At 36.1% G+C, this 72089-nt stretch overlaps 1 protein-coding gene across 1 annotated transcript; it reads right to left on the bottom strand.

Moving 5' to 3' along the window:
- Positions 1-12551: 12551 nt before the first annotated feature.
- LOC145785961 (sushi, von Willebrand factor type A, EGF and pentraxin domain-containing protein 1-like) lies at positions 12552-71768 on the bottom strand. The gene is made up of 77 exons (XM_082597654.1): positions 71198-71768; positions 70336-70411; positions 69436-69626; positions 66789-66944; positions 65109-65310; positions 60790-60941; positions 60014-60140; positions 59047-59165; positions 56610-56798; positions 55663-55839; positions 51548-51724; positions 51266-51451; positions 50653-50838; positions 50074-50250; positions 47250-47429; positions 46751-46942; positions 46300-46476; positions 45549-45682; positions 43371-43547; positions 43041-43125; positions 42463-42633; positions 41889-41983; positions 41106-41187; positions 40780-40874; positions 40023-40199; positions 39103-39184; positions 38102-38196; positions 37720-37847; positions 36703-36833; positions 36089-36183; positions 35772-35948; positions 35353-35434; positions 34994-35088; positions 34693-34820; positions 34202-34332; positions 33649-33743; positions 33413-33494; positions 32755-32849; positions 32479-32606; positions 32111-32241; positions 31870-31964; positions 31276-31357; positions 30829-30923; positions 30329-30505; positions 29898-29979; positions 29349-29443; positions 29019-29146; positions 28473-28603; positions 28146-28322; positions 27816-27992; positions 27345-27521; positions 27006-27100; positions 26586-26679; positions 26104-26280; positions 25773-25949; positions 25380-25556; positions 25095-25193; positions 24815-24892; positions 24226-24402; positions 23184-23360; positions 22718-22897; positions 22304-22483; positions 21924-22044; positions 21512-21633; positions 21250-21419; positions 20746-20896; positions 20207-20274; positions 19803-19862; positions 19515-19595; positions 18963-19019; positions 17132-17185; positions 16646-16717; positions 16327-16435; positions 15647-15792; positions 15234-15306; positions 14824-14901; positions 12552-14376 (listed from the first exon to the last, which is right to left on the bottom strand). The coding sequence occupies exons 1-77, from the start codon at positions 71766-71768 to the stop codon at positions 14243-14245; spliced, it is 10449 nt and encodes a 3482-aa protein (XP_082453780.1). The 3' UTR covers positions 12552-14242.
- Between the last annotated feature and the right edge of the window lie 321 nt (positions 71769-72089).

Genomic DNA, 72089 nt, shown 5'->3' with positions numbered 1-72089 from the left:
ATAGCATTTTTTTCCAAGCAAAGGGCAATGAGCAAACGCAAGCACGAAAGTGTCAATAAATCAACCTGAAACTATGTAGACCTACCACAAATTTGCAATAAAAATTAGTTGGCTTAGTGACGCCATCTTGTTGCCATATAGCTTTTCCTGTGAAATGGGCAAGACTTCAGCAAAGGCCTTTTTTTCTTCATTTCTGTGGAGATAATTCACAGCCACAAATCAATGACCAACAATGGCGCAGGACTGTAACAATAAACCAAGCCAGTTAAGCAGTTTCTATGCTGTTTCAATGATTTTCAACATTAAACCAACAAAAACTGGACATATTACAAACTGGACGTTAATGATTAATCAATCAAGTTGCGACAGGACACAGCTTTATCTTTGTCTTCTTGTTCTGTTTGTCTTTTTCAAGTGCCACGCTGCTTTTGTATACTCGTTTTGATTGCTTTATAACCAGGTAAACTTTGCAGAACCAACTATACTCTGTTGTGATGTACCTGCCTTGCACGAGCGCAGGTTGATATTTGAATGGAAATAACTTGCTTATCAATCTCCTGTGCATGCCAAGTTAGTGTTCTCAAGCTTCGTAGGCTACTTTAGCAATGCAATGATGTAGTGTAACTGAAACACAGCGTCAAGCAACTTTCGATTGATGTCCATAGAAAACTTCCCAAACAGAAAACATCAATAGACGTCAAATCAATGTAAAAATGAAGGACTTTGCCGTCTGGGCTTGACGTTTAACCGAGCCAGTCAACGCTGTCATTTTACATCGTTTCAACTTCGCTAGACCTTGAAAAGGACATTGGAACTGTGCGAAACCATAAAACAACTAAAGATGACATCTCTTGCTTCTTGGGCTATTTTTTACTTGCAAAGTTGTTCTGACTATTTTTTTTATAGATTTTTCTTTTGCTAACACGATTGCGCATATGCTTTCAAAAACTATAAGGCTCGAATAAACAAAAACATTGAAGTGCTGGTAACAATCGCAACGATTAAGTCTCCTCTTTTGTCCTGTTTTGCTTTCTTTTTGTATGATATTTATAACCTGTCTAAAAGTTTTCAGTGCTGGTAAAAAAATATTACTAATGTAAATTATCGCGAAGTGAGGTGTTTTGCTTAATCGAACTTGTTGGATGTAAGCAAAATCTTGTTGAAAATTTTTTTTTCATAAATTTATTACCTAACGATTAGTCCCAACCATTCTATTGTTTGCCTGGAAAACATAATAAATTTAAAAACTTTTTAATTGAGGCAAACATCTCAAAAGAAACCCCAGCCACCTGTTTAAATCTTTGTTTTTATGATTTACACGCCTTCTTGTGCAATGTTTACTGAAACACTAAACTAATTAATGTGGAACATGTTACAAAGAAACTGTTACAAAGAAACTTGGAAAGAAAAGTTTGTATTATTCATGTGGCCAAAATATCTTTTTAAGTCTGTGGATCTGTCCATTTTCTTAAATGCTGAACAGTCTGCACGTGCTTGCAAAGATGGTACTCTACTTCTCAGCCGGTTTAAACAACTTTGTGCAAACCTGGTCTTAAAATTATATCAAATATAAGCGAATTGTTTGTTAATTGTGATCAGGTTGATGTGGCAGATTACGTGCAACAGTTTTTCATGTATTCTTCATGTAAAACTTGTTTAAAAAAATAGTTATAACTCCGTTGCATGCTGGAAATCTTTTTCATTGTGTTGATTAATAAAAATGTCCGCCCCGATAGCTCAGTGGTTACTCGACCGGCTCAAGATCACGCGGCGCTGGTTCGACTCGGTGCGCGCTTGAGCAACGCATTTCAACAATCGGAAAACTTCACTCTGTCAATTTCGGTACGGTAACCGGGCCCTGCGTCAAGAGCCTCTACATGTCTGCAAGTATGCAAAACTCCCAGGAATAACCTATCAAGGTTTTGTCAATCCGAAGATAAAGATTTGAACCCAAACCAAAACAAAAAGCACAACCTGAGAGCAACCCAAAAATAGATTTTCACTATGTCAAGGCGTATCGTTGCTGTTTAATAATAGTAGACTAACTCTAGTAAATAAATTTCAAGGCCGTTACAATGGCTGCTGTGTTAATCCGAAATGTTGCAGATTGTGACATAGGCTACCCACTGGCTTTCCGAGTCAAATAATTCTATTTTTAAAACTTTATACCCGTTACCGCCAGACCGACACCAAAATTTTGCTGGTCATCGGATATTTGTATTATTATTAGTGGTAGTAACATTTCCTTTTCCAATAATACAAATAAGTTGTTTGTTTCATTTGTCGCATCCAGGTTTGCGCCCGGTGATTGAAGATTTAGATTGTGGATGGGAAGACAAGGGAGCCAATCTTTGTGACCACCTTCAGGTATGCCTTTTAAGTGCCTTGCTAAAGACACAGACGCTTGCTTTTGAGCGGTGTCGAACCGGCGCCCTTTCGAACGTCGTTCCAGGGCTCTCACCACTCGTCAATGCAGCTGACGTGATGGTCCTTGATGAAGTTTGTGTTATGTTCAAAACTAGCCGACATAATTTATCGTTTTGAAAAATGACGTGTTGCAACAAGGAGTGTGGCTGTTTACTCAGTGTTGGCGTGGTTTGGAACTATAGGTAGACAAACATACTTGGCAAGACCATGGCCACCTAAAGGTACGGCCTGATTTGTCACATTTTGCAGAAATTTCCAGATTTTTCTAACTTTGGGCGAACGTTTAAATAAATTTTTCTAAAAATCAGATTTTTACGCTGTCTTTATTCTTTTCCCCAGATGACACAATAGGTTTTAACATCCTCACATGTTGAAAAACAAAGAAAATTTGATTTTGTAGATTTTAGTCAGACTGTTAATTTTCAATAACAGTCTGATTTAGCGTTTTTCAACTTCCTTTTTCTCATTTGCTACTGCTTCCCCAAGGCAACAAAAAAGTTTTTTGTCATTAAGAAACCGCAAAAAGTAAAAACATCTCAAAAAATGTCAGTCAACCACCAGCAGTAGCTGTAATCAAAATCTGCAAAATGTGACAAATCAGGCCGCATCTCCAGGTGGCCATGGCAAGACCTATTGATGGCCCACTAGTATCGGCATGGCACTGTTAACGCTATTTTTAAATCTATTAATATTTTATCAGTTCAGTTTCATCGGCTGCGTAGCTGAGTGGTGAGAGCCTTGGAACGGCAATGGAAAGGACGCCGGTTCGACACCGCTCAAGAGCATGCGGCTGTGTCATTGGCAGGACACTTTTTTAAAGGCATACCTGAAGGTGGTCACAAAAATTGGCTTTCTTGCCTTCCCGTCCACTTAATCTAAATCTTCAACCACCGGGTGTAAGCCTGGATACGACAAACAAACTGTCAACGTAAGTCCATCACTAGTAGCACAGACCCGAAGCAAACTAATGCATCATGGTTAGCTTCTTTTTAAAAAAAAAATATGGTTAATAGACTCAATCCGTATTTATTGTAATGGTACCTCGGACACAATTTGTGCTTAACAATAAAAAGTTAGCTATCCGGGGTTTAGCAACCTTCAAGATCAGTACTTCAGCAATGCAACATGGGTCTTTTGGTCTTGATTTACGTTTTTAGAGTTATTGCATATTTTGTTTGTAGTAATGGCCTTTACGGTGGCACAAGAAGATAGAGAGCAAGAACCATAACCCCATCCCATACAGAAAAGTGATACCCTGTAGCTGCCCATTGTCACGCAAAACTGGTGTTGTAAGTTTCGGTCTTAGGCAGAAATTTTCAAACTAAATAACGATGATGCTTTAAAGCATTTATGGCTTTTCATAAAACTAAAACATCTTTGTCTCACAAAATTCCTATGTTAGTAATAGCACTCTCACGCAACTACCTATCGTGACCATGAGATAACACAGCCATGTTCTACCCAATATTACTGTTATGGATAACCTGCATCGCGTTTTTCGGATCTCAGGAATTGTAAGCCAAATTGTAGTACACCAACCAGATAAACCAAAACCTACCAATGAAATTTTATGGTGGTTTGTTGCTGTAAAATAGAAAGTTCTAATTAAATAAAAGAGTTTTTCTGTTAATGGATAATAGGGAACTGGTACTTCCTTATTTACAATCCCTGTGTTTATAACTCCCTTGAAACTTCAATTCTGATAATAATTAAACTAAAGTTTGCAAAGAAATTTTTGCAGGAGGAGCATATCAAAGATTGTATCCGCGAAGCTTTGAGACTTTATTTTGTGCAAGCGGCAACTACGTCAGAGCAAACTTTCTTAAGCACCTTCCTTTTCTTCAGCTTCTGAATCCGAGTTTGATATCAACACAATAAGGTTGGTTTATAATTTGATGCAGCAATAGTGAACAATTTGTTTAAACTCGAAACTGCAAAATTAATGCATAAATATGAAAATAATTCTCTGCCTTGTACTTTTTCTAATTATTTTAAAAAGGCAACGATGTTCATTTTCGCAATACCAGAAATGCAATTGACAAGAATAAATTTTATTTTCCTTAATACCATGACGTACTCAACAGAGGCCATGTCATCGTGCGTGCTGGAGTCTAAACTGGAGGCGAACATGTTTTCATGACTTTGACATACCATATTGAAAAGATATGTATAAAAAGTTGAAGTGAACGTTTTTCACCTTAAATATTTATCTTACATGAAAAAGTTTGCTAGAAAATCAATTTTTAATTGTATATTCATTCGCCATTTGCGCAAGCATACTAAAACTATGCAGAGTTGCCAGGTGTGAAAACACCAACAGATATCTGTGTGCTTTAATCGGTACTGTCCCGTTGTTCTGTTATTGAATTTGCACAATTGTTTTAACATACCCTTCTTTGAACAGGAAAAATCTACAAGAACTATCTTTACTTTTCAAAAACGCAGAAAAGTCTTAGTTTTTAAAATACTTTTTTTTTCTTTCAATTTTAATATAATTCCTATGTGATGAAACTTTACTAAACGTTTCATTTAGCAGCTTTATCTGCGGTTTTTATAATTTATATATTGAGCAATTTTTTTAATTTTACTCAGCTTTGTTTTGAAAATTGCACTTCTTTTCATGGCATTTCCTTTAAAAAGTTAATTGTTTTAAACTTCTGGCAACACTGATATTGTGTTCAATAATTGAATTAGGTTTTGCGGTAGTTTTTAAGGTGCTTGCTGTTGAAATGTTATTTAGGGTAGGATATTTGGATAAATGAAATGTTGATTTATTGAAATACTGGCCATGCAAACAAATATTGAGTACCGAGGCTGAAGGCCAGCTAGCGAATGCCGGTAGCCGCGTCGGTTTTGGTAAAATAATGTTAGGCTACTTGAGGGCACACCCAGAAGTGTTATGAAATTGTGTGAAAAGTAACTTACGGTACTGTAGGTACTGTACGGTACCTTTGAGAATGATGGGAATTGTTGAGGCTAGCTTTGTTTTTTTTTTCCAAATTGTTGTAGCTGTTTTTATTTTTAGTAGAGCTGTAGTATATTAAACGCATGATTGCAGTGTCAGCCTTCAGCTCTTAAGCCTAAAATTGCTTGCATGGTCAGTATTTCAAGGTCGCCATGGCTCAGACAAATCTAGAAATCCTATGCAGCATTTTGAAATTCTACTTTAGAAAAATAATTGCTTAGTCTGGCTAGACTTGTGCAGGCTAATACTTTGCTACACTGTAGAACAGTACAGCAAAAATGTGGCATGAAGGCACCCAGGAATTAAGAGACACTTTCATTTTCGAACCTGGTTTTAAAATTTTGTTGCAGTCTAATATACCCGATTGTTCTATACTGTGCATGTAGTATAAATAGGAATAGTCTAATGTGGTATAAGAAGGAATAGTCTAACAAACGCGTTTAAGTTTGTGTGCATTAATAAAAATTTAGTCTCCAATTTTGAGACCAGCAAAGTTTTTAAAAAAAAAGCAAAACGTTAACATGTTTAGATTGTTCTTATAAAAACTGTGCATTTAAATTTTGCTGCTTAAAGTTTGATAAGTTGAATTTGGTCAGTTTATGCGGTCTCAAAGCATCATTTGTGAATTTTGTCAAACTTGTGCCATTGCAAAGTGTAGCCTATAGTTAGTGCAGGCATAGTTTTCATTACATCTTCATTTTCATGTATATTTCAAAGTATGTTAAGAGGTTATTTGATATTTAATTAAGATGGGTAGAAAATGTTGTGTGACTAATTGCCATGGAAATTATGATGAGGCAAACAAAGAAACAACTTTTCGTTTACCTCGAAATCCTGAAAAGAAATATACCATATATATACAATTATACATATATCAGGTGACACAGTTTGCCAATGGGTACTTTATGGTTATATCATGTTTCATGAAGTTGTTAACCACTGTTGCAGAACCTCGTTATGTCGTGTTTTTCTCTCTATATCAGATCAATACCAGTTATCTGTGAACAAAAAGTATGCAGCTACATTGGCCAATATTAAAGTTTAAAAATTATTGTTGTCTATTTTTACCTGTATCAGAAAAGGAAGTAAAACAAAAGATTTTAAAACTTGTGCATTAAAAACTTGTTTTTTGTTTGTTTTTCTTTGTTGTTGAGACTTCTGTAAGGACTGTTATAGAACTTCTTTAAATGTCCATTTTCATTCCTGAGAAGTCCTTGCACTGATATTATTTAAAGTTGTCGTAACAGATAATTTTTTCGTTCATTATCTGAACTAAAGTAGCACCACATTAGTTGCGCAACCAGGGGGGCTTGGTTTAGCCCCCGCCCCCACTTTACTAAAATCCTGGTTGCGCTACTGGCCACAGTCCTTTCATGTAGTAGTTTTGACCATGTAGGTACATTGTATTTTTGTGAATCAGCTCTATAAAAAATAATAACTTCAAAGTTAAAACCTTACACATCTACTGTAATTGTTTTTATTATTGTAACACACACGGGACCAACTATTCATTGGAATAGACTATGTCAAGCATATGAAATGCCATGGATGAAAATGTATTTTACATTTTGAAATTTAAAAGCAAAATTTTCATTATAATCGTTTTAGGTTTAAATATACTGTGTTTGCAATGCAATATGTCAATGAAAATGTTCGCCTCCAGTTTAGACTCCAGCACGCACGTTGGTTTGGCCTCTGTTAAGTACGCCATGCTTAATACGCATCTTCAAAACTTCAACGTAGCTTCAAATATAAAGGTGTGGGTATTTGGAACTCAATCCCGTTGGAAATGAGAAAAAACTCACCTAACTCATTCCAAAATCATTATAAAAATTGTCTACTATCGTGTTGCTAATGCTGATGGCTTCAGGCCATTGTAGATTGTAGATCTCTTATTAACCGATACATGTTGTGTTCATTCAAGCAACTATATGTTTCAATTCTTTTGCTTTGCTTCTTTGATTGCTTCTTTTATGTTTAATTTATTACCTTTTCTTTTGTTGAGGGTGTCTGCTTGACTAGAAGACCTTCCAGGTCACTTCGCAGCCACCCGTTGCAGTACCCACACATTCTACGTGATCGTTTGTATTGTTCGACTTTGCTTTGAATGTGTGTATTTATACTCGCAACAAAATAAACACCAATAAATCAATAGTTTTTAACTTTTAAACATAAATCTATTACTGGTTAAAAAATAACATACCAACAAATTCTAAGTCTAAACTTGATATATGAAACGTTAATGTTGTAATTTTAAAGAGATGCGATTATGCTGCAGGGAGATGCATTGCTCAATAAATGGCTGTAGTTGAACACAATTGCCTTTTTTCGGTCTATTAAATAGTTCTTGAATGCAGTGGCCACGATCATGGTGAACACTTAGGCCTATATCGAATTTTGTGTCTGCGGTTGTTGTTAATACAAAGTTTTGAAAAGAATACAGACTACCACTTTGTGCATTACAAACATGTAGAAGAGTAAACTTCAAGCTTCATACATAAATATCGTTTGTGTTTTTTTTTAAATATTTTTTCAATCAGTTCTGGCTTGACTTTTATAATTACAACTTTGCTCAAATTTTTAAGCTGATTTTTTTGTGTGTTTTTACGTTTGGACAACTTAGTTAAAATTTTCTTCATTTAACAAAAATGAAGGTTTTCCCCGATACATTTCTATCCAATGTTTTTCTTAAAAACTCATGAAGCGTGTTCCGACATAACATCACAACAAATCTTCATGTCACACGTTCTACGCGTTATAATTAAAGAAATAGATGCCGATGTCACTCAACCTCTGTTCTGGTTCCTCGATGTTATTGAGGATAAAACTTTATACAAGGATCCTTCATTTAAAATGCAACCAAACAATTAAACATAATAAGTAAATTAAATCAGTCAGGTTCCAATTTTGTTTACTTATTATGAGCTTGGCGCGTTGTTGGTGTTTTCTGCAGCTGCAAAAGCTTGTTTGTTACTATATCTCTCATTTATATACATTTTGATATGATCGTATTGAAATTATGCAATTTAGACACGCGACATTGGATTAACCTTGCAGAAGATAGAGATGCGTAGAGGCTTACTGTACAATGTACATGAGACCCTCTCCAAGTATGAAGAAACGCGTATCACCAAGCAAGAGGAAAAACGTCGCAATAGACAAAACTGTCAGAGTTTTCCATCATCACCGGTGGCAGGCTTTGCATGTTATCGTTGCGGTCGCGCCTGCCAGTCACGCATTGGATTTTTTAGCCATAAGAGGGGTTGTAAGTGACATTATTTTTAAACTGCTATCTTCGTTCCGAAGTACTGCCATACATATATATATTGATAGCACACTCAAAGACTCCTTCACTGCTTCAAGAAGTATAACTGCTACCAGGGAAGTTGAGAGGATATTTTGGGCCCGGTAGCCAATTAATCAGATCTTTGGGTGTAAAATCAAGATATTTACAAGAAAAACGGACTGTATTCAAAGAATACGCTGTGGTTTCTTCATGCTTCTGGGCCCCTAAAATTATCCCCAATCTGGGTCCAAAACTACTCCCTGGACCACTATCAACGTTAGTGACTGTTGCTGTTTGTGGATTTATTGACATAAACCGATTTAGAGTCAAATCCAGATCGTCTATCAAAGACAAGGCAGTAACCAATGTAGCAAATGAAACCTAGCAAATTTGTTTTAGTCTGAACCTCTGCCGCCATGTTTTTACTTTTTTGTATCAACTTTTGAAGTCGACATTTGCCATTACTGCGCTTAGCTGGAAAGCCGCCAGCTTTAACATCATCTTTCAAGACATACCTTGTACTCTGTTGGGCTGGAGTATTGAAGAGACGAACACTATAGGCCTACTTACAGAAGCGTTTGCTAAACCACCATCAGTTTGTTTCTTACGTTTTTGTTCAATAAGTTTCTGGGCAGCCGATTTGTAGCATCGAATAGACAGCGATAGACACGTGTTTCGCCCATGAGGCTGGGCTCATCAGTATCGCACCGTATTCTTGCCACTTGGTAATCGACCGCCGCTTTTTGTTCAATATTAACTCTTTTCGCTTAATTGTTGAAAATGACGAGTCCACAGAGAAACACTCAGATACACAATTTCATAAAACTCAATCGTGTTTCTGAGTGTCTGGTTGTGTAAGCGCCGAAAACCTTGCTAAGATCAAACCAACTTGTTCTTGATATGTGGTCGGAAGGTCTGCCAGCACATGAGCATCTTAACTACAATAAGGTATCTTATAGACAATAACAAATATTTTTTTGTTTTCTTTTTTTTGTTCTAGACTCCACGGTGCAGGAGCAACATATTTTTAAAAAAATTACAGAAAATCATCAATAGCCTTGTATGCTATTTTCTTCAACTCTTTCATTTGTGAACTGAAAGATGCAATGGCCAATGATTGCTGCAACCTGCAACCCGCAATCTTTGTGCCAGTTGATTCTCATGCAAATGGACTAGCGCGCTTTGCAACTTGTACAGTGTACATTGTCCCTTATACTGCAGCTTGTGGCACATGAAGTGCTCTAATTATTTGTAAAAAATAAATTTAGACGACAATTGTTATTGCTTTGACATCATTTCAACGTTGCAAAACTAAACTGATGTGTCTGAGATGACATCAACTTTGCTTTTCATTAGGTTGTTGCCGTACCGAGCGTAGATGTTCAGAAACGTAAAATAGACCATGAAAAAGTGTTCAATTTAAATGAGACTTATATCATTGAAAGTCTTTTTATGGTTACTGGGACACAACTAAGTGGCCCACTTGTAGTCTGACGTTCCTTCTAACTCTGCTTTTTTCGAGTGGTTGGCCAACACAGAATTGGATGACTTAAAGATATTTCGTAATTTTAATGACAAAATAAATTTGCATGGTACCTGATGACAACAGTTGAAGGACTAGCACCGCTGTTGAGCATAAGAAAGAATCACACGCCCAATGGTTTAAATATCAGTAGGCTAATGAATTAATTATTAATATTGGTTAAAACAGTAAATAAAGCAGTGATAGAAAAACTCTTAAGTATGTATGGACTTAAGTATGGACAATCGATCGTTGTGGAGACTCACGATAGCCGACGCCTTATTCGGGCATGGCCGATGATGATGATGAGAAAAACTTCGTCGATTTTGCAAATTTCTTGAAAGCAAATTGCATCTTAGTGAAGCATAAATCGCTTTTATAGGCTATTGAAAAATAAAACTGATTTAAATTTTTGGAAAAACTTGTGCACATACGAATAATATTCTTTGGAAAATTCAACAATGAATTTTTTTCTGCACGGCATTGCATATACAACGACTTGTTCGTGTTCGTTGAAAGCAAAAGGAAATTTTAAAGCCAGATATTTCACTACTAATTTTACAAACATGGACCACTCATGCAGATGTAATTCAAGCTCTTCAGTCGTAACTGGCAAGCATTGAAAAATCCAGCCTGGTTCCCATGATGAAAAGATCTTTGATGTTTTATGCTGTTGAGACCAACTGCACAAGTAGGGTAAACTTTCAGGTGATATGCTCTTCATTTGATAATAAAGAATAATATTAGGGGAAAAAGCAGCAGGAATAGAAAGGTGGGGTAGTCCATTTTTCGTCAATGTTGTGTTTGCTATGCAACATCGCACTTTAGTAGCCTAACAATAGTTGCAATGACTTCAACCATTGCAATATTGCTAGAAGAAAAAATAGTTAGGCTAATGTGAGCATCTTAACTTTTTAGTTTTTAAAGCACTGGATAGAATTCTTGTCTACTAAAGTTGAAAGCTTATGTAAAAGTTTTGTTAATGCTTTTATAAACTTCATAAGTATTTCATTTCGTGCATCGGTTCCTTTAAATAAGCGAAAATATTTTGTGATTGTAAGAGTAATTTTTAGTTTCTCATAGCGCTACCAATCCATCAAGTTACACTTACTTTCAAAGAGCCTTATTTTTTTCTCACGGGAACATTCAAACGGGTCCAATCTTGAGACTTGCTTTGTAGATGATTCTTGACGTGGAAATACTTTAAGTTAGAAACACTTACCATACTTTCGGTTTGCCGATTTCTCATTACAAAGCGAAAATAATAAAATGTCAAAATAGTACCGCTGTGATTGCATAACCTTGCAGTTAGACTTACCAATTGCAACTGGTCTAACAGCTCTTGGGACTGGCAAATTATAGTCGTCGTATTCAACGGATAAAAAAGGGTCAACGGAAATCAGTGAATGAAGCAAACACGTAACGAAGTGTTTATTCAGTGACTTGGATAAATTTACTTGAGCCCGATTAAGACAAGATTGTTCCTGGTGTTGCAGAATGCCCGGTACACAATCTGGTGCAATAACTGAAGTGCTTTCTGCTAATAATTAGCAAACGTTGCCACGTCTGCAAACTCTGTCCTAGCTAGAGGTGACTCATCGATTTAAAAAATCTTTCACCGCACCTCAAAACTCAAACTGTTTAAGTCTATGCTGTTGAAATTTAAGCATTGATTTAATGCATATCAACCATTAGGCCTACATGTTTAACATTTTTATCCATTGCTTAACTTTTTTTCTAACATAGGTTGTTCTGGGCTTACACAAAATTTATTACGTGATGCTTTTACAACTTTCATCTGTGTGCATGCTTGTTACCAAATATAACTAGTCTAAAGTTAATTGTATTACATTGTGTCTTCCATGTTAGCCATTCTTCAATTGCCATGCCTGAACCAGGCATCGACGACCTCTCATGAATATAGACCAAGTACTCCTGCCATATGTATGAATGACTGTTTATGCTTGTCGTTAAATTGTTTCATATCAGTTTGTCTTTGTTTGCCAGACGCCAGCTTTCCAAAAATGTTACCAGTTAAAGAGAGATGCTCTAGGTTTTGCTTTCTTATTATACATGGCCGAGAAATGCAGGCCTATATTGCCTGCTTTTAATATTTTTAAACAGAGATATGGTTAGGTTCACTTGGTGTAAAACTTCTTTATTTTTATTTTTGCAAGCCATGAAATACGTTGCGTTCTACGTTGCTTAGTCTAATTTCTGATAGATAACCTTAGCTTAGGTTAGTGTGATCTTTTATTATGCAGGAAAGAATAATACAAAGCTAAACCTGTGTCATCGTCAACGCACAGTTAGCCTGTCTAGAGAACAGTCAAGAGACAAAGCCTTACAAAAACAAGGATTGAAAATTTATTACAAAGCTGAGAAGAAAAGACACGAGATGTATGTACGGCTGCACGCTCTACCACGTCTTGCCGTTTAAACGTTAACCTAACGCAATGTCAACGTAAAGTGACAACAGCATCATAGAAATAGAATCGTGCTGTGTGACTAGCGCTAAGTAATGAAAGCACAAAATTCAACTGGTAAACTGCATTGATTTATAAAGAAACGTCCTAAGTTTGCAAAATTGCCATTTTTGCGTTGATTCAACGTGTGGCAGCGACAAAACAATGCAAAAATTGCAAGCTTTGCGGGTTGAGATAAAAACGAATGTTCATATTAAAAACATTGCCTGTCAAACGTTTTTATTGAGATGTTGTTTAAACGTAGAAAAAATCAGCAATCAAATCAAAGTTTTACAGTCACAAACGGGAACTGTAAAATTGTCAGTAGCAGTTGGTTGATCTTCATCGGAGTGAAGCATCTTCATTGGAGTGAAGCAGTCGACGACGGCATATCACAACTTTGTATACAAGCTCGAATTGGAATGAAAACGTGCAAAAAAACTGCAGTAAGCTATGCTGTAGGTGAAATGTCAAAGGCTAAGATGTGCTTGCTTATTGAATACAATATTTACAAAAGTACAAAAGCAATGTTTCTCCTAAAGTTTTAAACCTATTGCGTTGTGCAAAAACAATCACTTTCATCATGTCGATTTATCAGTAAGCTGTGCACAAAATGAAGGCCTGCTCTTCCGATGAATGTTCATGCATAAGATTTATACAAAATAGGTAACATTTGATAATAATTATAAACTTGACTTACATTAACCAATGACTGCTCAAATAAAATGATGTTCGCAAGTAGAGGATCTGAGGAAGCACTTGGTCAAGTTATTACCAAAAATGAGAAAGAAAGTGATACCTTGCAAAAAGCAAGGCAAATTATATCAACATTTGTTGGGTGGTCACACCACTTGAACTTCTAAATGCAAGACTATGTCTCTTCGAGGTTGGAAATTGGCTTTCTTGCCATGCTTATTTAAAACACAAACTGTAATGTTTTTATTGAAATGTTTTTCTAGACTTGATGCGGGGAAAATCGGAACATGATATGCATTAAAGCTAAGTAGGTCCACGGCCACCTGGAGATGCGGCCTGATTTGTCACATTTTGCAGATTTTGATTACAGCTACTGCTAGTGTTTGACTGACATTTTTTGAGATGTTTTTAATTTTTGCGGTTTCCTAATGACAAAAAACTTTTTTTTTGCCTTGGGGAAGCAGTAGCAAATGAGAAAAAGTAAGTTGAAAAACGCAAAATCAGACTGTTATTGAAAATTAACAGTCTGACTAAAATCTACAAAATCAAATTTTCTTTGTTTTTCAACATGTGAGGATGTTAAAACCTATTGTGTCATCTGGGGAAAAGAATAAAGAAAGCGTAAAAATCTAATTTTTAGAAAAATCTATTTAAACGTTCGCCCAAAGTTAGAAAAACCTGGAAATTTCTGCAAAATGTGACAAATCAGGCCATATCTTTAGGTGGCCATGGTAGGTCTCTTGTGAAACATTAACAAGTTACATTTGAATCTCATGCTGCTCATTCAAAATTTAGACTTGAAAACGTTTCAAATCGCCAGGGTTCGATAAGGATACTTTTTGTTGCTTCATTGCATGAACGACAAAAAAATAAGCTTCTCATTATCTTTGTAACTGCTTGGTTGGCTTAGTTTTCTTATTTCTGTATATAATTTTTCCTGGCTTTCCTGGTGGTCCTCTTTTTCCAGTTTTTCCCGCTTTACCTCGCTTTCCAATTCCTCTTCTTCCAGGCAAACCTGAGGAAAGATGTGTTTTTATCTAAAATCACTAAATTTCCCAGATAAACGCTAATCCAATACACAGCAAATGCTCTGATCTAGGCCTAGACAGATCACAATAGTTCAATTTAAGCTACTGTGAGTGTTTAAATTTGATGCATAAACTTGAGTAAGCTCACAGGACTACTATAGAGTGATCGCAAAATTCGCTGGCACTCTGCTGGTTACATTACAAACACTCGATTGCCGAGTTTTCAGTGATTTTAGCATCAGCTTATTTCTTTCTGTTCGACCATTTTAGCTGAGGAACTGTCTTAAGGAAAGGCAAGAAAGTTGGGAGCGCTATGTTTTCTGTGGTCCAACATACCTCTTAAAGATACATCTAAAACGGATAACTTCATTAACTGTAATCCACTTATCTAAATTTTACAACAGTGTAATTGCCCACAAGTAAATAGAAATTACCTCTTGGACCTGCTGGCCCTTGGATACCTGGGACTCCAATCCCCATCGGGCCTCTAGCCCCTTTATCACCAAGGGCACCTGTGACAACAATAAATTAATATTTAAATGCTTTAAGATTGAATGAAATTGTTTTGCAGGCATTTCATGTCAAATACCGCTCAAATTGTGCTTCAAATGAAAGTCTATATCACTAGATGTCAACAATCAGCACTGAAGGTGTTGGAGGTATTGCGATGAGAAGAAAAACTGTCGTTTACAAAGATACAATAATTTAAAAAAATATTGTATTTGATTTGTTGTTGAAAAATTTGCCACTAAATTGACAAAGCCAACGTGGAATTCTTTTTGCATAGAAATTACCTCACTTTAGTTTCGTAACTCCGTGTATTATATTGTCATTTATTACTTGCCTTTTTCTCCAGCACTTCCTTTTGTGCCAGGTCTTCCTGGAGTTCCTTGAGGTCCAGGAGGACCTTCAAAGCCCTGAGAACATGGAGTTCGGTAAGTCAAACGTGGTTACAAGTTACAACAAACAATGCGTTACAAACAATTCTTCGCACCAAAACCTCTCTAAACAATGGCTCATTAACAGCAAGATAAATTACAGACAAAATCAAGTTTTAACGTGATTGGCAACAAATGCATATGTAAATGTGTACAGATAAATACTGGCACGACTTTAAAAATATACATACAGCTTACAGCCTATAGGCTACACTGTATACTTGTCCTTTTCAATTTCATATGGTTTTCCAATACACGTTTTAAATCGGGACGTATTAGTTTTGCTTCTTTGATTTAAAATAAAATTAAAACTACGTACTTGATAGCCTCTTGCTCCTTGTGGACCTGGTGGTCCTGGTGGACCTGGCAACCCTCTTGAAGGTGGTTGTGTGGCACGCCGTATCCCACGAACGCCAGGAACGTCAAACTCTCCGTTTATTTCATCTAACGTTCTGCGTACTTCCTCTGAAAAACGTGGTTTGGATAAATTTGTTTGTTGGCAATTTTCGCTTCAATCACTGACTTTTAAAGTTTAACCCAAATTCTCATGGCATAATTTCACTTCAGACAATTTAAGCGTTTTCGGCTCACATTACAAAAAAGAAATGTTGCTCACAATAAAGTCTTTTTGAAAAAAAAATGGATGCACAGTAATTTTTAAACAAAGGTCTACAGTAATTAATTATAGAATGAGAGCAAGAGAACTGCATATCGTTGCAACAGAAATGCTAAAAACTGTTACAGCGGTTAAATAGGCTTATTCTATAAAGAATAAGCAAGATAGGCTACTCAAGCACGATGAAAAAAAATGGCCAAAAAAAAATTACAAACTATTGCGTCATACGCAATACAAAAACAACTAAATCAGCTTCAAAGCGAAATGAATATAATATTTGTGTGATGGTTTTAAAGTTTGCTGACTAAGTTATAAGTAAAAGCTTTGAGCTGTTATATTTTCGACAAATGATTTCGTAACTTCATGATGATATAGCAACTCACGTTGTGAAACTCTCCTTGCGATATTCTCGGTCATCTGCATCATATTATCTTTGACTACATTGTCCATTCCTCCTGGAGGACCTGGAGCACCTGATCTTCCTAGTGATCCCTGAAAACGAACAAGACTAATGAATCGGAATTGTAGTACAAAAAAATTTTGGTCAAAGATCTTAATAAATGCAGGATACTTCATTGTCGTTGCTCCATTTTTAACCACAAACAAGGCTATTGCAAGAAAGTAGGCAACAAAATAAGCGATAGGCTACGTAACACACGCTAAGGTACAGTTTGATAAACATTTGACTTCGCAGCGACTTACCCTGGGACCAGGCTTTCCGTCCTTCCCATCTAAGCCAGGGGGTCCTGCTGGTCCTTTTTCGCCCTGGCTGCCCTGCATTGAAATAAATATTCTTTTCACAACTTTTTTTAAAAGTTGCTCCTAACACTCGGCTACGATTCAGTTCTTTATGAACATCATGACCTTTCTTTATGCACACAAAAAAAAATTGTTATAAGCTGCAGAGGTTTATGGAATCATTATGTAGTCGTAGTTGTTGTAAAAATATTTTTCTTCTGTTGTTTTCCATGGTAAGGTTTTCCAACTTTTCCATGGTAAGCAATTTAAAAAAAAATGGTACAGAAACAGTAAGATAATTCAAAATCACTAGTTGTTGCAAAATATGGCCGAAACCATTTGCCAAATGAAATGGTAAACAACAAATTAAATTGCAGCAAACACTTTTAACAAATTGCAGAAATAAAGTTTCTGGTCATATCTTGATAGAAATTTCCACTGGAAACTCACAGCAGGTCCAGGAGGTCCTATGGATCCTGGTCTTCCAGTACTTCCACTGTCTCCCTAAAAGATCAAATGTCGATTAGTCGAAGTTTAATTTAAACTTTTGTGGTCACTTTACACACGTCAGTCATGTTGGCTACAATTTTAAACTTTTCAAATTTCTTTACAAATTTCCTCGGCCATTTTAATATAGCTGGCCTAAATAGACTCTTCGGTATCATCTGATTAAAAAGATCCAACTAACGTTGAATTCAATTTTCAAGCGCCGAATTGTATAATAACTCTACAATATAGTTTTAACTTGATGGAATAGTTACGAAACTGCAATACACACTGCATTATTGTTGAATGGCATATGCTGAAAGATAGGGTAAAAACATTTGTCTGCAAGAATGTTATAGCTATTTTCTTCACGTTAAGTAGACGTAACAGAGACGGAAGCATTGACGGAGACGTAACAGAGACGGAAGCACGGATTTAATTGATTTCCAATGTCTCAATGTACTTTGATTGTTTTTTGTTCTGTTTTTCATGGAGGGTCTCAACTTTTAACTGTCAGTTTGTGTAAATTAAAAAGTCATTTTGAAAGGTGAGTTGCTTTTGCCACGTCAAATGTTGACAAAGCGATACACGGGCCTGTCGCTACAAGCCTCCAGTCGTTGGAATTGGTTTATGATTGTGTTAATTTAATAAAGCGTCAACTAGATTTAGTACCAAGTCACCACACATGCAATGCAAACACATGAGACTATCCTGTAACTTCTCCAATTACCGGCACTTGATGCTAATCAACGATTAACGAAGAGTAGCCAAATCATATCAGTCGAGTTGCAAACCCATTTCATTGATTAAACGTCAAGAAATTAAGGAACAAAAAAAATTGTATTTTGTTTTTTGTTTTTTTACTTATCTAAGGCATGTTTGTTTGCAGTCTTTATGCTTCTTTCAAATGAATGCAAGGTCAAACGGTGTATCACGCTGCATTTGACTATTGTTTACATGAAGCTTGAGATAGAAATAAGTTAAACTTTAGTTCAGACGTGCATTAATGGCATTAAGAAGTATTGGGTCACACCAAATGTCCAATTTCAAACTACCCATGAAACTGACAGGTAGTTTTATTCAATAAGAAGCCCAACTTACGAAAATTAGATCAACTAAACCAGTCAAATCTAAATCAAAGTTTCTGTGTGTTGTCTACAATACAGCATACAATGCATTTGAACTGTCTACTGCTTTCATATACCTTTTTTCTACTTTGGCTGTTACATTACATTTTACAATTTTGGTGGAGAGGTGACTTTCTTCAACCATAGACAGATAAAACCAAGCAACCACACGGCATTTAACATCATACAATTAGAGTGAACATAAAACTATAAACTAGGAACGTTTGCGGCCATACTCAAGTTAGCACTTCTCAAGTAACGAAAATAACTGATTTTACAATAACATCTACATTGAAAATAACTGATCTTATACACAATGAATTGAAAAACGAAATGCACAAGAATGAAACTGCAAAGCAGAGGAGAAAGGCACATCACATGGCGGTTAATTACGCGAGGCAAAAAACCGCATCACACAACAAATTATGAAAATTACATTACATTTTATTAACAAATATTTCCGAAACAAAACAAAATGGAGCCGACACAAGCAAATAACCTTGAATAGCGTAAAGCTGACTTTCTTTTCGTTAAAGAGAGCAAAAACAGGATTATAGCTGCGAAATTTTAACCTTCATGTTGAAAAGCAACAACCAATCACTTTGATAGAACCTTAGAAACTAAATTAATAGACAGACGTCTTAGCATAATATCTTTAAAATTCTTACTTTGGGTCCGGGTGGGCCGGGTATGGCGAAGAATCGTTTCGAGTCATCCGTACTTCTCTGAAATTGTAACATAAACTTTAACTAAATGCATAATCTTATTCATTAGATATTCATAGTTATTAGTCATTAGAAGGGAAGAACTGTAGAACTGTACAGCAATAAATAATGATGAAGATGTGAAAAATACCCAAAAGAAGAAGGTCGAGAATGAAAGAATGCAGAATCTGTGGGGTTTATTGAAGAAGATACACATGATAGCACTATGGAAAGCGAAAATTTCTGGTGACTCCAAATCTTTGGATTAATCTCAAAAACACATTCTTAGCCATTGCACTCAGGAGCTTGACCGACTGAGTTGTCGAGGCGGCATATACTTTAGACCCCTTTCTAGCCTAATTATGTGTACTGCAAGTAGTTCCAACACCACAGTGGTGGTCGCTCATTGCAAACATGCAAGCGGCAAATAAACTCTTCCCAGAAAGTCCAATCAATGAATATCCTGATTAACCACAAGCGCTAATCTGATGCTGATGAAAAAAGTGGCTAACGAACCGGAACTAGGTCACGTGGCAAGTCGAGGTCAACCGTGCTTCCGTCTCCATTACGGGCTGTGACGGTCTGATCTTCGTAGTTCTACAAAATTAATAGATGAAAGTTAAAATAATTTCTTACCTTGTCATAAGAAACCAGACAAATACAGTCATATAAACTTGCAGATAATGATGTTTAATTTTTGGTGAAAGCAAACTTAAATGCAAAGTGCATAGTCACAAGTAGTAGTTCTGATAGGCTAGTAGGCTACTAGTAGTAGCATTTCCTCTGAGTCTTAATCACACTTACAACGTGCATAACACTGAATGGTTCTCCTTTCGATCCCTTTATTGATTCTCCGGGCCTCCCCTGAAAGTATACATGAAATATATATTGATTATTATCAGATAAAAACGCTTATGTAACTGATATTGTCATTTACATAGCAAAGTGAGGAGATGAAAACATAGGTTTGATATGTTATGGTATGGTGGGATACTAGGCGCCTTTGTGATGCTTTTAGGCCCTTTCTTTACGAAGAGTGTCTACGCATACAGCTAGGAAGCCTACGTATTGATACTATTTATTCATTGTTTGACACAACTAACTTATATGTGGAACGTTTATCACACTAATAGGTTGAAATGATAAATATGGCATCAGTGGTCCTACTAGGATGGCAGAGAAGCTTAAAACGAAAACAGCCTGCTTACGTCATTTCCTGGAAGGCCTGCAGGGCCGGGTGGTCCAGCTGGACATCCACAACGCCCATCCCGTGGTACTGCAACGAAAAATAAAAATTAGAGTTTAAAAAGTGTGTAACTTACATAAAGTTAACATGCCACTAATAAAAGTAATCTGTCACAGATAATTTAAAATTGAACTTTTTTTTTGATAAATTCAATAAATGTTCTTATAATAGAGAGAAAACATTTCTAATTCCTATACTAATATTATACCGACCAATCCTCTTAATGTTAGAAAAAAAATCTATGCAGCCGACGGAAAAAAAAGGTTCCAAACCTGTTTGTTTAAAAATAAAATGTAAAGAGTACCACACAAAATTGATAAAGTCAAATTTATTAGAGCTTTTGTCACACAAGTTTGGCTTTATCAGTATATAATTTAATTCAAATAGAATTTTAGTTGGTGTTTTTTAAACTATTTTATTTATTTTGGATAATGTTTTGTAACGAGTTCAAAGAGAACCGCATTTGCAACACCACTCATATACAACAAGTAGCCTACTCACTGTCGGCTTCACACAGTTTGGCCGCAAGTACCGTCTGGATATCTTTGATAGAATCATAGTCGCTCACATGATACACCGACTGGTCGTATGGAGGAGTTGCGATTGCTTTCAATTCTTGGATGTCAGCGTCTCCCACACCAACAGCAATGATCTGATGTATGCGCCAAGATATTTATTTACCTACTGCTGTTTTCATAACTAAATATTGCAAAACATAAACATTTTTACTACTGTCGTCAAGCTTGAGTGCATTGTTGCCCGAAAACGCAGTTTGTCAATACTGAGTGGCATAGGTTAAAGCAAAACCCAACTCCTTTTTTGTAAGTTCTTTGTTGTACGACAACGTATTCATAGTTTTGCAGATACACTCTGCAATTATCATGCAAAACACAAACTCAACAAATGAATGGCTTGGTTTACCACATTTTGGTTTTTGCCTTTACCTTGAGTACTTACAGTTAGAAAAATATGCAAACAAAACAATTTGAAGATATTTTACGATACCTTGACTCCGGCCTGACGCATTTCTCTAGCTGGATTTCCGACTAAATCCTGGCTCCTTCCATCAGTCAGAACTAAAGCCACTTTGTTGATGTAAGGTCGTGCCCCGTTAGCCGGGGACATAGCAGTGTAGAGACCGAACGACAAAGCCCTACCTGTATTAGTGTTTCCACCTAGAAAAAAAAAATTAATAAAGACAAAATAACTTTTTCTTCGTGAGCTTTTCAAACCAAGTGAACTGTGTTCGATTTTGAAGAATACAAACCTTTATACGGAATCGCGTCAATGGCATTCATGACATCAGTTATAGTAAAATGTTCATTCATAAGAAACTCTGTCCTGGGATCGTCAGAATACTGTACCACAGCGAACCTGCTATTATCCCAACTGCAAATAAATATAATACACTTATTAAAAATACAAATTTTTTAGTTTTCGAAACGTTGTCTACAGACCAACTTGATCAAGCCCATCTGACAAGTTTATCAAACGTCTGCTGCGAGAGCATGAATAAAAAAAATTGTCAAAGCTTTTAACAGCACCACTGAGCTATAACCTGTCACATTGTAGTTAGTGGTTTTGCATTACAAAATTTAGCAAGTAATTCGAGTGAAGTATTAATGCACATTAGCTTTAATAAACTCATTTTGTGTAGAACTTGAAAGTTTGCAGCTCACCCGACTTGAAACGGTAAAGCGAGGGCTTTCAGAAATGCCTTGATTTTTTGGAAATTGATTTCTCCCACAGACCAGCTCCCATCAATTATAAACAAAACATCAGTAACTGCAGTTTTACACGCTGAAAAAGATATAATTCCAACAATTCTAAATATGTAAATTGAGTGGTTCACTTTGATTAGATCTAATAACTTTTGTAAATTTAAAACTCAAAAAATGTTGTTGACACAGAGTTGTTTTGTTTACCGGTTTATCCAGCACTTGGCGCTTTGTACAAGGTTAATCCTGCACGGTTAAATTGCTTTGGGAAAAAACTAATATTCGGCCAGAAACATGTTGCAAAGAAAGCATAAGCGGTAATGAATAAATAATTCACTCACCTCTGCAAATTGGTAATCTATTACTCCAAGTGCCGTCTTTCAGGCACACCGTGTTCGATGGACCCAACAGTGAGGCGTCTGTGTCAGCACATACAAACGTGCAGTTGCTTCCTATGTTCTCCACATCAGTGCAATTCATGTCTATGTTGTCGTTCACATTCAGCGTGGGACATTTTGCTCCTAAAATTAACATTCTTGAGTGATAACAATTTTCAAATATGACAATCACCAAGCCATGCAATCACAATAGCTTAACCTTTAGACTACCGCTTGTTTTGATTTAAGCTTCAGTTACTCAGACTTTTGCGCAGAGCTCAAACAGTAAAGATTTCAAACAAAAACAGCGTTATTGTTGTTCTAAATTAAATTATATTTTTGATTGAAAAATTGTTAAAAAAATGATTTTGTTCTTACTTAAACATTGAGCAGCAGTTCCGGACCATGTCAGCTCTTCGGAACAGACACGGATGCTGGATCCTTCCAACCGGTAGCCTACATTGCAAGTGAAATCACAAGAGGAGCCACATTCGTTAAGACTTCCTCCACAATTCATTTTCCCGTTTCTTGGAGCGCGCAACTCAAGACAAGTTGAAACTGCCAAATCAACAATTAAATTAATGTTTAGCTTAGGCCTAATTTAGGCTTTCGAGTAGGCCATGCCTTTTCAAGGTGGTTACATTTAAATATAAAACGCAATATTACAACAAGATTAGCTACAAGGCAGAGTCTCTGAACCTTTGGACCAGTGGTAAAAGTTTAAAGTTAATAGAGCTAGATGCTATTTTATTTTTTGACGTGACAAGTGAATCTCTTTGGTAAAGATAAATTCAAATTTGCTTTTTAAATTCAAGCCTTTCCGTATTCAACGATCTCCTCTTACCGTCACAGAGCATCGGCTCTCCACTCCACATCCCATTGTTACGACATGTCCTTGACAAAGAGCTGGAAGGTTCATAGCAATTATCGCAAGTCAAGGAACAGACACTTCCCGACAAATCATTTTCTGTGCAGTTCAGTTGCCCATTAATCGGGTCACTCAGGGGGGTGCATGTTATTCCTGCGACATCAGAAAGTGATTTAAATAATATCAAGGGAAAGTGAAAGATTGTGAAAGACAATCTTCTCACCATCAAAACCACTAGCTACCGTTACCGTCTCACACATGTTCTACTTTTCATATACTGTATATTCAGTGTAAGATAACGGTGGAAATTATTCAAATGATTTTAACCTAAAGTTTACTTAAACAGGCGGATAGTAAGCAGGATTTATCATTTCTGATTTGTCGTTTTTATTTTGTATTACCTTACGCAGTATGCATATAGGCTACGTCACGAATATAATTTATATTCATAGTAAATTGACTATGACCTCAGTGAGTTTTGCAACAAATTTTAGCACATTGGCAAAATAAGCATTCGACCACTCATGGTCGTCATAGCACATGACTAGGGAATTGTGTTCCAAAAGCTAGTGCAAACCGCTACTACCATAGCGAACTCGCAGCATTCGGTTAAAACAGGTCGTTTGTTTCTACATTTGTGAAGTAGCCTACTCATGGGATAATCCATCAATTTTGAAACGCACATTTTGAGATTTTGGAATCAGCAAAAAGACAAAAGCGATCCAGTAAAGAAACATAATGAAACGAAAACATGTCTAAAAGCTAAAGTCAACAGATTTTAGATCATTTTCAATGACTTAGGATCCAATTTGCAACGTATTCTCCTGATTAAGAACTATCAGCCTCCTAAATAAGAGTTAGGTGGTCCACAGTTGGTATTTATAATAGAGTATGCATCAACTATCTACGGAAAGTTAGCCTTTAAAAATGTAAGCCAGCATTTGAATTTATAGATGTAAATCAAATGAAATAATCTGAGATCAATAGCGAGAAGAAACACGATTATTGAAGTTCTCACGTTGGCAAGTGGGCTTATTGTTTGACCAGTCACCACTCGAGGTGCATCTTCTTATTGGTGTTCCTACAAGAACGTATCCACGATTGCACACGTACGTACACGCACTCCTGTAGTTGTATTCATCTACACAGCGTATAATGCCGTGCTCTATTTCGTCTAAATCTTGACAAGAAATTCCTGGAAATGTGAAACAATTAAGACTTCTGAAAACATGCCGCAGCCTGTAGACAGGCTACCATTCAGTTGAAACTATAGATTGTCAAGTTTGACATTTCAAATGTGTTGTTTTTCATTTGAGTAAAACGTTCTAAAAGCTCACATATTGTATTGTATTGTATTGTAACTCCACATATTGTAACTCCTTGCAGTCAGATTGCAGTCAGAATATGATTTCAGATTCATTGTTTGTTGCAGTGCCCTTTTTCTGTCTTCAATATTGCCATTTTAAGTGACGAATTGCATTGTGGTCGAGCAAAGCTGCACGATTTATTGGTATTGTTTATTTTTGTGCTAACAAAAACCGTGATCTTGAAATATGCAAAAATATCTTTCTAAATAGATTTCAAACTGATGACATTACGAAACTCACGCTGGCAAATTGCCTCATCTCCGGAGAAAGCTGCATTTTCTCCACATACCCGGCTACTCGATCCAATCAATTGGTGGCCTGGAAATGGAGGCTGTCGTTATTATTTTAGTAACTTACAAAACTAGTGTATTATAGGAACTGCTAAAAAAAGGTCTTTACAAATACTGTACCTGTTTATAAAACCAATCCGATTAGCATTTCGCGTAGGCCTATTGTACAAATAACTAGGCCAAAGCATATATGGCAGAGTTGTTTTTTCAAACAAATTCAAGTATCTCACCATCCATACAAGATATTCTGCATATTGAATTGTAGTTATTAGACGCTGTGCAGGCAATGAAGCCATTGGCGGGGTTGTATAGTTTCTCACAAGCAAGCACTGAAATGATACAAGAACATTATTTTAATTTCAAAAAGAGGATCTGTAAATATAAATAGATTATTATTCTTTCAACACTCATACAAATTCAACACGGAACTAATTTTCACGGATTTGCAAAACTTTCTTTACGTTCTGCTGTAACAACCAACTTCAAAACTTTGTGAGATTACTTAAAAGTCTTACAAGAGCAAACAGGTGGAGTATTGCTCCACTTCCCATCTTCTTGGCATTCTTGAGTACTGAAGCCCACAAGGTTGTATCCTGTTGTGCAGGAGTGTGTACATTGCGACAGGAAGTAATCCTCGTTCGAGCATCTCACGCTGCCGTGCATTGGTGTCTCAAGCGGTCCACAGCGTACCACTGAAAATGAAATGAAGTTTTTAAGATTGCGAATTAGACATTTTGTGGTATCAACGTCAAACTGGATCTTTTCTTGACCGAATTTGTGTAACGAAGCCGCAACGAATCATCGCATTAATGGTGAAAAGCAAAAGCGTTTTTCACACGATAACATTACGCCATCCAAGCGATCTACGAATCTAAAACTGGGAAAGTGTTGATGAATTAACTACTCACATCTACAGGTTGGTTCAGTTCCGCTCCACACTGCACTATCCAAACAAGTTCGCGTTTGAGATCCGCTCAATTCGTATCCTTGGTCACAGATGAAATTACAGACTGAATTGTACCGATCTCCGTCGCTACAACTCATTGAACCGTGACTCAGATCGCTGATCGCTCCGCACACGATACCTAAATGAACAAGTTGTCATATCACTATCAGCATGAAGTTGTTCTACTTCTTCACAGTGGCACGAAGAGCAAATACTAAAGTGGTCTATATGTTGAAAAACTGCCAAGCACACAGCATCTCGTATCATTTACATTGACCAATGCAAATGCTCACCCAAACAAAGTGGTTGATCTTTGTCCCATGTTTTATCGGATTTGCACGTTCTCACGTCATCACCGATGAGTTCATAACCCTCGTCACACGTCAGCGAGCAACGAGATCCCGATTGATATTCATTGGAGCATGACATTCTGCCATTGTCAGGTGCAACAATGGAAGGACACTCAATCACTATCAAAAATATCCATAATTATATATATCTAATAAATAATTATTAATTATATCTAATATAAAATTTTAATGCAGTAAATAACAAAATACATATACAGAGAAAGTCGTACAAAGCACGAGATGATGAAAGCTTTCAAACGACGGCAAAGACAAAAAGTTAAAGCACATGCGAGCTGATGAGAATCTGCAAAACACGTTGTAACGCAATAGATCCCCTTTTGATAATAATGATTTTCTAGCTGAAGCTATTATTTTCATACAATGAAGCAATTACATCATAGAAAGTCAAAATGTTGATTGCTTACACGTGCAGGAAGTTTCTTCTCCTGTCCAACCCAGCCCGATGTCTTCTTCGTAATCGCATTCTCTCGATGTGGACCCGGAAAGCTCATAACCTTCCTATGAAATAAACGCAAACGCGGATCAACAGTCAAAGTAAACTTTTCACATCATGAGCAACGGGCGTAATGAGAAAAATTTTGAAAAAAAAAACAGTGTTTTGCGCAGAGTATTTGCAATGTAACAACAACTTTTAACACATAAAATTTTTCGATTCCTTTTAATTGTTAAGCGTAACAGTAAAGTTTACATTACTCTAAATACACGAAGTTGAAAACTCAAAATGAAAATCGCATCACTCAGACAATGACCGTGAATTTGATACCAACGTATTGACGGCACAGGAGTTCGGCTTCACAAAATTCGTTCATTGACAGCCTACTTACGTCACAAGTAAAAGAGCACTTTGAACCATAAAAATTGTCTCTTGTACACTCCATGGCGCCATGTGTTGGGGCGTTGAGAACATCGCATTCCTCAGCTGCATAAAAAATATGGTTGTAAATTTTCATTAAGATGATTAAGATTGAAGTGCTTTGTGAGTTTCCAAAATCAATTAATGAGAAGCCATTCTTAGGGTTTGGGTTGATATAATTGGTATTGAAGTTTTCTATTCTTTCTTTTTTTCAAAGTAACCCACATTTAAAACATCTATTTTATCTTACACAGCACTAATCAACTAATTTTAATCGCATAAGTTATTGCTACAGTCGCGTAACACTTACGAGCCACGTCAAACGATGGCCCTGAGGTAAACCAGTCTTCCTGTAAGCATGTCTGACTTCCTCCCGACACTTCGAACCCACCATCGGCGACATAACTGCACTGCGAGCCTTCGTAAAACCCATCAGTGCAATCCAATGTTGTGAATGGCTGCTCTTCAAGCTCCGGGCATTTCTTTCCTGATAACAAATAAATTGCGGGATGAATCTATTTCCTCACATAACACTTTTTGCTGAAATAGAAGTTGAATCATTGAGAATTTTTAAGAAAGAAGTGTAGTGTCTATAGGCTACTCTCGCATGGAGCAAAGCTTAATCAACAACAAAGCAATGTCCATTCAACAATTGACCTGACAAAGCTTGGTTTCTAAAACCACGCTACACTTCCATGAAGCAAATACGACTCAAGCCTGTGAATTGTTAAATTTTCCAGTACCTAGTAATTGAATAAAATCACAAAGCTTTGAATCGTACTTTCACAAGTTGGTTGCTTTTTGCTCCACGTTTCATCCGCATTACACTGCCGACTGTTGGTTCCCACGAGCTTGTAACCACCGTCGCACTCAAATGTACAAACCGACGCGTACTTGTCTTCTTCGGAACAATCAACTGCGCCATTTGACGGTGCTTGCAATGGACCGCATCTGATAACTGCAACATGAAACACGATTTTTAACATGTGCTCATTTTTATTGCAAAATTAATCGAAACATTAATATTTATACGCATTTTTACACCACTGGTTCAGTCCGAATTTAGGCTCTTTTAAATAGATATTTGCTTTTTTTAACGTGAAGGTCATACTTTGACAGACGGGTGCATCTCCGGTCCACGTGCGGTCGTCTTGACAAAGACGGGTTGATGGTCCGATTAGCTCGTATCCTTCATCACAAGTGTGAACACATTCGGAAGAGAACTCGTCTTCTTTCGAACAATCAATGAAACCGTGTGAGAGTTCATCTAGCTCTCCACATCTGATCACTGAAACATGAAACTTAGATTTAGACCTCATTTCAAAACGCAGAAAACTTCTTCGAAACCATTATGTTTAAAAGCAACCTTCAGAGCGATTGTTGAGGACTAACAATTTTCGAACTTAATAGTTTTGTGGAATTTTTTTTCAAGTCTTACAATCACACGACGTTTCGGTTCCAGTCCACGACCCATCTTCCTGGCAAGTTCTTCTTTTGCTTCCAATCAGGTCGTATCCAATCTCGCATATGAACCTGCATCTTGACTCAAAGTTATTTCCATCCCCGCATCTTCAGAAAGAAAAAGATAATAAATTGGTAAACTCTATCGTTGGACTGCTAAGAAGATATTTTGGGCCCAGTACCAACAAGATCTTCGGATCCCTAATGAAGACACTAAGAACAATAACAGACAAATTAAAAAAATTCGTTGTGGTTTCGTCAAGTTCCCAAGCTCTTTGAAAAGGTTTCAGGCCACTAAAATCATTTTGGGCCAGGGTTCACAACTACCCCCTGAACTCCCTTAATGCTACTGGAATTAGGAATTAGGCTACAAACAAATGAGGTTTGCTAGTTGGTCAACTGTGTTCAAACAATTAAAAACCCCTTTTGCATTTTTGTGAAAAAGTCAGAAATTTATCTCAGTGAAAAAGTATTAGAGCACACGTCATGCGCAAAAGATTGAATCAAAGAAAACATTTCTTACTTTTTACTTCCGTATTCCGGCTCTTCTAAATTCTCACACGTGATTATGGAACACGTGACATCTGTCCCTGACCAAGTGGTATCAGCTTGACACGTCCTTGTCTTGGTACCAGATAGCTCGTAACCGACCTAATAGTTCATTAATTTAATAATTTATCAACTAGTTAATGTTTTATGATCACACGAGCGCTGAGGTGACAAGCTAAATGTTCGAGGTAGAGTTATTGCTGTTTGCATTACGCGCTGGTTACGTATTAGCAGAAGGTACTCAAGTCATGCAGTTAATGATACAAAGTATTTTGGTGGACATAAATTCTTCTTTTTTACTTACGTGGCAAAAGAACCTGCAGTCAGATTCGTAATTGTCTCCATCGGTACATTTCTTGCGTCCGTTGCTAGGTGACGAGAGAGTAGGACAAGAAATTACTGAAATACGAAAACACATACGAATAATGGAATTTTATTCTTTTTTTTACAATTTTGTATAAATTGAACATTTAGTAGAAAATAGAAAGTTCACAAAAATTAAGCCAAATAAAACGTAAGCTAACAACATTCATTGACGTCAGAAAACATGCATAGCTAATAGCTTAGTCTTAGTCTTCCTCTGAGGCGAAGGCTTTACGATTTTACCACCTAAGAGTAACGCTGCAACTCAGACAATATCGAATGGCTACTAAAGAGTACCCAGTCTCTGGTATCATCCAAGGCAAACAGACCTTCTGCTCCACTTGGCGGACGGAAAACGATACAACTGTAGTTAAGGTTAGCCATTGATGGAACACCCTTTTAACAATCATTACTCTGATAAATTATACAGTAGTGGCATATTATGAACATAAAAGTGATACTTTTATAAATATAAATACCATTCACTCACAATTGCAAATAGGTTGGACTTCGCTCCATTGACCATCAACTTGGCAAGTTCTTTCTGAATTTCCTATTAATTCATAGCCGACCTGCAATGATGTGAAAAACCCATGTTGGTTGGTTGGTTTTGAATGTTTATCCTCGGACTGACAAAGCCTTGATTGGTTATTCCTGGTAGTTTCGCATACTTGTAGAGGCTCTTGACTCAGGACCGGTTACCGAGATTGGCAGAGTGAAGTTTTCCGATCGTCGAAGTGTTGTTGCCGGAGAATTATTCCATTCACTAGGTGCCGCTGAATGGAGAGCGGGGCGCGTAACCACTGAGCTAACGTGTATAACGTCATATTGTATAACGAAGAGGAATTTTACACACCAGGGCTAAACAGAGAAAAGAGGTTTTACTGCACAATTTTTTTTTTGTAAAAACCGAGAACTCACATCACAAGAAAACTGACACGTCGAACCAAACTTGTCTTTTTTTGAACATCTCACACCGCCGTTAGATGGCGCTGACAACGCACCACATGTGATCCGCTTACACGTGACGTCATTTCCAGTCCAAGCCTGAGAAATCTGACAAGTTCTGGTACGGGATCCTATCAAGTTGTATCCTTCCTGCAGACGAAAACAATTCTAAATTCTACATTGAATTTGGACTCTCATAACAAAGCTTACTTAGGGTTATGATGGGTAGGGCGATCAGAACAGGAGAAAAAAAAGGTTTGGTAAAACAAGATGCTTTGTTATGACTAAAAACGCCAAAAATTATGGAAGATATTAGATACTCAGATACTTAAATAACCTAACACACTGAACTCTTTCAGGTGAGCAAGACTGTTTTAAGGTTGTTGTTTAAGATTATTAAGGTTGTTGTTCAAGTAAATACAGGGTTAACTTTGAATTAATTCACAAGACCTTAAATAAACAAGATAACTCACATTGCACTGGAATACACAATCAGACTGATATTCGTTTTTGTTATTGCAACTTTTCTTCCCATTTGCAGGACTGTCCAATTCTGGGCAAGTAATCACTGGATACGAAAACAAACAAAAAACACAATGTTTAATTTTTACCCCCTTAAATTCTGGAATAACCTGCTGGCTAGTCAACGATCTGCCTTGTTTTAGCCTATTTTCATATCCTGTGTTTAAAATCTGTCCAGCTAAAAATCAATTGAGTAAAATATTGCCGCTGTGACTTAAAGGCCACGATATAACCACAATATTCATGAAATGGAAGTCAGCCACAGGTGGCCTCTGCTTGTATTTCGACTTGATCGGGTTAAAGGAAAACAATTTTAGAAGTGCTACTAAACGGACCATCTTTGTATGTAAGTTATATCTTTATTTATTTGCAAGTTACAATATATTTACTGCACTTACGATTACAGGTAGTTTCTACTCCCGACCATCGCTTGTCTATCTGACAAATTCTACGCACACTTCCACTCAACTCGAAGCCTTCCTGAGTGCGACATGAGGATGATTTAGGTTTTATGTTATAGTATTAAGCAGCTTAACAATTGCATAGGAAAGCCATATAATAAAAACACTCCTATCCTTTAGATTAGCCATAAGACCCCGAACATAATATGAAAAAAATGTGTTGTAAAAATCGATTATGTATCTACATGATAACAGCATTAACGTGTTGTACAGTATTGCATATCTTTTCTCTAATATCATGTCGTATTTCACGATTGAGTTGTTGTACAATTGTAGATAATTTTCTTCGTCGTACAAATATTTTAAATTCGAAAACGATTCTTTTGCTTCAAAAATGAGTTATGTGTTGCTGCATAATACTAAATGAAGTTTTGCCTCTAAAGGCAGCTTATCAGTAGACAACATTTCATTTAAAACTAACAAAAAGGTCCAAAAAGTTGAAAACTGAACCTAAGATTTGCATAGGTCTATTTCTATCGGAATACCATGATAGTTAATTTGATCGAACAAGAATTAGAAAAATTCTCTTACGTCACAAGCCAGCTGACAGCTTGATGCGTATTTGTTGTCGTCACTGCAAATCACTGAACCGTGACTGGGAGGGCTCAACTCTTCACAAGTGATCACTAAAAGCAAATTATGAAAATAGCTTATTGTATGATAATTACTAGTAATTTTGACAGGTAATTTACCCTAGAGAATTTTCATGACACAAAGTCCCCATAATTTATCCAAGATTACTTTCATAGTGAGCAACAAAACACTTTCATACGTTGACAGCCAGTATCCAGTCCTGACCATTCTCCGTCTTCTTGACAAGTTCTTGAGTTGCTTCCTGTCATTTCATAACCGATGTCACAAGTGAATCGACAAGTTGACTCAAAATTGTTATCGTCTGAACATCTGCAAAGATTGGCCAAAAAAGTTATTTCATGCAGTACTTTGACATGCTTTGAAGAATAGCAGCATTAAAGAATAACCAATACTGCAAGATATCCATGTGCAATATATTATACTAATCACCACTTATGCGTAAGGAAGTCTAAACGACGTAATTACATGGTCATTAGGTAAAAGCCAAGAACATCTTTATACACGTTTTGCTAACAAATACTTTTTATATTTCTAATGTTTTGAAACCTCTTCTTTCCATGTTCGATTTTTCGCAATACGTCGCATGTGACAACTCCACATGACACTTTAGTGCCAGTCCATGTGCCATCTGCCTGGCACGTTCTCTGTGGTCTACCAATCATGTTGTAACCGACCTGAAAAAACAAAGACAGTTTATGTTTTTCTTGTTTTTCAGTGAAGACCACTTTCCTCTAAACGATAAACTGAAGTAAACACAACTTGCGATGAATTTGTGAATTAAACATACTGTCAAAACTTCAATGTCAAATGCATGAGACTTACATCACAGACAAACTCGCAACTTGATGAAAATTGGTTTGAGTTTGAGCAGGTCACTCTCCCGTGACTCGGCGACTGAAGTTCCGGGCAGGATATGACTGGAAAAGAATCAGACTTGAATTTCTACAAGTAAACATATTTTAAGTTTTTAAACGTTTTTTTTTTACATAACTATTACATGAAGTAATCAAGAAACATACCAAAGACTGTATTCGCTTAACACATTTGCGAAAATAAAAATGTTAAATTACAATAATAAATCATTTTCATTAATCTTTCAGCTTAACTGAAGATGATCTAGCTTCTAGCTGATCGAAATCGATTTTTAGCTATATATCATAGAATTGACTCATGTGAAAATAAATTTCTTTGCATCATTTTCATCAATGCTCATTTTCAGTCGGAACAAGAAATGAAAACCACAGGTTAAAAAGTACTCACTATACTGTAAAATTGTACATAGGCAAATCTTTAAAACTTATGTTTATTGAAACTCTTCTATGTTGGGATATTTTACCGAGTAAAGAGTTGATAAAAAGTGTTAAAAGGAGATCGTATCATTTGTCGACCAACAATTTGTATCAGTAAGCGGTTTGCTGCGTACTTGCAAAAACTTAAATCTTTTTTTTGTGAAATGGTTTCACTTTAAAGTCGTACTCACTGTCACATGTTGTAACGGTGCCTGACCAGAGCCTGTCCAATCGACAAGTTCGTTTTAAGCTTCCTTTCAGTTCATAGCCTTCCTGCACAAATATTCATGAAATCAAGTAAGAAAATGTTCAATAACTTTCACCGTATGTACGATTAACAAGCACGATAGAAGACATACATTTGAAGCAACTTACATAAAAGCAACTTTATGAATTTAACTTTTTTATTGTAAAATGTTTTACTTACGTCGCATGCAAAATTGCACACAGAGTCGTAGTTTTGATCATTAGAGCAATCCAGTGAACCATGACTTGGGGCAGATAAGTCATCACATACGATCACTAGAATTACAAAAATGAGGTTTCGTTGTGGCTGCGTGTCTATTCAGTGTCTTACTTTTATAAAGCGTTTGTCTGCCTTGAGATCATGTTCAACGTTAAAATATAACCTACAGCACACTCTCGGCTTGGAAGAACTTTAGTTTTGTAATCTATCTTTTGGTGTTTATGAAAACATATCGTTAGAATAGCACTGGAGGGTGTTGAAAATATAAACGACAAAATGCTTTCATTATCGTAAAGAAAAGGAATTACACACCAGTCACGCACAAAAAGCTAATCATAAAATAAATAGCTTTTGCCAATCCAAACAAAGTTTTTTATAAAGTGGAAATAAAAGTTGTTGAAAGAACATACGAAAAAATGTTGGCCTATTATTTACGAAACTTTATGTTACTGTACTATACGCTACATTATGTTGGTACATTAGCTCGTTGGCTTATATGTCGCGTAACACTTACAACTGCATGTTGTCTCAGCGCCGGACCACTCTTCACTTTCTTGACATCTTCTTGTGGTGCTTCCAAGAAGTTCAAACCCAAGATCACAGGTAAAACGACAAGAGGAGTCGTATTCTTCTCTGGCGCTACAACTGCACGGAAAATGATAGTCTTGAGACGATGAAACCTTTTTCTTTTATTTATCTTTTCATTTTTATTATTAAACTTTTTCATTTTATTTCGTTGCTAACAAAATCTGTTGTAAGTTTAAAACTAAGGTTTTCAAAAATTTGTAGTTTAAAAACATCGAGTAATTGCAGCCTACTACGCTTTAATGAATTTATATCTTGAAAATTAAAGGAGCGGTTCGAACAACTTTAAAAGCATAAAAATAGACACAACTTACTTTCAAAATTTTAGTCTCAATGGCAGTTTTTCTTAGCGAAAGATTACAATTGTACCTTGAAAACAAACAAATCTATCTCAGATCAATAACTGCTCACAAAGATTACCTTTTGCCTCCATTTTCTGGCGTTTCCAAAACATCACAAGTTTTGATGTTGCAAGACACTCTTGTTCCAGACCAGGTTCCATCAACCTGGCAATTCCGGGGTGTTGTTCCGGTTAGCTCGTAACCAATCTAAAAATTGAATGATGTTTCGACATCCATAAGAAAAATTTGAAGATGAGGAAGTTTTCATAACTCATAAACACAAGTTTTTTTTTACAGTTTTAATGCTACGTTGCAATAATTGTTGAAAAATAATTTAACTGATACTTAACGACTTTAACCGATACATAACGTCAACTTACGTCACAAATAAAGACACAGTCGGATGCGTAGTTGTCACCATCGGAGCACTTCCTCTTGCCATTTTTGGGAGCGACAAGTTCAGGACAGGTCACAACTATAGAGATGCAAATGCGAGTACTTTTAAATCACATCAAAAAGATCTTTGTTTGGTGTTTGAAATACAACAATATCTACTTTTGAAATAGAAACATTTTAAGGCATTTTAGAAGTAAATCGCGTAAAGAGCAACAGTGTTTTTATGACAGACTGCTTTCGGCCAAAAATTATGTTAAACATCAGCAAATTAACATCAATTTTTTATTGTCTAATGACCATACAGCATATTCCAGAAAGAATCCAACGATAACGAACGACTTACGACTGCAAGAAGTAGGATTGCCGGACCATGTACCATCCGCTTGACAAGTCCTGGTCTTGCTGCCAAACCTGTCGTATCCTTCCTAGAAAAAAAAAGAAAAAATGGAAAACAACCAAAACGGAAAACTACAAAACTTGCTCAGCTCAGATAATCACACTTGAATTTTAAAACTTTGGCATGCTTTTTATAGACTTATGAGTTTTTTGAACTGATAAATATAATAGCTTAACACATCAACAGTTTAAACGTGTCTCGTTTCGTATTGTTTGTTTCCTTTACGCTGTAGAGTCAGAAAATAAATGTAAATTACATTGTTGGCATTTCAAAAACAATGGGCCAGTTTAGTTCGCCAGATCATCCAATCAGTCATACCCCACATAACCTTACAAGTTGATATCTTCCACCTTGAAGCAACTTACATTACACTTCAACTTGCAATTGGAAGCGAAATTGTTTTCATCAGTACAGTCCATGCTTCCGTGAGCAGGTGTCTTCAGCGCAGGGCATGTGACTCTCTCACAGGTGACGAGATCGCCAGTCCAGGCACGAGTGGTTTGGCATGTTCTGACTTTAGTGCCCAATAAATTGAAACCTACCTGAAAAAGAAATAAACTTTTGAAATGTAATACTTACATAAATTATGTGTGTCTTTTAATAATTAATATAATCAAAGTGATTTAATGTAAGTAGAAGTACTTTTCATTGTGTATATTGATTGAAAATTAAAAATACATACATCGCAAGTTGCAGTGCAAGCAGATTGATAATTCCACGAATCGCTGCAGTCCAATGAGCCGTGGGAAGGTGATGTTACTTCCGGGCACGTGATCACTAAACAAAGCAAGTGTTATCAGCAAAAACGTTGTCACAAAATTATGTACAATTGTGAGATTACCGAATACACATACCACAAGAAACGTTTACAAAGTTGGTTGTAAGTTAATATATGTTTTGTGCTACTTCTAAACTACAATTTCTACAATGATATTTAAACAAAGTTTCACGAAAAATACATAATAAATATTAAATGTTCAACAATATTTTGCTTATAGTAATTTATGACAAATTAATAAAAGATAAATTTATATTTTAATATTAAAGGTCTGACTGTAAAAGTTACTTTCGTAATGTAGCTAGTAATAGAACTTTAATGATATGAGCAAAATATATCATGCAGTTTAGCTTCAAAATGAGTGTTACAAAGGGAGTGTGGAGGAATGAGTTAAAGCCTGCAAGTGAGCAAGGGCGTGCTTGAGTGAACAGCGAAAGATTGTGTGGTGTGAGAGTGGGTAGGTAAGTAACAAGGTCTCAATCAAAATTTTGAACAGCAACATTTAAAGTTTCATTTACTTTGACAGCCGGTATCCAGTCCTGACCATTCTCCGTTTTCTTGACAAGTTCTTGAGTTGCTTCCTGTCATTTCATAACCGATATCGCAAGTGAATCGACAAGTCGACTCGAAGTTGTTATCGTCCTGACATCTATAGATTTACAAAACAAGTTACAAGTAAACCACGTACGGTAATATTGTATACAATGTATAGTCTAACAAGTTTATACAACACCGTGACACGTTGCATAGCTTACCGTGGTTTAAATGGAAAGGCTCTAAGCAATAATATTCTGTAGAGCCAGCGCCGAAAAATGTTGTCTCCTACTTCATAAAACAAGAGGGGCGAAAAAAGAACGTTACGGTAGACGAACTATTTATGTCACCAAACTTTTACTATTGAGTAACAGAGCGCTGTAAACTGCCAACAAAATCATTCAAGAGGAACAAAGCTTTTCCTTTAAAACGGAAAAGGTTTTTAGTTAAAATTGGACAAAACTTTGGAATGCTTCTTTATGAATAACTCTAGTCATTTGGATTTGCTCTTTCATCGTATATTCTTTTTTGTGTATAAAATGGTATTCTTTTTATGCTAGTAACTCAGCCTGTCTTGTAGCTTGCCAAACTATTTACGTTCATTGATTTTCCTGCTCGTTGACGCCATGGTATTTGCAATTGTTGATTTAAGGTAGATAGACTACTCAACATTGTTGGTACAATCATAAAATACAACATCAAAGCCGCACTCAATAACTCCAACTTCTTAACAACAGTGGCCTCCTGTTTTTTCGAATGGTTTAATATTTCAACGTTTAACATATTAATACTTGTGTTTTCTTACACCGGTTTGTAACACCATATTGAGTAGCTTCTTACAGATATTTTGAAGAAGGATTTATATCCTTCAACACGATTGAAATATAGATTTTTTTTCGTGTTTAGATTAACTGAAATTAATTTGTCTGCCAATTCTCAGCAACAACTCATAAAACATAATAACCATAAACTGCATTCAAACAATAAACTGTATTGTTTACTTTTTGCTCCCATGTTCAGGAGTCACTAAGTCATCGCAAGTCACAATCGTACAAGACACGAGTGACCCTGTCCATGAGCCATCAGATTGGCAAGTTCTTCTCTCCGGCCCTGACATCTCGTAGCCAATCTGCAATTTGTTAGATGCAAACGTAGGTTAAATGTGTCAGCTCACATTTGTTGTACAGTAAATGTCTGTTTTAATTACTGTATAGTACGTGCAAGATTTTTAAATATGGCCACCTCTCTGTGCTGTGGTGACTTACAGTAGTATACTGTACCTTTTAGTTGATAAAAAAAAAAACTTTACATTGAAAGCAAATTTTTTACAGTTACTGCACATAGGCTACTGTCTACTAGGAAAAAAACAAACAGAAAACTCACATCACAAAAAAATTGGCAATCTGATGCGTAATTTTCATCATCAGTGCATTTCTTTCTTCCATTAGCCGGTGCTTCCAATTCATCACAAGTGACCACTGAAGTAAACATTGTGTCAACAATTGTCAAAACAAAAGCTGATTTCATAGGAAGCTATAAACATTATATCGGCGATTCTGTCCATCCAAAGAAGACGGTTATGAAATGTGAGATGGTCTATGCATTTATTGTTGGGAATATCAGAGATAATTGTATTCAACATGTTCCAACAAATTATGTGTGAGTTTGATAACCCATGGCCACCTGGAGATGCGGCCTGATTTGTCACATTCTGCAGATTTTGATTACAGCTACTGCTAGTGCTTGACTGACATTTTTTGAGATGTTTTTACTTTTTGCGGTTTCCTAATGACATAAAACTTTTTTGTTGCCTTTGGGAAGAAGTAGCAAATGAGAAAAAGTAAGTTGAAAAACGCAAAATCAGACTGTTATTGAAAAATTAACAGTCTGACTAAAATCTTCGAAATCAAATTTTCTTTGTTTTTCAACATGTGAGGATGTTAAAACCTATTGTGTCATCTGGGGAAAACAGTAAAGAAAGCGTAAAAATCTAATTTTTAGAAAAATTTATTTAAACGTTCCCTCAAAGTTAGAAAAACCTGGAAATTTCTTCAAAATGTGACAAATCAGGCCGTATCTTTAGGTGGCCATGGATAACCCAATGCTAAAGATGCATACAAGAACCTCAAGATAAAAAAAAAACGTTTTTCGGGAAGTAAGTTAAAAGAAAAACGTGTTTTTTTATTTTCTGAAATTGTTGCTAGGTATATGCTAAGACAAAAAGAAATTGATATTTTACAAAAACAAAAAAATTTAGAATTATAAAAAGGTGTTCGATAAGTGATCATAATTTATCTCCAAATACAGAACACTAACTTCAGTAGTAGCTACAATCCAGTACAGTCAATTCTAAATATTTAATAAATAATAACTAAATAACTTACAGTCACAAGCAGTCGGTGACCCAGTCCAGGCGTGGTCAGCTCTGCAAAGTCTTACTCGGCTTCCTTTGAGAGCATAGCCTTCCTACGGATGGTAAAAGAGAATTTAGGAAAGAATGTATCACTTGACTAATATTAAGTCCTTTAATTCAGTTTATGTTTTGCAATATTTTTTTCAGGCTAAACAGATATTTGAGTAGGAATACAGTAACTCCACATTGTGTAAACTAGTGTTCTGGTCTTTAGTTAAACGTAATATTTTTGTACAAACGTCTGATTCGATCACTCGCATGGAGTCACTGGAGTGGTTCCAATCAAAACAACGCTTTGTACTCTTTACCTAAATTACATTCTTGCTTTCTTTTCTCGGTATAAATTGCGTGGCGTTTAACATCACTTCAGGTGAGTCTGCTACTGTAGTGCAATTGAGTACAATATATCACTTCGACTTATTTTGGTTGTGTTGCCTTATTCTGTCTTTTATTAAATACAAGTCTAGTAAAAATACAACTAGTTTTTGTGATTTTGGTTGGTTGGTTTTGAATCTTTATCCTCGGACTGACAAAACTTGTGATAAGTTATTCCTGGTAGTTTCTCATAGTTGTAGAGATTTTGAACAACTGACGTAGGGCCGGTTACCGAGATTGACAGAGTGAAGGTTCCGGTTGTTGTTAAAGCGTTGTTATATGTGAATTAATCCATCTACTAGGTTTCGCTGAAGAGAGCAGTCATTGAAATGCGTTGCTCAAGCGCACACCTTGATCTTGAGTTTGGCGCTCAACCACTGAGCTAACGGGCTGTATGTTTACTTCAAAGTTGTACGGTATGACATGGCATAAGCATTTTATCAAATGTGATTTCAGTACCACACACGTTTCATTGATCGGGAATAATACAGAAATAATTTCGAAAAGGTTACTCACGTTACATTCAAAAGTGCAGCTTGAAGAAAAGGTGTCGCTGTTGGTGCATTGGACATTTCCGTTAGGTGGCGAAAGCAAGCTACCACAGGTGACCTGAACGCAAGTTGGCTCGATGCCACTCCATTCTCTGTTGGTTCCGCAAGTCCGGGATTGGGAACCTATCATGTCGAAGCCATTCTGCAACAAATTAGCCTGCGGTTTAAAACAAAAGTATTGACCCGAACGTTGTCCTAACTAGTATGCGCTTTCCGATGACCGGCATATATGTTAGAACTACAATGGAGTCCCACAAGTTTCGTAGCATCCAAAATGATTTGTTAACGCATACTTTTTAACTTATTCTGCTTGTTTCAACTTATTTTGCTTTTTGAAGGTTCTAGGGAATTTAAGAATTTAAAAATTTTTGCACTTTCTTGTGCTTTCAGTTTCTTTTTCACTTTTCAGCATCTGATGGCAAAATTTAAGCAACGTTCAACATAAAGAGTGAGTGCTTTGATGTCCGTTCAGCCAAATTAATAAGGTCAGAAAATTTGTTTCATCCGATGAGAATGTGTGTGTCAATTGTAAAATTTTCATATTGCATTATTTCTCTTTTCTTTTATTAGTTCTGCGCTTGTTTTTCTGTTAGCCTATTCCTTTTTTTGTGTTTGCATGTCGCCAATGTAAAACAGCGAGTCTAAACAAGAATATAAACACTTTGTTGCCAAATAAGCAACAAAATTATTTACGCTTTATTGTACCACACGCTGTTGTTTACCTCACAGGTGAAGGCACAAGTGGAATCGAAGTTGTTTCCTGCACTGCAGTCAATAGTTCCATATTCTGGTGCGCTTAGCTTTGGACAAGTAATCACTGAAAAGGTGACGATAAACTTTCAATAAAACGATGACGCATTTTTCACCAATAAGAGCATTAAAACTGATTATAAACCAAAGGGCTTACCATTAATATAGTAGGCTAAGGCAAATATTAATCCGATTTAGATCTACGATTACTGAAATAATCTCTTAAATCAATCTCTATTTTAGGCGTATGATTAAAATAATCAAACCAAAAAGCAGTTTTGACTCAAGTTTGACGTACAAACGCATGAAACAGGAACACCACTCCAATCTTCACTGATCTGGCATGTTCTTGCTGGAGTACCGATTAACTTATAACCTTCCTATAAATGAAACAGCGAAGAAGTGAAATTAAAAGTTGACTTATTTGTTTTTACAATGATTTACTCAGAAAAACCATACAACGAGCGAATACAAGGTTTTACAGTACGGTACATTTTTTTTTTTTTTATTGTTATAAACGTTGTGTAGGCGAATATGGATTAACCAGACCATAACTGGATCGGAAGCGGATAAGGTTGGTGAGGTCACCCTTCGACAATAGGCGTTCTCTTAAAAGGTTATTTTTGAAATTATAAAAAAAAGATGAGACGGGAGTAACATGAGATGGAGGTTTGCATATCCTGTTGACTATGGCATGATGAGTGGAGCGATTAAGGTTGGAGTCGATTTGAAGAAGGGAAAATTCGATTTTTACTTTTTCTTCAGAAAAATTTTTGCTCAGAAGATTACAATGCTTGGGAACCCAAATAACTTTTATCCGTTTGGGCAAGAAAAAGTTATGGATGGATAAACAGTGGCGTCTACAGCAGAAAGGTTGGAAAGCGTCTGGATGAGTAATTTACAGTCGCAGAACTGCTATTTTTATTTGCTCCGCTGCCTACTTTTGTTTGCAACTGCTGAATCAAGAACATTTTTGTAGAATCACATGTGTTATCAGTCTTCACACTTCTTCAAAAAATCACTTTTTCATGTTGTATTCAGCACATGTGTGCTCAAGTTGAAAGGTGAACTCAACACTTACTTTACAGCTAAACGTGCATTTGGAATCGTAGAATTCAAAATCGGAACAAGCGACTGCTCCGTTGTCTGGGGTAGCCAGCAGAGGACATTCGAGTCCTGAAATTGGAAAACAAATCCTTCATCAACTCTGCACCCGAGTTATGTTTATACATTTGTGTTACTTATAGAAGCATTTTAAGTTGCACGATATAGAAAGTCTCGACTCTTTAAATGCAATATATGTGTATTTTTTTAAACCACTGAACAGAGTCGGGAACATCGTGAATCTGGGATGGTAAAAGAATAGACCTTCGGCCCCAGAGGCTCACACTACAGTGAAGTATCACTGAAAAGAAGCTGGTATCATTATTTCCGGATACAATACAAATGTCTACAAGCATTATATTCCAATGTAACAAACAAATCTCATCCAACTAGACTGAGAACCTTTACACAGATGGAACAGCAGCGTCAAACGCAACAGAATAGGGTAAAATTGTTTCAGATAGTTTCACTTCGTAAATTGATGTTACAACAAAATACGGTTTATAGTTTCATTAAAAGTCAAAATGTATAAAAATTCAAATTTTTCTTACTTTCGAGACGTGGGGGTTCATCTCCTCCTATTTCGTTGCATTCAATTACGCTTTCACCCCTCAATTTGTACCCCAGTTCTGGTTTGAAAGTACAGATCGACCCGAATCTGTTTCCGTTTGTGCACGACATGGTTGAGTGATCTCTTGCAACCAAGTTCGGACACGTCATAACTGAAAAATTGTAATTGTTTCATTGAAACTTGCTGCTTCGATTTACTATTTATCATGGCATAAGATGAAAACAAAACTTGTGAGCGTTTTCAGTCATACATCTAGACATTGCCAAGCATCTGAAAATCCAGCCACAAACGTCCAAAATATTTTTTTCATGCTAAACTTGCATTAAACGGCATTGCACTCAGTCAAAATGAAACGTAAACGTGTTTAGTGATGTCCAATTAGTGTTCTTGGCTATGAAGGCAAAGATGATTTCCAACCGTCCAACAAATCACACTAATGGTAGTGGTCACCAAATGGTAGATGCAATTTAAGTACTTTTCTTCGGACATGAGATTGCATATAGCCAACACATAACTTTTGCACGTGTAATAACATTTTTTAAACTGTTGTTTTCTTACTCTGGCAATTCGGTTCTTCTCCTGTCCATGCAGATGTGGCAAGGCAAGATCTCTTTGCATCACCTCCGGTCAAAGCGTATCCCCTCTAAAAAACATTTCAAGTTATAAAATTTATGGAAAATTCAAGAAATAAAGCACCATTTGTAAATTGCATTTAGTTATGCTTTCAGCTCAGGACTTTCTTTCCTGAATCTTGTTCCAAAGGCAAAAGTTGAAAGACTCAGTAGCACATTACTCCAATTTGAAAAAAATCTATTGTTACTAAACTATATTATCAGAATTGATATGTTATCACATGGTCAAGTTAGAATAGGCTCAATTTGAACTTACATCACAAGTGACAGTGCATTCTGACGCGAACTGGTTTTCTTTCGTGCATCGGATGCTCCCATGTAACGGTTCAGCGAGCACAGGACACGTGATCAAGTTACATGACGTAGAAGCACCAGACCATTCGCCATTTTCATTGCAACTTCTGACGTCTGACCCCGAGAGAATGTATCCTTCCTAATGTAAAGAAATATACATTTTAAACACTTTTTATAAAAGAAGACTTCCAACGAAAAAAAGTTTTTAGTGCAAATTATGTGGACTATCCAATTATAAACAGGTTTTCATCATTTTTACATAAAAATGATGGTAATGCAATGTCCTACAACCTCGCTGTCATCCTCAATAAAAGAACTTGACCTTTTTTTGTCACAAGTGAAACTTAATTTAAAATCAATGGTAAGCTGTGTTGGTCAAAAAAAAAATCAACTGCTTGTTGCATTGTTTCAACAACTAAGTTAAACAATTGACAAAGGTTTTATTTTACAAACTACAAACTAAAATGCATTTTTTATTTTAAAATTTTCAAGCAAAAAATATTGAAGTAGCAGAACAGTTTGTTTAGTTTCAAGCAAAAAACTAAGTCAATGTAAACACACAAAGTTGGTTTTAATCTTAACCTGAGCAGGAAACCAGTCTTTTTTGCATTGAATCAACGTCAAAAAACATTAAAATAATGCAGAAACGGCTGCTTTTGCTGGCTGAAATGAGGCTTTAGAATGAACTCACCCAAGCGTTTCTCATAAATTTTGTAGTTATTTTTAAACACGGTTTTCTAAAGTATTGAAGTATTTTGTTGATTTGGAAAACATTGGTTAAACTATTTTCTATTTGTTTTGCAAAGCTTACCGAGCGATCGCGCACAGTTGGAAGAACAGCAACGCATCGGTCTGTTTTTTCGAGATTAACTAACCACCAATTTCTAACTTTAAGCGCCCAAAAAAAATAGAACCCATGTGTCTTTCATGCAGCGCTCTTATCCATCTCGCATTTGCGTTGCACTCAGCACTTTACAGGGTAGACGGTTTCAGCCAACCCGATTGCATTATCACTCTGAACCCGTTTTAGTTGAGTGCTCGGACGAAATTTTTTTTTGTCATTTTATAAGTTTTTTGGTATGACCCAGTGGAATATCGAAAAAATGGTGAGCATGTGTAAAAATAAATGTAAAAGAAAAGAAATGTAAAAATTATACAAAGACATGGTAACTATGAGCAAAGCTAGGGCTCTGGGTTCAACCCTTACCAAGAACATACAGATATATTCCTTGGCAGAGTTAAACATTGATATTTCTGCTTTCTGGTCCGCTAAGATTAAGGTTTAAACTTTTAAGTTTTAAACTGGAATTTGATAAAAAAAACTGTCTTCTGTCCATGGGCTCCATAACAAAAAAAATACGTTACTTTTGCAACGTAAGACACAAATCCACTGATGCTGCTGAATCAGATAAAATTCCAAAAAACTCTTCAAGATTAAAAAAATGCTAGATAAGCAATTCATGTCTAGCAAAATTACCTAGTATTGCGCTTAGGGCTAATTTTTAAACTGTTACGTAAACAGAGACCCGTTCAGGATGTTAAGTAAAGAACTGGCCTGCTAAGCCAAGTAACAATATACTACTTCGACCATATCTAAATGATCACTCGTGGCCGGCCTAGGGCGTTTACTAATATTTTTACAACCGTGGCGTGGCTAAGTGGATGAAAACACGAAATTGTCATAAATTTAAAGATTCAATATTCTGAGTACATATTCGACATGAGTGAAGCACTTTAAACCAAAATTGATGACTTTGTATGTAAATTAGCACATTTTGTGGGTGACAACTAACTACATTACTGCTTTCATGTGAAAAATACGTTAAGTTTGGCTGTTATGAAAACCTTGTTTATGATATTACTGTAATACCAACTGTTAGATTTTAACACCACTCTTGAAAATTGGATTGCCAAATAGACTTAAAAATTATAGTTGCGAGTAGCATACAGTACTTATGAATGTAGAAGGTGATTGTACTTAACAATCATACAAGAACGAAACTCTCTACAGCAGTTTAGCGAGTACCAAGCGATGGATTTTCACTTTGCATGCTTGTAAGACTTCCAGCAAAACAGCAAACATACAATTAAATAGAGTTGTTCAAATACTTAAACAATGTGTTATTGATATTTGACTTACGTCGCATGCAAATGAGCAAGAAGAGCCAAAACCATTAATTTGTTCCTCCTCATCATTTTCTGAATTTGATGATCCTTCTAAAGTGCAGGACATGCTTCCATGATCGGGAGCTTGTAATGAACCACAGGTAATCACTATAAAAAATAACTGAATTTAAATTGAGCAAGAGAACTAAATTCAATGTACTGAATGTAGGCATTCTTAATCAACCAACCTAACAATGAGCTTGATTGTGCTACAGGAAAGATTAAGATTGCTGGAGCTAAAGAGAAGTTTATGAAAAAATAAGACGCTTACAGTTCTTGCATAATTTTGTTGTTAATTCACAATTTCTAAATCGTTCAACATTGGAGCCTGTTCATCCAATGGTTTTGCCTGAGCAATCACCAAACGAACTATATTAGCATGACCTAAGCTACCGTCAATATGTAATAGACCAGTAAACATGATGTGACTGTAAGAAATAAACATAGTCACATATTTAATATGAAGCAAGTACCTGTAAACAACATATTTGGAACATAATAAAGTTTTCAGAAATGAAAAAGGATTGCAGGCTTACATTCAGTGGTAGAATTCAATTCACAGTAATTAGCAACCGGTCTGCAATGACTAAAATTAGCCACATCTGGTAACACTTTGGGCGGTGATTGTATTAGGTCCACTCGAAAAGGTTAGCCAGTAACCGATGCTGCAAACGCTTTTATTTTGAAGAACCGGTTTGCAGAGACCGAATTTCACCACTGCTTACATTCGCATGTTGTTTCCTCCCCGGTCCATCTTTTGGAGTTTTGGCACATTCGTTCAGGTGTGCCTTTCATTTCGTAACCAACATTACATTGGAACTGACAAATAGAACCAAAGCTGTCTTCGTCTGAACAGACCATGCCTCCGTTCTCAGGTGACATCAGAAGACCGCACTTTATCACTACAAAAAATTAAAGACGTTATTGCCGTGTATTTACGATTTTAAACACTTTGAAACAAAACACTTTGAAGTGAAAACTTGCAAATATAAAAAATAAAAAAATAAAAACTTTATTATGTTAGTCTGGAATATAATGCAGAGTAGGCGAGAAAAACTGACCGCTCTGTCTTCATGGCACATGTACAAAACACCAGACTATAAGGAAAGGGTGACTACGATATGTAAAGTTCTTTACTGGTACAAATTCGCAGTTGTACTTATTCGTTTCAATTACATTGGCAAGAAGGTTGTTCGTCAGTCCACGTTGCGTCGCTGGAGCATGACCTTTGAACTCTATCCACCCTTCCTGAAAGGTTGAGTTCATATCCAAATTTACAGGTAAACTGGCACACAGAGTTGTAATTGCTTCCGTCCGAGCATAATACCATCCCATTTGTAGGGGACACAGTTGGAGGGCACTGTTTTACTGCAATAGAACACAAGTCTATTAGCACTTTAAATAAATCTAAACTATAACAGTGTGTTTTAGAAACAAAATGCTGCAAACAAATATATATCGAGAATTATACTAGCTTGTGGTTAAAAGTGTTTTATTTTGGTTTTGTGCACTTTTGTTTGGAAATAGTTTGTGCGGAATTTTTTGTCAGTTGAGTCATATCTCTACTTCCAACCAATTGAATTTGTTTATTTCTTGCAAACCTTTGTAAAAGGTAAACAGCTATTTTTTACAAAACCAAACACAACTAAGCTGTATAAAACAAATTGGTGCTTACATGAACAGACCGCAGGAATTCCATCAAAGGATCGATCTGCTTGACATTGCCTGACCTTTGACCCCGACGCTAATTGGTAGCCTTCATTACATTGGTAGGTGCACTGAGAACCATAGTTCACTCCATCATTACATTGAAATTCTCCGTTTGCTATCCGATCGGGTGCATTGCATGTGATCTCTGAAGACAATAACAGTAAAACAACGTTATGTAGATCCCTGCATACATCATGTCAGCGGTGCTAAAATTAAAAGTATAAAAAGGTGCTATTTTTATAACCAGAAATGCAAGTTTGGTTTCGGTGCATGCCAAACAAAAAAAGTTATTTGTAAAATTGCTGTATCGGTAAACATAACGGAAGTTGTCGGTAGGCATAAAATACTATAAACCTTTATTTTGGTTGAAGACAACCAATCCATATGCAACCTTGCAACATGCTAGCTGACATGTTCCGAGAAGAAGAAATATTGCTGCAAGTTGGTGATTTTAATGTTTTCTTTGTTATTTTTAATTTTATGCATTTTAACTACTGTACTTTTACTCACACTGTGAAGAAGAATTTGAAAGGTTATGTTTTGGTCTTGCTCCTACATGTAAACGTCTGCCACTTATTCACTAACTTGCCTAACTTGCCATAAATTGACTACACCGTACTTTGCATCTACTTTCTAGCACTGTCCGATTCTTATTCTGCACACAGCAAATACGAAATGTGCTACTTCGGCTGAGCATCTCTATCCAACAAACGTTGTACTTTTAAAGGAGGTTATCGAATATTTTTGCAGATTTATCAGCAGACCAGCCCCACTGAGAGAACTTGTCGATACTATGAATGATATTTTTCTGAAGCAAACACAAGATCTCCAGCGAAGCTGGACACCAACGGTTTTTCACGGTCCTTCCTATAATCTCTTGTAAGTTATTTCTGACTAAAGTGGTGATGGGAAAAACTCAACACTTCCACTGGACTATCACTTTCTATATTTGATCTCTGCTAAGACGTGCTTGGAAGATGTCTAAATCTTATCATCTTTTTTCTATTTTTAACTTACATCGCTCTCACTACTTTATTAAAATTTTAAAAATCCATACCTAAACGTTGTAATGCAACTACTGGAAGCTAACCTTCACTGACATGTCAATGAAACTCAATACTGGGCGTTAGCTTTCGCAGCCGTAGTCGAAAACTTTTTTTCCATTTTACTCAAAAACTTGGACTTTTCATCCACTGCCCCTGTTTTGCAAGCAGTAATTTTTTACGTATGACTACATGTGCGTCAAGGTGTCTCGGTTTCGTCCGCAAATCTGCACTTGGTGATTCTTTGACTTTCTTTGTCTGCTCGCCTCAGTGCTTTACAACAATGCCTTAATAGGATAAAACATTGGCTCCCTAAAGGTAAAAACAGCCTTGTTGGCAAAGATATTCTTACATGCAAAAAAACATATTTTTGCAGTGATTTGACGTTTTTAAGCGTTGTTAGTTATCTGATTCTAAGATGTCACAGCGAAACGAGATAAGGATTCTTTCTAGGCAAGATTGTTTGGTGTCTCGTTCTTGTGGTTTCTCTGTCGCCGAGCGGCATAACTTGATCAAAATATCAAAACAAATTTTGTAGCTCGGCTCAAGGTAATTGAGATCATTTTCATATTTTTTTACCTTTTCGCTTAATAGATAAAAAACGAATTTTTGAGTCAATAAAGATTTTGTTTATAGTTTAAACACTTTTTACTTTTTCAATTCTCTTTATTATTCAAAGTGTGAAAAAATTAATTTTCAACAATTACTTTTTCTTAACGTGAATTATTGTTAGCTATATCTTGCTTCATAGTGAGATAACAACTATTTTGAGAATGTATTGAACAAAAGTAACATTTCCGGTTTTGTAACACAAATGATTTAACAATAACTCAATGCAGAAATAAAGTTCCTTGGCATTACTGTGTATTAGAAACAGGTTTGAAGTAGTATATGTCTGCCGTCGTATTTTTCAAGGTGTAGCAGCAGTGAGTGAAAGCAATTATTTCGGCTTGTGTCTAAAACACTTTAAGGTCAAGTTACAAAAAAAAAAAAAATCTCTTCTTTTAACGATGAATATTGACATTAAAGTATGCAAAATCAACTACAACAAGAAACTGCTTTGCCGTAGCTCAAAGCAAATTTTGTTGTTTTGACATTTATCTTAAGCTTAGTGGCTTCTTGGGTCGATTCCTTTGTTGAAACGTAAAGCATAATCTGAGGAGTCGCCTGTCTAAAGTGCGGAAAATATTTCAATAATTGGGCAGTTTGTATGTGAGCATTGCTTCTTTAAGCCGTGTGTTCACTGATGCTTGAAAGGTGAGCATCGGAGTGTGACAAACAGCTAGAAACTTCAAAGGATTAGGCAGGAGACGACGTGAAACAGTTTTTTTTTTTTTAATTGCACTAGTCACAGAAATTGCAAAAGTTGAAAGGTTTTAAAAGAAAGTATTTTATTTTTGTTGAAAACGTAAAAAACAAGAAAACCTTTTGCCATAAATTTACATACAAAAGGCACATCAAGATGTTCTCTGGAATGCTCGTTTTAAAAGTCATGCTTCATGGCAAATGCAAGATTCGAATATTAAGGGATGTTTGGGAATTTTAAAGGAAGATTGTTGCAATAGGATTTGTCTTTTCTTGATTGAAAATAAACTAATACGTTTTTTTCGTCTCAGACAAGTTGAATATTTTATGACAAAACTATGCTTACCTACTACAACAATCAGTGAATTACCGATCAAACAAGTTAAAACCCTGTGCAAAACATTTATCTCAATTCTAAACTTGGCAAAATAAACCACTTACCGACACAATATCCCAAACTTCCTTTCCATCGACCAGCAGCGCCGCAAGTGATCAGTCTGTTTCCTTTCAGTTCAAATCCTTCATCACATTCTAAGTTGCAACGGGAACGAAACTCGTTCCTATTCGAGCAAGTGATTTCCCCGTCTGGTATTGGCTCCAGAAGAGGGCAAGTGACAACTAAGAGTAAAGATGTAAAGTTTGCTACTGGTGGTCTTGTAGAATTGGTCGTGTTCTACGCACGTGGGAGTGTAGCTTATGAATCAGTAACAATCTTGCAAGATGAGTTTGATTTCAGAGTGCTATTGACCAGAAAATTTTTCTCTGAAACAGTTGTTTTAAAAGTACAGTATATCAGAGACAGCAGATACAATAAGGCATTTTAATAGAATTGTTGCAGCAATTTTCGTAGTATGGTCTATACAGTACGTGCACTTTCACGGAAGCAGGATTTTTCACATCAAAACTATAAAGTATGCAATTTTTTAGTATATGTGTTGTGCAAATAGAAACACCTAAATAAAAGAAATCCAAATCGTCTTACTAGAGATCGTTTTAAAAAATGTCGAACTGCAAACTTACTTTCACAAGTTGGAGACTGTTGAGACCACGTATCGGAGGACTCGCCACTCCCACAAACGCTGTTTGACTCTCCTATTAGCTGATAACCCTTGTCGCATCTAAAACTGCATTCACTTCCATAGTAACTGCCATCAGTACACTGCCTGATGACGTGATCATTAAGCTCCAATTTGTCACATCTCACTCCTAAACAGGAACAAAAATATGGATCAACAAAGATAATAAAGAAACAAGAAAAACCCTCCGTGAGTCGTTCAACGTCAGTGTGCTTCAAAGAATAGAGACAGACATCCATCTTTTCATTTTTGAAGTACAGTAGTACCCAAATGTGAAAATACTGTTGAACTGCTATAATTAGACTAGACATAAAACTCTTGCGTTCAGGTTTCTATTTACCGTCAATTACATGTACAAGGTTGAGCGTTTTTGATAAATAATATAAATCATGTCAAACATGGCATAACATCTCTTGATTTGCTTTTTTAATAATGTCTTTTAATTGAATTTGCAAAATGATTTTTTTACAATTTGTATGTCATTCAGAATTTCAGACACACACAAGATTAAAAATGGTATAGTTGCAAATCCGTTAAAACATGTCTCTTGCTCATACTTTGGCAGACAGGTGATCGCTTCTTCGTATAATCCCAGTCTCCGTCTTCAGCACATGTGGCTGATTTTGATCCCAGAAGCTTATAACCTTCTCGACACGAAAAGTCACATTGAGAGTTGTAATTGGCAGTATCCGAACAAGAGACTTCTCCATTTTCGAGAGGATTTAGTTTTGAGCAGGTGATACCTAAAAATAATATATTTTGTCCAATATTGAATGCGTTTATATAAGCTTAAACAATTTACAATTGGCATATTAATTATATAAACAATAACAACTTACGTGAACAAGTTGGGAAAGGTTTCGACCAAGAACCAGTGGCTCTACATGTTGATCTTCTAGCCCCTTGCAATTCGAATCCCTCCTCACAGCTGAAAGAGCAAACCGAGGCGAAGTCGTTGGCAAGAGTGCATTGTATCTCGCCGTTAGACGGCGCTCTAGCTTCGTCGCATGTCACAACTAAAATACCAAGAAGATAGTTGCTCAGGTTTAAGAAGATTTGACTTGGTCATGACGCTCCATGCGTGGTTGAGGTTCAAGGTATTATGAGCCACTATGTAATGATGTTGATTCTCATAAAACATGATTGGACGTTTGCAAGAATGACAAGACAATGCTAAAAACAAGAAATTAGAAGAACCAATTGATTGATTTTTTATCATTTATTTTTATTTGTTAAAACGCTCACTTATAAACCTTACATTTCTATTAAGTGGATTACAAGGTTATAGTTCAGACATGGGCAAACTACGGCCCGCGGGCCAAATCCGGCCCGCCGGCTCTTGTATTCTGGCCCGCCGGATGTTATCGACATGTTGCAAGTTTTATTATTGTGAAGTTTCAATAGGAGGATTAGATACCTCTTGTCTCTAAATAGCGATACAATGTAGAATGTAGAGCATTATGATGTCACAGGTACATTTGTGCGTCGCTTGACGCAACAGTGCTTTCTGCTTTTAACCAGTAATGTCTCGTTCTGTTGCTCAACACAACAAACAGTTTACCAGCCTCATTTTTTAAAAAAAATGAGGCTGGTAAACTGTTTGTTGTGTTGAGCAACAGAACGAGACTATAGATAAGAGACAGTCAACCGCTTCAAGTGGACAGTTTGCCGGGAGGTTCACTAAAAACAGAAAGTTTTATTAGTCAATTTAACCAGTAATGTACCATATTTCTTAGTTTAGTGTTTTTATCAACAGTTTCGTCAGTGTGGAATGCTAAGCGAAATAGACATTGCTAAGTTGTTAATAAATTATATTGTTAAAATGAGTGCAGCGAAGAAGCGTAAAGTCGATAGTGAGCGCAGAGTGTTCAAAAAGGAGTGGACGACGAAATACTTTTTTACCGAAGTGGGATCAACTGCGGTATGCCTTATTTGCCAAAAAAACGTTGCTGTTTTGAAAGAATACAACATCCGCCGCCATTTTGACACCAATCATGCAAACCATCATAGCAGCCTGTCAACTCAGCAAAGAAAGGACGTTTCTCAGAGATTAGTGGCAAATTTTCGAATTCAGCAAAGCACTCTTTTTCAGCAGAGTGCAGTTTCTGAGTCAATCACCAAGGCAAGTTTTTTACTGGCTTTCAAAATAGCACAAGCAAGCAAACCATTTTCCGATGGAGAATTTATCAAGCAGTGCATGGTAGAGACAGCAAGTCTCTTGTGTCCAGATGCAAAAAGCAAATATGAACAAATCAGTTTATCACGCAGAACTGTAACTCGCCGTATAGAACAAATTGATGAGCACTTAGCTAACGAGTTGAAAGGAAAAGCAGATTCTTTTGTATTTTATTCGTTAGCGCTGGACGAAAGTAATGACGTAAGAGACACGGCACAGCTTTTGATTTTCGTCAGAGGAATTAATGACAAGTTTGAGATAATAGAAGAACTTTTAGCAATGGAGTCGTTAAAAGGGACTACTCGAGGAGAGGACCTTTTTCTTAAAGTCACTAGTGTGATCGACAGGTTTAAATTACCATGGAACAAACTTACGAATGTCACCACTGATGGATCACCAAATTTGACAGGAAAAAATGTTGGACTGCTAAAAAGACTTCAAGATAAGATGAATGAGGAAAATACTGGGGTGGATATAACTTTTTTGCACTGCATTATCCATCAGGAAGCCCTGTGTAAATCTGTACTGCAGCTCAATCATGTAGTGAAGGCAGTAGTAAAACTGATCAACTACATAAAAGGGAGAGGACTTCACCATCGCCAATTTATCAAGTTTCTTGAGGAAATTGATTCTGATCACCAGGACTTGCTTTATCATTCTCATGTGCGCTGGTTAAGCTTGGGTAAAGCATGTAAACGAGTCTGGAACCTTAAAGAGGCAATTACCTCATTTTTGAAGTCAATCGGGAAAGCTGATGAATTTCCTGAGCTGGAGGACAGAGATTGGCTCTGTGATTTTGCTTTTTCTGTCGATATATTAACACATATGAATGAGCTGAATGCAAAGCTGCAAGGGAAAGAACTCTTCGCTCACGATATGTACACAAGCGTTACGGCTTTCAAATCAAAATTGGCTTTATTCTCAGCACAAATGTCCAACAATTCTTTTGTTCATTTCCCCACATTACTGACGATGAAAGAAGCCCCTAAACATGCAAATAAATACAGCAAATCACTAAATGATTTGCACCACGAATTTTGCCGTAGATTTCTTGATTTCGAAAAACTCCAAAAACCATTTCAGATTATTTCGGCTCCACTTTCACAAGTCGCTGCAACAGCACCACAAGAACTGCAGTTGGAATTGATCGATCTTCAGAGTGACTACGTTTTAAAGGAGAAATTCGAAGCCCTGAAGCTAAATGAGTTTTACGCATCGCTAAGCAACACCAGATTTCCAGAAATTCGAAAGGTGGCACAAAAAATGCTGGTATTGTTTGGTTCCACATATATTTGTGAACAGACGTTCAGCTTGATGAATTTTAACAAATCTAGCCACAGGTCTCAGCTGAGTGATGCGCACCTCAAATCTATCCTGACTATCGCCACAACCAAAATGATGCCAAATTTCGATGCTTTGGCAAAAAATAAAGCTTGACAATCCTGTCAGACGTCGTATTTAAATTCGATTTTGTTTTTTGGTTGTATTTTTCAGTTATTTGTTAATTTAATCTTCCGTTTTTTTTGTCCCTTTGTTATTCGTGTGACAAACTATATGTAAGTGGCGGCTCGATCACTTGGCCCGCCAGTCTAAGAACAAAATAATTTTGGCCCCTAATTCAAAAAGTGTGCCCACCCCTGTTATAGTTAGAGGTGTACAGGAACCGGATCCAGATCCGGATCTTACTGTTTTTCACCGGATCCAGATCGGATCTTAATCTTAAATTTTAATGAATTTTTTTTACAATTTTGTTAACAAACATACAAATTTTTTATGAGCTCCAGGCAACATTTCCAAATCTGGAGAAAGATTTCAACGATTGCGTTTGTGGCAACACTAAAACTTTAGTCAGGTCAAAGTTGATGTTGTAAGATCATAATTTTTTCAAATTCAAATCATTAGTTCTGATTGTTACATGTTTATTGTATGTTTACATACAATATGTGTTGAAAATATTTAATGTTAGAGAGATAAACAAGCATGGGTTACAAGGTAGGCTACCAGGCCTACACAAAGTTGACAAATGATGACAAGCTTTATTTCAGTATTAAGCTTACAGCCTACATGTTTTAGTTATTGCTTTGCTTTGCCATGAATGGTTATTTCACCAACAATATTGGTTGCGTCATGTAGTATCCAAATACGCATTTAAAGGAAGAAAGGACACACATTACAATTCAATATTCTTGTTGAGACCAAAAGTGCTGGAAGAGGTGATCAAGCTAAAGTCTAGTAGGCTAAGCAGCAAGCAACATACACCTGCTTAATAGCAAGCAACTGAATTTAATGAATCCATTTTGCAAACTACTTTTACAAAAAGTGTGAATCTGTCGTGTGGTGAAATACTTTTGTAATAAAATTTAAGACAAAAAATTACTTCGGATTCGGATCTGGGATATTTAGAAATTACAGGATCCTGATCGGATTCGAATCTCAGAAAACATAAACAGGAATGGATCAGGATCCAAAAAATCTTGGATCTGTACACCTCTGGCGGTAATCAATCAATCAATCAATCATTTTATTTTTCGTCAATAACGCGTCCGGGACGAAAAAGATACTAACTACAAAAATCGATATAAACCTACCAGCACGTTAATGAACGGGAAAAGGTGGCAAAACCTTGAAAGGTTTAAAACGTGCCTGAATGAAAAATTATGTAGTAGGCTATATATCAGTAGTTAGCATGGCCACAAAACCCAAAAAACAAATAGCAAAAAATAAAACAAAAACAGAGAAAATGTAATAAACAGTCTAGTTTTGTTGTGATCTACTCACGTTCGCAACTGGCATCGTTTGCTGACCAATTTGTATCTGGCATGCAAGTTGGTTCAGTGGCACCCGTCGCTCTGTACCCGACTTCACAACGCAGAGTACACACGCTTCCAACTCGATTGGCATTGGTGCATTGAAAGGCGCCGTTCGGTGGTGGCTCCATCGCATTGCACACAGCCGCTAGGTAACAAAAAAACTATTTTAAATGTCAGACTCAGAGGAAAATGCAGCGTGTGGGTGATGGAGCCTTCATAAAACAAAAAATATTTAAAGGTTAAACAAGGTGACACAGAAATAGTTTCCTATTCTGTCAAAGCTGAAAAACTTACAAATTAAGGGAATATATTGTTGATTCAACGCTTGCAAATGTTAATTTTCTGACTTAGTAGTTAAAACATTATTCATAACGAAAATACTTAAAATCAAGTAAAACAAAAACAAATCAGAAACACAAAGATTAGGTTGATTGTATCTTAAATTTCTAGCTCATTTCTCATACCTTTACATTTGTACCAACTTTTAAATTCAAGATTGACTCAGTTTCAGCACAAATAAGATTGCAAAGCGTCATTGTAATCTACAGGTCGCTGCAACAGATGAGGTTTATCAAGGTAGAATTTAAAACTGCTGATTGCACTTATGCGACTTATGCACATTAGAAAGTAAAATAATTGAACGTTTTCCCGTCGTCAGCGTGGTGCGTTCGATTCCCACCCCTGCCATTGCTTTTTTTCTGTAATTACCAAACAAAGTTCAAAGCAAGAATCAACTTTCTGGCTGAATACTAGAACAGTCACAATGAGTGCTGTCAGCTGGTTCATAGGGATAATTGTTCTGTGTTAAAGCGTTTACCTGTCAAAACACCCCATCTTCTGCAGCGACCTACATATCACAAATACCCTTACCATAATGCAGTGCAGTCGCAGTAACACCTTTACGCTAGAACTTACGAATGCAAGTTGGTTCTAGTCTATCCCAGAGGCCGCTTTTGAGACATTCCAAGGTGACTGAGCTGACTGGCTCGCTTAGCTTGTAATTCGGTTGATTGCAGGTGAAAACACATTTAGTGTTTTCCATGAAAAGGTCATTGTCGCACAATAAGTCTCCATTCTCTGGAGGCTTGATATTGCGACAAAGGGCTGAAAAAGATGAGATAAGAAAGTGCGAATGAAATTATTCGTAAATCATGTTAACATTGCTCTGGAAATTAATTTTCAAAAATGTTTTTTCCCCAAAGAAAATTCTAATTAGTTTTTAAATTTAATATAAACTTCATCTAAGAATATCATATACTCAGAAGCAGATTAGTAGCCTACTAAGAATTAGACAACCTTCCAGGTAGGCCGTTTGACAGTGGGCCAATCTAGCAACCACTGACGATTGTCTTGCATAAAAGATAAAATCTTCATTTTTTAAAACCACTTTCAACCGAAATACCGTACGCTATGCGAATGTTACCGGTTAGGGCTTAAATGAGTAAAGTAAAAACACGTTATGTTTTATCAAAAAATATGGTTTGACAAAAAAGAGGCCGTTTTCATTGCTAAATGCCCAGATTGATGCACGTTGCTCACACAATAGTGAATTAGCAAGTGGCATGATGAAATGACTTCTCAAACGCGCAGACACAGATTTCACAAACACAGAAGTTTCTTTCAATTGCATCACGCTAGACTACACCACAACACGCAAAATATTTTTAAATTTTCAGATTTTTCAAGTTCTAAATGCAACAGCGTGGCGACTCTGAACAGTAATGCGATGTTGTATGTCGCTGGAGCGTTTACAAACGTTAATATACTGCAACCATGTTTGGATATATTGAAAACAATTGAGGGCACATATTATCAGTAAACCGTAAACCTAAAGGTTACACAAACTAAAAAATTAAATACTTTGCAGGGAAGAGGTCGACTACCGTTGCAGTAAAAGCTAAAACCTTCATGCAATCAATTCGGGGCACTTCAAAAGCTTTTGAAATCATGTAAGCCAACTCCTTCAAACCTTACTTTGAAAACAATGTAACCCAAACGTGTTAATACACTCACTTTGAAATATGGATTTACAGACCAACAAAACTGTGGCGAATAAGGCGAACTGACAAATTACACGATGACAAATTAGACAAATTTTACTGTATAAGCTTTGCAACTATATAATGCTAATTTTATTATTTATTTTTGGGTCAACACGTTGTTAAAGTCGTTCAAATGAAAGATTTTTTTTCTAGTCCCTTAAAGTTTCATAACACCAATGTTCACAAAACATTTCGCAATGGATCTAAAGATTTACTTGAGAAAGTCTAGATTTTGTGGCATTGAATCACACTGGCTCAGTGAAGTAGAGGCAAGAATGTTATAGATTAAAATATTGACGCCTCTATCACAAAAAAGGCCCTTTTGTTTTGTTGGAATGCTTCTCGGTTGAACCGAGTTGAACAATATTGGTTTGATAATGTTAGCTCCTCAATTACAAAAACATTTTTACTACTATCGTAGTAAGCTACTTCTTGCTTGTTGCTGGAAAAGCCTGATTGTCAAATATTTCCATATCGTCTTCGGCCCGGATTCAAATTAAAAACATGTCCGTTATAGTACTATATTCATATTTAATAAAATTTAGCCAGCGCTTAAAAGTTTAAAAATCTTCTTTTTGATTGATTTGATCTTTATCCTCGGACTGGAAAAGCTTCTTTGAGAGCTTAATCCCGGCAATTTCGCATACTTGTAGAGGCTTTGAACCACAGACGCAGGCCCGGTCGCGAAATTTTTTTTCCACGAGATTTCTGTCTCATTGATTCTAGTCACTCTAAAAGTAAGATTTTCCGAAAGTGTTTTGAGAGATTGGTTGATTCAGATTGCGAAATAACTATTTGCCAATGAAATTCTGCAATGATAGTAAAATATAAGTTTTCCCTAACCCTACTTTTTTTGAAAAGCTCTTGTGCACCGCAAAAATTAATTTAAAGAAAAAAAAAATTTGGTTTTGACGGGTGTCGAACTCTCGTTCCACTGAACCACTGAACCAACCGTGCCAACGAGAAAATGTTGCATTCACACGGTTTTAATACAAACTTTTACCAAAATATGTAAATGAGACAGAAATCTCGCGGGAAAAAAAATTTCGCGGCCCGGTCACAGAGATTGAAGGAGTGAAGTTTTCGATTGTTGTTGAAGCGTTGTTGCCGGAGAATTATTCCATCTACTAGGTGTCGCTGAGCCGAGAGCAGTCTTTATATGCCTTGCTCAAGCGGACATTCAGAGAGCAAAACTAGCTCCGCTTGATCTTGAGTAGAGCGCGTAAAGCTTAAGTTTAATAACTAGTTTGCTGTGGATAGATGTATTTGTATTCTACTATAATTGCCTACTTGTTTAAATTAAATCTCACCAATATGTCTGCAAACGTCTTTAAGAAGAACGTCTTTTATATTATCAATGTCATCAAAGTTTTCGACAGAGAATACGTGTTCATCTACAGGCGGTGTTGCCATGTCCTCCAATTCAGACCTAAACACAGTGTGTTCGCTTTGTAAGAATTCAGATTACTGCCAATGTGCATTTGTAGAAGCTAGCCTACTTAGACAATTGTCTAACCGTTTTCTCATTTGCTTTGATTGGAAGACTAAGTGGGGCAAAGTTTGTGGAACCTATTGCTGAAATGCAAGATAAAAACCCAAAAATTATGTTTGATGAGTGTGACATTAACTCTATTTTACATTTTGAAAGCAGAAATGATTTTCAAATTTTAACTTTTCTTAAAACTGGATGGTTTAATTTTTCCAATGTTATTTGCGATGGATTATCTTCTGTCTCCTTTTTATGTTTTTGTAAAAGCTACAATTGTTTGATGTGTTTTGCTTATAAAAAAGTGGCCGTGATAAGGATTAAAACTACAGCCATGCTAAACTTAAAATAAACATTTGATTGATTGTAGAAACCTTTATCCTCAGGCTGAGAATGTTCCTTTGAGGACTTAATCCTGACAGTTTCACATACTAATAAAGGCTTTGAACCACTGACGCAGGACCAGTTAATGAGTCAACAGAATGAAGTTTTCGTTTGTTGCCTGTGAATTATTCCAGCCGCTAGGTGCCGTTGAAAAAAAGCTGTTCTTAAAGTGCACTGCTGAAGCGCACACCCTGAGAGTCAAACCATCTTTGTATGAGCTTACTACTGTGCTTTTGGTCACAAAGTCGCTCACGTGGCCTAACCAACAAGCTACTACGGCGTTTTCACTTGGTGTGTTGAAAACATTCTCATTGTCGGTGCCTTAAATAACTATCTACGCATGTTTTATATCATTCTGGTAGTATGTACTGTAGTCCTTATTCTGTTTTTAAAAGAAAAATTGTTACCGTAAAGCGCCCCCAACGCCAATAGAAAACACTTCTACTCCGCTGCTTCTAAGCCTTTGGGCTGGCGCTGAAACATCATCCAATATAGATTCTCCATCCGTAATTATAAGTGCAGTTTTTTGAACGTCTGAAAATATAATGGATTTTTAGATGTCTTTTTTGATTCCCAAGAAGTAATGAAAGTGTCCCAAACAAAAAGGAAAGTCGACTTCTCCATGTAACATTATAAAGATTTTGAAAAGATTCATGCTCAGAAGGTGTGACATTTATCCAGTAAATATGAGGTTTAGTTAAAGATTTATAGAAACATCTGGTACGTAGAGACTATAGTGCACATTGCAATTATCTGATCTTTTGCAAATCAGGTCCGTCTTGCAAATATTTGTGAGCTTATGCGATCAAAGAGAAATCTTAGCAGAAAGCCAACACCAATATTTTAGGAAGTTAACCTCTGACTTTAGATAACTGTTGAAATGTGACTTTAAGCACTTTGTTTCATTTACGTATCTCACTTGCAAACAATCGCATACTTACTGTTATTTTTGCTTCAGAAATGGTAGTTCATACAGCACTATACTACCACTCTGGGAGTCATTTAAAGATCAACGGGATGGTATCCCATCTGCATGAGCTTTAAAGGCTACATTCCTCCCGATGTATTTTCAACCAGTGGAGGGAAAGGTTGCAGATTTTTACTTGTTTTGATTAGATTCGCTAGATATAGCGGCAAAAGACAGGTTAATGTTTGTTTTAAACAGTGCCACAAAATTACATACCTGAACGAGTCCCTGCGGAAGGTACAAACATTCGCTTCCGAATGAAGTCCAAAGCGTTTCCAGTAGCCGTGTTTCCGCCTTTATATGGAGTGTTTCGGATGGCACGGATCAACGCGTCTTTGGTTATGTGATCTTTAAGATTAAATTCGGTTCTGCAAAAAAAAAAAAGATTGTCAATAAAAGTTCCCTGGAGGCACACAAGTGCAAAACTCAGACATATTACAAATATATTATTGCACCAAAAGCCACATAAATTGCAAAGTAGCCTATAATGCTACAATGAAAGATGTATTATTCAATTAGCGAATCTGTATGACAGGATTTGGCCCTTTTAGAAACGGAACTTCGTCTGCGGCTTTTGATTTTTTTTCAACAGCAACTTCTGGTTTAGGTTTGGATGTTATCAAAAGTTGTGCAGGGGTTCCAAAGATTAACTTGACTGCATTTTTGAATGGAAAAAACTATTCAAAATTTAAAGTTTAGAATGTGATGGCAGTTCTCTTCTGCGCTTTTCTATTCTGTAGTCCAGGGTTTCCCAAACTGTGGTCCGCGGACCATTGGTGGTCCGCGACGACTGCACAGGTAGTCCGTGGCGATATGACAAGAAATTAAAAAGTCACACATATACGTTGTACAGTAGGCTATGTACCCTGTCAAAGATAATTGCCGCAGTTCTTATACAGAGTTGATTTTCTCTGACGTTACACAACATTTGGAATTGCTTTCTACACATTTCAAGAAGTATTTTATAAAAGAGACATATGAGAATTTTGACTGGATTTTAAACCCTTTTGTTGTTGCAACGACTGATCTGCCAGGACGAGAATTATCATCTAATCGAACTTTAATGCTTAGTTTCAATCAAACAGCTATTGCATCTTTCTGGTTGGGTGTTGTGGAGGAATACCCATTGCCATCGCAAAAGGCAACTAAAATTTTATTTCCTTTTGCCACGATCTACATGTGTGAGACACCATTTTCAGCTCTTACCAACATGAAGACAAAATACAGGTCCAGACTTTCCGTGGACCCTGACTTACGAGTTTGGCTTTCACAAATAACTCCGAGAATTGATGAGTTATGCAATAAGAAGCAATCTCATCCGCTCCATTGATGTTGTCAGTTTTTTGAATAAACAAAATTCGTTTTATTCATTTTTACCTTTGTATTGGGGGTCCGCGAATAAACAGATTCACAAATAGTGGTCCGTGGCCCAAAAAAGTTTGGGAAACCCTGCTGTAGTCAACTATTAACGTGCAAAAAGTCTTTCATTTGGTGTAGCGCATGGATTTTCAACATTTCTCCTTTGTTTTAAAAATTTAAAGAAAAATTTATCCCTACCAGGTATTTTTCGATCAGAATTCGGATCATGTAAGGTACTTTATTTTTTACTTCACAAGGTAGATTTAAACGATCTGTCTTAGCCTGATGCTGCGAGTTTGCTGTGGCAATAGTAAGTTGCGCTAGCTTTCGGAACACAGTTCCCTAGTCATGTGCTATGATGAATGGTGTTGAAGTCAGTGAGTGGTTCTTTAGTGTGGTTCTTTCGTTTAGCTTGAGGCTGCTGGTTGTTGAGTTTCTGTGTTGTTAGGCGTTTTATGTTGCAAAATTTGTTTTCAGTTGATTAGTAGATTAAATGACGTAGTTGTTGATTCTTCCCAGTTGATTCTTCCCTTTCGGCACGGTTGTTGATTTTAGGATTTTGTCTGCTGATGAATATGGCCTCTTTGAAACGTAATTTTACTGCGTCATTTTCTCGGGCAATTATTGTAAATTCAAAGTCGGTGTGACACTGTTGTTGATGATTAAAGACCGAACTTTTGTCTGAGCTGAGGTGTTCTTTGATGCGGGAGTGGAGTGGTCGAATCGTGCTGTCTATGTAGCTTTCCCTGCATTTCTTGCATGCGATCTTGTAGACACAGTTCTTGGTGGTACATATGTCATCGTTCCGTAGTGGGCAGTTTTGCAGCCGGCAAGGTTCGGGTTTTTTTGGATTTTGAAGGGCGTTTCTGAGGGTTCGTGAGCGTCGAGACAGATCGTTTAAATCTACCTTGTGAAGTAAGCAACGATCATGCTGCTAAAAGCGAAACTCAATCAATTGCACTTTATTTTTTGCTTTACTGCATTTACTCATTTGGTAGATGACATTTACCCTTAGTTGAAGACCCTTAGGGAAATTTATTAGTGAAAAGGGTTCACAGGACGAACCACATCAACTGCAATATACGATTTTTTTCTGTCATAGGCATACATCTTAGAATTTAGGTTTGCCGGATAATTGCAAAAAAACGCATCATACGTTTAACTGGATAACAATATGAACTACTCCATAATAACTAAGCCATACATATTTTCATTTGGGTTTAACATATTTTATTTGTAATTCCTGATGAGGACACAAGCACGTGTCGAAAACGTTTGAAAGTTTAGTTTATTTATGTTGTATTTTCTTTGTGTGATAAAAATAAAATATATGAACCCATTGAAATTACTATGGTTTGTATGTCTGTGGTGCAACAAAGCGAACTCTCTACCAAAGTTCTATAAATTCGTTTGTAACGAATAATTTAACAATATTGGAGTCAAAATGTTTTTACAGCACTTGTGTTTTTTGCTGTTTTTTTTTACAAAGTGAAGTTGTCAATGCAAAAAAGAATAGTTTAGGGTTGAGAATGTTACGTAATACGGTTAGACCAAGCAAATGTACTGAGTTTACAAAATCGCATTCCAACAGATCGTCCGTAAAAACAGACATGGGGATAATAATTAAAATCTAAGATTTCGCAACAAACTTCACGCATCATCACATCTCATGTTTTTTAAACCGCTTTCACGCACCAGAACGTACAAATCATTCCAACAAATCTTTCAAAAGCTTTTAATTCTCCTCTTTAACAGGGGCAGAATAAGAATCCCCGAAAAGCCAAATGCTAATTCAACATGACATATACTGTACGCTTTTCAGATTACTCATATTTTGAGCCAAAACGCGGCATTTTTGCCAGACATGGAATTATCAGTCCCTTTTGTTTGAACGTTCTCTTCCAGTACAAACTTTCAGTTGGGTCAAAGCTTGTTACTTTTATACGTGACATAAAACTAAAAAATTGAGCCTCAGTTAATCCAATTAATGTCAAGGATTAGTAAAAGACCAAAACAGCTTTTGAAAAATGTTAGAATAGGGCGGGTTACGTGATATTACAACAACCACTGTATAATAAAGTTTGCGATAGAAACTTATTTAACAAATCTTTAGATAATAATGAATGATAAGTTTTATCAAAAAACCAAGACTTTATTTTGAGAAATATTGTAGAGAGACTTAATACGGAAATCAAAAAGATCGCAAACCTCGGAATAAAATATAACTCTGTATTAGTTCCCAGTTTATTTTTCAATTTGTTGCGCGGTTGCACCCATAAAAGAAAAAAAAGGCTGCAAGTGTTGTAAAGTCGGCAGAACAAATATTTCAAATATTTTCACTTTAAAAAACCATGACAGGTTTGAACTAATTCTGGTTCCTGGTGGTAGGGTTTAAACAATACAAGAATGCTAATCTATGCCAAATCACAAGGAAACCGTCCCGAAGACGACCTGAGTTGTGGCATACAAGGGTTCTTACGTTGATATTACGTTGCCAATTATACAATTCTTGTAAAGCATTTGACTTTAAAGTTATGTAAAATTAAACTTTCTAGCATTAAATCATCAGCTAAAAAAAGGTTGTCTGTCTATGGTTTCCGAGAGCAACAGACCAAGTTTCATCAATAAATAACGCAGAACACTTTTAAACACTTCTACAGTTAGACCAAAAGTGTGGTCATTGACCACTAAAAACTTTTAGGCAAAAACGTATTCTACATAGTCTATGATAAAATATTCATCTTTCCAGTTTGTTCAATAAATGTATCATGACTAAATAGTGAAATGCTTGATATTCGATTGTATGCAATATTTTGATTTGTACCTTTGTGAGTATAATAGTATCACGATTTCATAATAGCTTAAACATTGACTTAAAGCAAAACCATTGCAATTGTGAATTTTATTTTTTGTTGATTTTTCATAGCCTACACACAATTGCATCTACTATCCACGTTCTAATAAAAGAAAACTACAAGATACTGCACCCAAGCCTACAAAATTCTGTCTCATTTATGTTAATTCAATTCGGACGATAAATCAAGGAAAAATGGTTAATTTGATAGGCTAGTTGGTATAGCACTAAATCTACTTCAACGATTTCCCTGTATGATTTCCTGAAGGCAATTTTGTTTTTCATTCTTGGTCTATTATATAGATAGAATGGGGGTTGTTACCTTGTATCGTCAGAATACTGGGCAAGTCCAACCAAAACGTGAGAAGGGCTAATGGTAAAAGCTTCCACTAAACTAATTAGAAACTCCTGCATCTTTTCGTAGTTTTGAGGACCTACACTCCAAGATCCATCGGTCAAGATGACAAGATCGGTCTTCTGAGACTTCTTGCAGTCTTGGATGTAGTTTCTTCCTTCAGTGAAATCTAAAAAAATTAATAAGTTCTTTTTTTCATTGGATGGTGAGATAATAGTGGTTACCTATTACACTTGTTAACTGTGCTAAAAACGCGAGTTTAATCCCAGTGTTGATCAGTCGTTACTTTGTTGACCTGTTGCTATATGTGCAGCTGTTACTTTAACAAAATTAAAGGGGCTTTAAAAAGAAACTAGTCGAACAACTTAGATATGTTGATTCCACTGTTGACAAACCAAATCTTCAAAATCTGCATTAGATAAGTGACATAAATTTATCAAAGGAAGAAATATGGCGAAGGTTTTCAATCTTTGCTTTGTGCATTTTGGTAAAAAGAAATCAACAAAATCAACTTGTTTAATTTTTATTATTGAGACGACCTATAAAATTTTGATTTTTGTTTTTAAAAAGCAGAAAAATATCTTAAAGCTACTTGAATTTGTTGAAAGGTTTGAGCCTGAAACAAAAGCCCATCTGTGATGTAACCACCAAATACGAAACGCCAATAAAAAAGCTTTTTGTCTGTGGTTTGGATTAAAAAAGGAAGAATATTTTGGATTTATTTTGTTGTAGTTGACATATGTTTTCTTTAAAAAATATTGAAAGACTCACTATTTTTTGAGTTTCGAGCTTAAAACGATATTCGAACCTGAACTTATGACCAAACGAAACGGGGTGTGTAAGATCACAACTCATAACAAATACAATGTTAAGTTGTTTTTTACATTCCATTACGTAAGTTTGTTTATCAATGAGTAAGTTCTCTTAGGAAAGCCAAAAATGAGATGGAGAAACGAGAAACAATAAACTGGTATATAAAACAAGCAATCGACGAGATTTACAAGAAAAGGTGGAAGTGGCTCGTTCAGCAATGAACTACCACAGGCTGAAAGTGATGACGATAATGAAGGTCTCCTAAGTTTGTAAAAATCCAAATGCAAAGAATGATATTTAGGTAAAAAATTATCAACACAGCATTAATTGAAGTCTTGTGGATTTGTTTGCTTATTAACATTTGTCGAAAATATTTAGAATAATGAAACCTTTGTAAATATGTCTGAACGTGGTTGTCTGAAATTATTATAGTCTAGTATTTAGATTGAGCAAGCCATAAAGGTAACTTAATCTTTTGTAGCTAGAAAACAATCAATATAGTTATAGACATTTGGTTTTGATTAATCTTCTACGTTACGAATGCGAATGTTTATTTGCAGTAGATTAAAAGCTGTACAGACTAAACTAAAAGAGAGGAGATAATAAGGCCCGTTTACTCTCGACATAAAGTATCCTATGATAAATATACATCAGTAAATAATATACAATATCTAACATAGTTTCCGAGGGTTTCACATTTGAATAAAGATCAAGCATAACTTAGCCTACTTTTAGTTTGATTGAAGAATTTCTGAATGACATTGTTTGCATACTGTACAAACATGTTAGCTCAAATAATAAACAAATTCTGCTTAAAGTAAAAGATTAACTTACTTTGGGGAGAACGTCCACTATGGGACCCCTGTTGGGGGTTGAGATCGTTTTCGTTCGGTAAGTCAGCTTCCGGTTGGGTCCCGGATGTAGAAGAGCCTTCTCTATTTGATCCCGCTTCCAACACACGTTGAACTTGAGAACTCGTTTGGTCCACAACTGATGATGACGAACAAGATTAAGCTACACATTACGTTTTTGGATTCAAGTTATCACAAACATTGCATTGGCTTTTACTACTATCAGTATCAGTTTTGAATCCTTAAAACTCTCCAGTATCCAGTAACTTACAACCGAGAATTCATAATTAAGCGAGTCCAATCGTATACTGAAGAAACTTACAAGCATGGGTCGACATGAGCAAACCGACAAAAGTAATTAAAAATATTGATTTTAAATTAATGTCTATAGACTGAGATATTGCAAACTTGTTCTCATTTCAAAGAAACTTTAGCATTTTGTTGTAACCAGGCCAGCAATCAATGTACTGTATATAAGTATTGATTGCCGGTTAAGTAGTGGCTTCAAATAAAAAATGTCAGGTCATAACCTCATTGACACGGTCATTTTATGCTAATTTAGCTAATTCATAGGTCGCTACTTGAAACAAACATTGATTACTATAAATTTCGTTTACGTTGACTGACATAAAAATTAGCAGTTATGTTTCTTTCAATAGCATTAATGTTGCACTGCAGAGGTTGGTAAATGACTTAGTGGGCTACGAAATAATTTTGTCAGTTATTTCACGAAGTGCCAAGTCAAAAATGCAACTAAACTGAAGGTGATGGGCAAGATCTATCAATAGACCAAACAACTGCTTCAACGAAATCCACAATTAGCTGGCTGATAATTTTAATCCGATTTAAAACGATACCTGAAGAAGCAAAACTAATAAAAGTGTAGCCAAAAACTAAGCGAGACCCTTTGCAAATGATTGACATGTTTGAGGGATGACATTTGCTAATGCCATTATTTGTTGGTTTGCATGCTAAATGGGCAGGTATTTAGTCTCTATTGAAGCTTAAGATTATACGCATGGAATTATTACAAGATAAAGCAAGAGATTGGTTACAAAGTCAACAAGGATAAAATTTATTCTTATAATTATATGGCCATTTACGCGATAATGCAAATTACGTTCGGATTTTGATTCAACCTATCTCCTTTTAACCTCAGATGAAGAACGCGGTAAAAATGCGGTTATTGAGAATGGATGCAAAGCTCCTTGCTCAGTTGGCAGAAACACAGATCGCAAGAAGATAAAAAATGCAAAGAGCAGCACCAAACTGGATGGAAATGTAAGATACCCAGTCAGAAAAATCCGTCATTTGCACATTGATTGAACATCTGCAGACGTGTACAGACATGTAGATATGACGGATTTTGCTGTCTGAGTATGATCAACAAACATAAAGAATGTGGTTATGTGTATAGCAATTACAAAGCCCAACTTTTGCTTGAATTCAATATGTTGAAAAAACACTACAAATAAAGGGACTGTAAGACAGCAGTGTTTCCAACAGATCTACAGCTCACATACTGCAACAGCAAGATCTCTTCTACAACGTTTGATAATTAATAATTTACAAAAGATTAATCTAAAGCTGACATAAATTTTACAGAAATATGTTTCCCTGATGTAAAGGTTTTCTAAATGGATAGCGTTAAATGTGAAATATCGTTACTTTTTTAGTAATTACGTAATCAAGAAAATGTAGATTTCTTGATTGCAAAACCGGGTGTCATCAACAAACTCTTGTGAAAAACCACTACCGTGATTTTTGGCACCATTCTTTTTGAAACTACAGTGGCGTAGGTAGGGAATGTGCCGGAATGTGCCGCCCGGGCGGATTCAGATTTTGCCGCCCCTTCAAGAAAAAGCATGTGAAAATGAAATGCGTTTTTTTATCAGATTATAATCAAAATCAAAAATCGTAGTATGAAAGTGCCGCCCCCAGACGTGCCGCCCGGGGGGGTCCGCCTCCCCTAGCTACGCCACTGTGAAACTATCACAGGGATATATCCCTGAACTATCAGTGGTCAGTGTCTATTTTAAGAAAACAAAAGGAGTCTATCTCAACTACAAAAAATTAAGAACCAATGTGTAACATCTGTGCAAAGAAAAATAGCCAAGGTTTTGACATAATTCAAAATACTCATACTTTGCAATTTAAACAGGTCTAGACCAGAAATAACCTTTCACTTTCTGACACTGCCTTGACCGTCCATATATGATTGGTGTTTGCGTTGGGCGATTACAATAAAAAGCAATGTGAAGACAGATAATCTGACAAAAGACACCCGACCGCCAATCTTTTAAGACATATACTTATCTAGGCTAATACTTTAGCATTGTTTAGACAAAATCTGATTACCGTCACCATTTGCAAAAGGTTATCCATGTTTTTTTGATGGACATTAAGTAAGTGCAGTTAATAACATATCCACAAACGATTTGGCGATCACAAAACAAACTGCAGCATTTTCTAATCATTATAAAAGTTACTCTCATAACTCATAGTGATGGACATTTTGACATTTCCACTTTAGAACTTTAATTTGCGTACAAATTTTGATATACGTCTTCCTTGATTGAATGGAGTCAAAGTTAAAAATATCAGAAAAACAATTCAAAGTAACAACTTACCTGGAAGTGTCACAGATGCAAGCAAGGACCCACTAGATAGCCTCCCTCTAACAGACCTAACTAAAACTCTGTACTCCGCTCCAGGCTTTAGATCAGTGAGTTTAACTTGCTTCGTTTTCGGCCTTAAATTTGCTTCTTGGCTGTATTCGCCATTAACTTCTTGAATCTTGAAATGAGTGGCTGTGATTCCACTGTGAGAGAAAATGATAGTTTTAAGCAACAAGTCAGAACGTCACCTTTTTATCAGTGATTCCCGGCCTTCACTGTGTTCTACACCGTTTTGTCAATTTGGTTAAAAATTTTGTGTGTGCAGAAGCTATGGTGACAAAAGCCTTGAACGACAAAAACTGACAACTAACAAAATTGATGAAAGACATGTGAAAGCGGTGAAGTTTGCAGACGATGATTGAAAGTTCGGAGGAACGATTATAAGTGTGAAAATACTCAATAAAGTGGTAAAAAATACAGGATCCTAACAGCAAAGACGAACGTGCTACTGATTGGGAAAACAATACTACTTGCAAAGTTAGATTTATGATGGAGGGAATTAGGTGTGTGGTTAAAAAAAAGAGCAAAAGGTAGAAAAGTATGATGGAAAGAGGAGTCAGAATATGAAAAGAGGTAGATCATATTTACATACAATGAAAACACAGCTTAGTGGATTCCAAAAACCTTTCTGTTTACTCCCTGGGGAGTATGGACTCCAGTTTAAAACTACCACTCCATGCTGAAACAAATATCTCCCAAGGTGATAGTCAATCACAGACTTGTTGTAGGCACATTTAGATATGTTTTATTTTCCTTTTTTTTCAGACACGATTGTAATAAATAAATGGATTTAATCGTTTTTTTTTGTTTTTCTTTTCAATTTTTACACAAATTATCGTATTATCTACTGACCTGGCAGGCACCCAACGTGCTAGAAAGCTTGTTGGCTTCACTTTGGTAATTTTTAAGTTTTTCGGTAAAGAAGGGCCTGAAATAAAATCAAAATATTGATATCATTAAGATTAAAAAACTTATATAAAGTAGCATTTGCATCTTCTGAATGATAACGTCTTTTAAACTACATTATGATGATTTGATAATGTTTTGATGACGTGCGTTATGTATGTAACCAAATTGACATTGAAATAATGTAAATCATTAGAACCTGATTTAAAACTACTTTCGAATAATGCCACAAGCAGCATACACAAAACTAAACTATTCTCTTCAATGTATTTTTAACCAATATATGGCATGATGTCAAGCTGTAGATAGCCACCATACTATCAAAACTACTGAACAAGAAGCCAAAAATAAATGAAAAAAGATTAAATGATTCAAGACTTCTTAGTATGACTTTAACAACTGCACAATTTCAAGATGGATATGTCAAGTAATAAGTGAAGTATGAGGCTATTAAATGACAGGCAAAGATTCGTCATTCTTTTCAATACGCTATTAACGTATTTCGACATAGTAAATCATCAAAACCTAAAAAGCATAAAAGGGAAATTTGTTGAATTGCCGTAAAACGTATTGCATGATTCTGGACATTCTACTCTACCATGATGAGTTAATGACTCTATAGAGATTCCTCTTATCAAGTCCGATATTAACCGGGGCAGTGCTATGAAAATAAAGTGTGATAAGTTGTAACAGTGTAGCTTTTTTTCTGCAGTAAATCAAATGTCTCATGATGTTGTAAAAATCAATAATGATAAAAAGAGGATTTAAAAATGTGCATGAATGAGATTAGTTTTTGATGAAGATCAACCTTGGATTCCTTGAAAGCTTGTTTCAATTACGTTGGATGACCACACGCTTTTGTTGTTGGCATCATATACAGCTTGAATGCGCACATCAAGGCGCATTCCTGGTTCCAATACTTTCAACTTTGCTTCAGTTTGATTTCCATAAACAAACACTTTCTTAAAGTTAACTAAGTGATGTCGTTTGGACCAAAATGTTCCATTAACATATCCGGCATTTCGAAATCTTCCTAGAGTTATCTTTTCATCTAATGAAGAATAATTTTGTGCCTTTAAAAGTCCATATACAATTTTATAAATAAACACTTTTTGAGATGGAGCAATCCAGCTGGCTCGAACCAAATCACCAGGTAAAAGATCGAATTTAATGTTTCTAGGAGGAGGCCATGATAAGAATAAGTGTGAAATATTTTGTCTTTTTCCATGATTTTTTCTTTTTCTTTCAGTTTTTGTTGCTGTTTGTCTGTAAATAGAATTGATCTGCAGTTGCGCCGTTCGACGGTTGCTAGACAAACTAAAAGATCTTGCATTTCCGACAGTAGCGGCTGGTTCATCTGCGTTGGTATCAGCAGACATCTTTGAGTATCCTGCAGGTTTGAAAATGCCTTCTCCAAAAATGCTGTGCAATCTAGAATTCCAATTTGAATTGTCGTTTGATGTCACTGAAGAAGCTGAAAAAGTCGCTTTGTATCAAATTTAACTGTCACGTTCCTTGCTAGAGATAATACAGTTTCTCGGATGGACAATACATACGGGCAATAACTTATTGTGTGATACTGCTTATACAATGTAAATTTACTGCAAAAAATGACATACAAGACCACCAATTAAAATGCAATTGCTTTTAAAATTTGAGGCGTTCAACCATAGTCAAACAATGAGAATGAATACTCTAAA

This window comes from Aplidium turbinatum, chromosome 16 (assembly GCF_918807975.1).
Source record: "Aplidium turbinatum chromosome 16, kaAplTurb1.1, whole genome shotgun sequence".
NCBI classification, from domain to species: Eukaryota; Metazoa; Chordata; class Ascidiacea; order Aplousobranchia; family Polyclinidae; genus Aplidium; species Aplidium turbinatum.
The sequence above is the reverse complement of the archived record's forward strand: the minus strand, read 5'-3'. Positions and strand labels throughout refer to the sequence as shown.

Coding starts and splice junctions, on each gene's coding strand:
- LOC145785961 (XM_082597654.1), bottom strand. CDS start 71,768: ATGTCTGCTGATACCAACGCAGATGAACCAGCCGCTACTGTCGGAAAT. Junction 45,683..46,299: donor GGAGGAAACAACATGCGAAT/GTAAGCAGTGGT, acceptor TATTTTTTATAG/TGATTACCTGTGGTTCATTA. Junction 30,506..30,828: donor ATTGTGTATTCCAGTGCAAT/GTGAGTTATCTT, acceptor TTTCGTCTGCAG/GAAGGATACAACTTGATAGG.